Raw genomic sequence first — 69,351 nt, 5'->3', positions numbered from 1 at the left:
GGGGCTGGGGCTTTGAGGGATGACTAGGAGTTGGCCCAGTGAAGGTGTTGGGCAAAGGGAAGACCGTCAGAGAGCGAGAGAGAGAGAACAGCTGTAAAAGGGGTTGGTGTTGGAGACACGCTAAGTTAAATCCTTCCACTCCAAGCCAGGAGAGGGGGACGTTTTTCCCCAGGCCGTGAAGAAGCACAGAAAAGTTTTAGAGCAGGGAGGGTATGTAGCAAGTGTTCAAGTGAGAGGGACGCCTGGGGTCTCAGTGGTTGAGCACCTGCCTTCGGCTCAGGGTGTGACCCCGGGGCCCCGGAATGGAGTCCCGCATCGGGCTCCTCGCAGGGAGCCTGCTTCTCCCTCTGCCTGTGTCTCTGCCTCTCTGTGTCTCATGAATAAATAAATAAAATGTTTTTTAAAAGTTTTTCAAGTGAGGAAGAGCCTCCTGAAGTCAGTGTTGAGGCTCTCTAGATCGAAAGTCAGCAAACTATGGCCCAAGGGCCAAATGAGGCCCTTGTCTCGTTTTTATAAATAAAGCTTTATTGACACACAGTCATGCGGAGTCCTTCGTTCACCATCCGTGGTGCGCTGACAAGGACGGAACGGGGCGCTCCTCACAGGCTGCCCGGCCCAGGAATCCAAACGTATTTAGTGGCCAGCGCTTCACAGGCTGCTCTGGAGGCGAGGGCAGAGGTGGGAGGCCCGGGGGGACGCGGGGCCACCGGGAGCTGCGGGGGAGTCTGTGCCGGGGGGACTCGGGGCTAGATGGAGGATGTTGGAGACTGAAGGTGGGAGCCGGTGCGGGGGGTGAGGAGACCGCGCGTGTGGCTGGGAGGCGGGTACACGGAGGGTGGTCGTCGATGGGGACACGGGAGGACTCCGAGGCCAGGTGGCCGGCCAAGTCACGGGCCCAGGACGAGGGAGGGTCCTGGAGAGGCCTGGGGTGGCCGCGCAGGCCTGGAACCTCCCGTGGGGCCGACGGGGCTGGGCACGGCCTGTGGGGAGCCCCGGGAGCCTGCCGGCTGTGTTCAGAAGGGCCCCGCGAGGCCGCGTGGGAGGCAGACCGCGGTCGGGGAGCTTCTCCGTCGGCCCCGCTGCTCCGGGGGCTGCTGCGGCCTCAGGGAAGGCCTGGGGTGCCGGGACGGTCCTGCCCGGGCCCCCCAGCCACCCGCCGCGGTGCTTTCGGAGTCTGTGCAGGCACAGTCCAGCGCCAGGGCCGAGGCGTGGGTGCCGGGTGCCCACGGGGCTTGGGCGCAGCCGGGCAGAGCTCCGGACACCCACCAGAGGCCAGCGGGCCAGGCCCACGCACAATGGGGACCCTCGGCCTGCACCAAACGCTCGCCAGCCCCTCCTGTGCCCCGTGAAGGCTGCCGGCGCGGGGCCCCCCAACTTGTCCCTGCCTGGCACGGGCCCTGGTGTTCCGAGGGTGCCCGGGAGGACGGGCCGGGGCAGGGCAGCGCGATCAATAGTCCTGGCAGCCACTGGGGCGGACGGAAGCCAGACCCGGGTGGCCGCCTGCTGTCCCCCACTCCACCCTCCAGGAAGGCGGCTGGGACTCGGAGACCCTCTTGAGCGAAGCCGGGCACCCGCCTGCCACCCGGCACCCCTATCTGCCGCCGAAGGGCTCAGTTCCTGAATTGCTCCCCCGGCCGGGCCGCAGGCCTTCACCGGAGCCTCTAATAGCCTGGGCCTAATGTTTTATTGTTGGTTTTAAAAGTGTAATTAGTTCAAGTGTAAACAGAAAAACCTGCTTAATTAAGAATTTTTAAACAGGGGCATAAAGCGCTAGCGGAAACGTTGGCGAACCCCGAGCTGCTTTCATAAAATCGATCGCAAGAGGCTCCGCGCGCGGCCGGGCAGGGCGGGGGCGCGGGGGGAGCCGCCCGGCCTTCCGGAGGATGCCGCTCGCGCGGCGCGGGCCCCGGGGATCTGCTGCTTTACGATCGGGGTCTCGGCCCGGAGCCTAATGATTTTTACGCATTATTGGAGAGGACAGGCGGCCGGCACAGACTGCTTGGGAAGCCTTTGTGGGTGGCTCGGAGCTGTCCGGGGTCCCCGAGGCTGGCCGGTGGCAGAACCCCACCCTGGCCGGGGAGGCCCCGGTCCCGCGTGTCCAGCCCCCCGCGGGGCGCCCTCCGCTGCGGCGCCGTCCTGGGCGAGCCCGTGCACACAGCCGCGGACGCAGGCCGCAGTCACTGGGTCCTCGCCCGGCCGCCCAGGCCTGTCCCCGCCGCGGCTGTCGTCCTCCCCCGGCCTCAAGGGCTTCCACTGCTCCCTTCGTGCGGGCGGCGCCGCCTCCCACCGGGGATGGGGCAGTGTCCAGGGCGGCGCTGCAGGGCTGCGTGAACTGGGGCCACGGAGGAGATCCGTGGGACCGACACCGGGGAGGCACGGGTGGGTAGGACTGTCACCTATTGCCCGGAGGTCACAAAGGCCCCAGGCGTGGTGCAAACCCTCGCTCCACCTGGAAGTCTGGCTGTTGCAAACAGCACAGGGCTTGAGAAGCAGCGGAAAGTTTCCAGGCAGCAGAGTGGCCGGTGGCACTGCCCCCCTGGGGACCGGAGCCGGGGTCCGCGGTCCTGGGGCTGGGGGCCGAGCGGGCAGGGCCTGGGGCGTGGGCTCGGGCCCAGTCGCGCTCTGTCCTCTGTGTCCCATCCCCTCTTCCCACCCCCGCCCCAACCACTGCGAGAACGAGAGTACCTGGCGCTGTAGACGGGTGCGCAGGTGGAGGCTGGCAGCTGGGGTCCCACTTCCAGCCTGGGGCCTGGCGGATGGAGACGGCTTGGTGGTGTTCTTCACCTCCGCCCCCCAGGACCCTCCTCGGGTGTGCCCAGCCCTGCTCCTGAGGATGGAGACGCCAGGAGCCGCCTGCCTGAGGCCCCTGCACACCAAGCGCTGAGGGAGGCTGGTGCCGCTCTGGCTGCATCCCAGGTGTCGGATCCACCTATGGTGGCTCCAGGGCCTGAGCTTGGACCCCCGGGCGCCCTGGAGACCACTGGAGAGGGTCCAGGGTCCAGGCCCCAGGAAGAGACCCTCTGTTTCCAGAGCAAATCCCTGGAATCTGGGAGGAAGGGGCTCGGGGGACACCTCTCGAGCCATCACAGTGGGTCAGGATAGGGGCCCAGGACCTTGGCCTTCCTCTGCCCCCACTTCTCTTCCTAAGAAACTGAGATGAGGTGGGTCCCCCTTGGCCCACCTGCCCGCTAGTGTCGGCAGCTGGCCCCCCAAGGCAGTCGCCGCTCCCAATCCCAAAGAATCCTAACGATTACAATGCAGGGGGAGGCTGGCGGCCAGCACTGAGGCCTCTGCCTGGAGCCCCGCCTGCTCTCAGCGGCGACCCAGGCAGATCAATAGCTGGTGAGACAGCTGGAGGGGGGTTCTCTCTCCCCCGATTGGGAGGCGATCGCCGGGGCCGGGGGCGCTGGGTGCCCAGCACGACCTTGGGCCAGCAGCCAGGGTCAGCCTCCCCGGGCCGCCCTCTGTGGGTCTCCCTCGGTCCCTGTCCCTCCCTGTGTCTCTCCCGTCTGCCTCTCTCTCTCTCTCTCTCTTGGAATCTGAAAGAGACCCTGAGATGTCGCTGAGACAGCAACCCCGGGGCCTGCGTGCCCACCCCGCAGGCAAGCCCACCCCAGGAGCATCCCCTCCCGTGGTCTTCGGGCACCCACCCCGGCCCTGCTTGGGTCTCCTTTGTCTGAAGTGTTCAAGTCTGAGCAAACTCCCCACACGGAGAGGCCGTGACATCGCCGTGGGAAATCCCACTGGCCACGGGGCCACCGCGGCCACTCTGGTCTGTCTGCCCAGAAGGTGTCCCAGTCCCCCGGCACCGCCTGGCTCCCTGGGCACAGCCTGTTTGGACCGTGGTCATGTGTGAGGTGGGTCTGTGCTGCGGACGGACCAGCAGACCCAGGGCTCCCCCGCCTTCCCCTCCACCCCCACCCCCGCTCCAGCCCCTCCCAGGGGGACCCTGGCCCTGTCCTCAACCCTGTGGAGCTTTAGGCCTCTCATCTGCAACGAGGGGGCGAGTTCCAGGAAACGAGCGCGGTTCCCTGACACGAGCAGGGCTCTGTCCTGTGGCGTGAGAAGCAGGAGCTGGATTCCAGGGGCCCCTACAACGGAACCCCGGAATAGACAGCGGCTGCAGGTGAGGCTTGGGCCAGTAGCACAGCCTGGTCACGGGGACCCCGAGATGGTGGCCAGTAGCCTTGCCTCCCTCCTGCCCAGAGATAGAGAGAAGGAGAGACAGAGACACATCCCTGTGTCCGTCTAGGCAAGGCAAGGCCTGGGACACTCTGACTGCATCAGCCCGGGTCACATGGCCACCCGGGCCCCTCCCGCAGCCCCAGGATGGGCAGCTCTGACTGGCCCGGCCTGGGGCCTGTGAATTCCCGGGTGGAGGCCCCTGGGGGGAGGATGAGGGAGTTGGGAGGGTCTGCAGCCAGTACCTGTGTCCCGGGGTTCCTTCTTGGAGGGGGTGGACGGAGGGGCAGCAATGCCTGCACCCCTGGGGCTGTTGGGGCACCGGCGCGCCCACCGCGGTGTAGCCCCCACCTCTTTGCACCCCCAGTGAATGTGCCCCTCCTGCAGGCAGCCTTCCTGACTCCTGCGGGGGCAAGGAGGCTCAGAGAGGCCAGGAGGGGTCCTGGGGTCACACAGCAGGTCGAGCAGTCTGGCCACAGAGGTCCGCGGAGGGGGCCTCCCGGAGACAGGTGTGAAGGGGGCCTCCGGGCGGCCCCACGCTGGCACCCCAGTCTCCCTGTCCCTCCCGCAGCCCGCCAGGTGGATGGCTCCGGGGTGTTTGCAGCCCGAATGGAAGCAGGTGGGAACAGGGGGCAGTGTGTGGACGCGGAGCACAGGCGTGCCAGTGTGTGCGTGTGTGCACGTGCGTGTGCCGGGGCAAACAGCGAGGTTGCGTGGGGCACCTACACGTGCCTGCGTCGGAACCTGTCTGCACGCCCGTTGCCCGACGTGGACGTCCATGTGGTGTGCGCAGGTGTGTGTGACTGTCCGTGCTAGTGTGGGGGTGTGTGCGCCCCCGGTGCGTGCCCGCCGTCCAAGCTCGGGGCCGTGGCCTGACTGGCTCGGGCTCCGGTCCGAGGGGGAAAGGTCACCCCTGGCTGTTGGCGGTGGCAGCAGGACACCGGACGGCACTGCCCCCCGTGGACACCAGGTTGCTGGTCCCGCCGGGACAGGAAGGGGCAAGGCCGCGAGGGCCTCTGGGGGGCACCGGGCTACCACCCCTGCCCGCGTGAGCCTCCGCTCCACCCGCAGCCGCAGGAGGGGTCGCGCAGAACCCCCAGGTCCTCCTCTGCCAAGGGCAGACTTTTCTCCTTGCTTTGGGAGCCCGGGCCTGCCTTCTGGCCAGCCAGTGCGGGGTCAGGGTGGGGGTCAGGGTGGGGGTCAAGGTGAGGGCCAGGGCGGGGCCAGGGCGGGGTCCACAGTGGGGTCAGAGTGGGGGGAGGCAGGGTGGGGGGGGCAGGGCAGGGTCACGGTGGGGGTCACGGGGCGGGGGCCAGGGCGGGGGTCGGGGGGGGAGACCCCACAGCCCATGGACGGAGCCCCGTGTTTGCCCCCCAGCGGTTTCCAACCTCATGCCCAGAGTGTGCCGCTCTCCTGAGAGCCTCACAGGCTCCCCATCGCCCCCAAGATCAAACAGGGACACCCCCCATGCAGACGGCCTCAGCCCCACCTCCGAGTCAGGCTCAGCTCCTCAGCTCCGATGGGCGATGGGCGGGAGAGGAGCTCCTCCTGGTCCAGGACCCCCCCCCCAGGACAGGGAAGCACAGGGCGCTTATTCCCGGGAGAGCCCTGCTCCTGGCCTGGTGACTCGGCAGCACACGGATAGGCCTGCGCCGGAGTTGAAGCTCTTAGTTCCAGGGCGCAAGTTCCAGGGCAGCGGGGGCCGTACGTGCTGAGGAACTGGGGGCAGCGAGACGCGGCCGTGACAGCGAAGGAGGGCGAACAGTGTGGACACAACGTGGACAAACGATGTCCCATTTGGGCCACTTGGCGTGGAGACCAAAAGGAGCACAGGGCCCAGGTGTCGCTGCATTCCAGCACACTGACCCTCATCCGGGCCCCAGTTTATCCAGAAAAGTCACAGTCCATTCCTAAGCCTTTGTTTATGTATTTATTTATGTATTTATTATCATTTTTTAAAAGATTTTATTTTTCAGTGATCTCTGTGCCCAACGTGGGGCTCGAACTCACAATTAGGAGTCGCGTGCTCCACTGTCTGAGCCAAGCAGCTCCCCCTCTCAGCCTCTGTTTTCATAGGTCAAATCTGATCAAATCTCTGTCTCTGTTTCTGATTTAGTTTTATATATTAAAATAATTTGGCCTTTATTCTCATTACAAAGGTAGTATCTTAACATAGCAGACATTTTGGAGAATGCCTGTAAAATTAGAGAAAATGAAAGAAAAAATCAACGCAGTCTTTCTGTTGTGGGTTGAATATAGTGTCCCCTAAAATCCACGTGCCCCTGGGACCCTCAGAACGTGACCTCATTTGGAAATAGGCTCTGTGCAGATCTTGAGATGAAATTGTCCTGGAGTTAGGGTGAATCCTAAATCCAAAGAGCCGTCCTCGTAGGTAGGAGACGAGAAGGGACGCAGAGACACAGAGACGGTGATGCGGTGGCGGAGGCCGGGGCTGTGGGGCCACCAGGAGCTGGGAACGAAGGGCCTGAGGTGGCTTTTCCTGCAGAGCCTCCAGGAGGAATTGTGGTAGTTGACGGGGGGGGGGGGGGGATGGAGAGACAGCCGCGCGGACAGGGACAGACGTGATAAACAGGCCGCCCAAAGGATGGGCTGGTGGGTGGAGGTGCGTGGGAGCAACGTGGGAAGAGCTTCCAACAGGGCCAGCAGAGCGTTAGCTTTTGGTGGGGCTGGAAGGAGCTAGACAGCGGAACAGGTGAGCCTCTGGGTGGTGCCAGGACTGATGAATGAATGACTGAAGCTGTGATGGACAGGCGCACGCACAGGTGGACCAGACGAGGAAATATGTGTCTGCTTCAATATGTAAGTAAATGCTTTGGGGGGGCCGGGTGAATGGGCAGACGGGTGGATGGTGGACGGCTGCCTGCTTGGCTGCATCAGGATGGATGGTTGGATGGGTCTATGGGTGGGTGATGGGTGACATAGGAAGGTGTGAATGAACATATGGGGAGATGGATGGAAGGACGTATTATGGATGATGGACGGATGGAGCTATGGATGGCCGGATGGCCGGATGGGTGGACCACAGATGGACGGAGTGTAGGGGGATGGACGCAGGATGTAGGCTAAATGCATAGACGGAGTGACGGCGGGGTCTATGGTTGGATGGAAGGATGGAAGATGAAAGCCTGCACGGATGGTGGCTGGACAGATGGGGAGGTGGCGAGGTGAACAATTGTCCCCGAGAGTCCCACATCCAACCAGGCTACAGGCCATCCCTTCCAAGGCCTTGCTGGCTGGCAGGTGCTGCTCCTCCAAGACTGGACGCAGCCGCGGCCGCCCTCTGGGTCGCGGTGTCTCCTCACAGGCTCCCCTCGGGGAGGGAACACAGGGCCCCGGAGGTGGCTCCACGACCCCCTGCCACACCACCCTGCCTTCCTTCCCCCCAAGAAGGGTAGGTCCGGGAGCAATAAACGGGGTGAAGACGCAGAAAGGTAATTAATCTACGCAGGGGGAGGAGTGTTAATACCTTGAAGACACGGGAGACACACTGTCAGCTCCTACCAATTAGTGGCCTAACCTGTGTGGGTGCTTTCTGTGGCGCGGCTGAGTTGATTACTCTAATTAATTTTGCATCGACCTCATGGATCTGCCGGGAGAGCACTGACTGGCCCGGGAGACGGATGCGGCCCGCCCGCCTGCAGCCCCCCCGCCAGCCTCCCCTGCACCGAGCCGCTCGGGCTTCCCTCACCGCCCGGTCCCCAAGGTCGCGCGCGTCCTCACCTGGCCTTCGAGGTGCTGGGGACACCCGGATCGGCTTCACTGGACCCCTGCGGCCCAGGCTCCTTGTCGCAGTGGTGGACAGGAGGCGTCTCCCGAGGAGGGGTGGGCAAGTGACCCCTCAGCTGGCCTAGACACACCCACGGCCTCCGGCGGCTGCCCCACGGGACGGGGTTCAGGAGGGGGCGCCCCACGAGTCAGATGCTGGTAGCTGATAAATCTCCTCTCCTGTGGCTTCCGGCCACAGCCAGACGCACCTTCCCTGAGCCCAGGGAGCTTCCCCTGCGTCGGGGGTGGGGGGGGGGTGTCCTTCTTCCACAACAAATCAACACAAACTTGGTGGCGTAAGAATACCCCACGGATATATTTTCTGACGATTCTGGAGATCAGGAGCCTGACATGGGCCTCCCGGGGCTAAACCCAGGGGCAGGCAGGGCTGGTCCACCTCTTCCCCCTGAGGACCCTGGGGAGACCCCCTCCAGCCTTATCCCGTGTCCAGAGGCGCCCCCTCCCCGGCCTGCAGCTCCCCCCCGGCCCCGTCCTCACCGCCAGCAGCCCGGGGCTTGCCCGTCTCTGGGGCCTGCCTCCCTCTCGGGGGGACCTGGTGAAGACGCCGGGCCCCCCGGGAACCCAGGGTTACCCCCCACCTCCAGGCCTTAATGTCACCTGCCAAGTCCCCTCTACCACTAGGTTTCATACCGTGGCTCCCAGGGCTGCGATGGGGACATTGCTGGGGCCGTTCCTCGGCTGAGCACCCGGGCACACTCACTGAGGCGGGCCAGGCCCCCAGCTCCGTGGGCAGAAGCTGGACGCAGCCGTGCCTGAATGGACCTTCGGACGTGGGGTAAACAGCCACATGTCCAGGGAAAACATGGGACCGGCCCCGTCCCCACAGCACCCCGGGGTCAGGTTCGCGTCACCAGAGGGCTCCGTGTGATTTACGGCTAAAAGGGTACACACAGGCACGCCCGGTGACCTCCACCCCCAGGAAGACCTACGACGTTCCCTTCACCCCAGAGGGTCCCCTTGGGCCCCCAGCCTATGCCCCCTGGAGGTGATCACTGCCCCGACCGCCATCACCAAAAGTTAGCTCCACTTGTTCTTGAAATTCTTATCAATTGAAGCTTACGTGTGTTCTATTTTTTCTTTTTTTTAAGATTTTATTTATTTATTCACTAGAGACAGAGAGAGAGAGAGAGAGGCAGAGACACAGGCGGAGGGAGAACCAGGCTCCCCGCGGGGAGACGATGTGGGACTCGATCCCGGGACCCGGGGTCACGCCCTGAGCCCCGGCAGACGCTCACCCGCTGAGCCACCCGGGCGCCCGTGGGTGGTTTCTTTTCGCGAACACGTCTGAGAGACGCAGTCGTGATGCTGGACGCATCGGCGACTTGGCTTTCCTATCGCTCCGCAGGATGCCCTCGTGCAACGGTGGCTCGCCCATTCATGCGTCAGCCCCGCCGTGGGCATCGGGGCGGACGGACGGACGTCCAGGCTCCGTCCAGCTTGGGGCCGTGGTGGGGCCGTGGTGAGGAAATACGCCGTGAGGGACCCTGAACAGGCTTCTGTGGTGGACATAGCCCTCCTCCCTCGGGGTGGAACTGCCGGGGCGTAGGGCGAATTGATGCGGCCAGTCCTCAGGTGGTTGAACCAGCTCACACCTGCGCTGGCGTGGATGAGGGCTCCCGGCCCTCCAGTCCGGGAGGGATGACCAGCAGCCAGGACACCCCCGAAGAACCCACGACCACCATTTGATAACAGAGAGTGATCATTAGGGACACCTGGGGGGCTCAGTGGTTAAGCTCTGCCTTCAGCCCAGGGCATGACCCACCCCGGGGTCGGGCTCCCCGCAAGAAGCCTGCTTCTCCCTCTGCCTGGGTCTCTGCCTCTCTCTGTGTCTCTCATGAATAAGTAAATAAAATCTTTTTTTTTAATTAAAAAAATAAAAACGACAGTTTAGATGGGAAAGCAGCGCGTCCTGGATCCCATCCTAATGTAGGACACAGCGGCCACAGGCCTTGGGTGGAACTCAGGACAAGCCCCACCCATTTGCCCTTCCTGAAAAAAAATGAAAGAATGAGAGGCTGCAAACAGATGCAAAATAAAGAAATCCCCTAAAGAAGCCGGGGCGGGTACCTGCTGCTCTTAAACATGAATTTGGAAAGGTAATAATGGCTGCAAATAGGGCAATGAAACGGTAAATATAATTTTTGAGAGATGACATATAATATACAAACAAATAATTTTTTGAAGATTTTATTTCTTTATTAGAGAGAGAGTGAGAGCACGGACGGGCAGGGGGACAGGCAGAAGGAGAAGCAGACTCCCTGAGGGGCAGGGAGCCCGACGCAGGACTCGATCCCAGGACCCCGGGATCACGCCCTGAGCTGAAGGCGGACGCTTCACCGACAAACATAATAATTTAATAGCAAAGAAGAGTGGGACGAAATCCCTGATTGTGCCAACCCACATTGAGAGTTTTAGGGACACAGCAAAAGATTAGTGATGGGTGCGGAGCCAGTACACACTGTTCCATTAATAAAATTGCTCATTCGAAAAACACATGGTCGCCGTGGTGCTCCTCTAAAAGTGACTCCTGGTAGAACACAAAATGCTGTTTCCTTCCAAATTATTGGAAAAACATCCAGGAAGACATTGGATCCAAAGAAAGAAAGCAATCTGCAAGAGGCGTTAATGGAAGAAAAAATAAAATACGATCACATTAGCAGAGTAAAGCGAGCAATCTCTGATATGCAAATTAACATAAACGAGATACACTCATTTATTTATTTATTTTTTTAAGATTCCCAATTTGAGGCAGAGGTGAGTAGGTCACAAAACAAAATCCACTTTCACTTGCACAGAAACGACCCCGGGGACTTGGAAAGATTCAAAGCATGCGATCGCTCGGTGCGGATTTCAGGGTTGTGAGTTCGAGCCCCAGGCATGGAGATTGCTTAGAAAATGAAAGAATTGAACAATATTGGTTTCTTAGTTGCGACAAACGTGGCTTGGAAAAGTCAGATATTTGCATCAGGAGCTATCAATCATTACAAGTCTTCTGTAAACATTAAATGATTCCAACATAAAAATATTATTTTAAAACCTGAGAGAGGGGATCCCTGGGTGGCTCAGCGGTTTAGCACCTGCTTTCGGCTCAGGGTTTGATCCTGGGGACCCGGGATCAAGTCCCACATCAGGCTCCCTGCATGGAGCCTGCCTCTCCCTCTGCCTGTGTCTCTGCCTCTCTCTCTCTGTCTCTCATAAATAAATAAATAAATAAATAAATAAATAAATAAATAAACAAACAAACAAATAAATAAATCTTTAAAAAAAAAGTTAAAAAAAAAAAAAAAACCTGAGAGAAAATCTAGATGCCCTGGAGTTTGGAGATGACTTTTCTGATGTTACTCTGAAGGTGTAACCCAGGAAAGGCGTTGCTAGTCACCTGGACTGTACTAAAGCTTGAAAACTCACACTGAGAAATGCCACTAGAAGGACAAGAAGACACTCCGCAGACCAGAAGAAAATATTTGCACACGACGCCTCTGATAAAGGACCGCGATCCGCAACACACAAAGAGCACGGAAAACTCAACAACAAGAAAACAACCTGATTGAAACATGGGACAAAGACCTGAGCAGACGCCCGCCAGCGAAGATGTTCAGATGACAAATGAGCAGGTGACCAGGTGCCCTGCTTCACGGGTCGTCGTGCTTGGCACAACCAAGAGGTGAGCGGACACGCGGACTGCGCTCCACCCAGACGCGGGAACATCATTCAGCCCCGGAAAGAAGTGAGCCGTGGAGCCAAGCAGAGACGCACAGAAGCCACACACGCGTGGCTCCAGGTCTAGGACCTTCTGGAAGCAGAGCCACGGAGGAGGCGTGACAGGGTCCGCGGTGGCCGGGGTGGGGGAGGGTGATTCCACGGAGCAGGGGGTCTGTAGGGCCGGGGCCGCCTCTGTGCAAGACCACACGCGACATTAGGCAGCGAAAGCCGTGGCGCGTGCATCAGCAAGGGCGAGTGCGCGTGGACCACGCAGGCTCACCGAGGGTCACAGATGTGCCCCTGATGGGGGACACGGGTGACGGGGAGGCCATGGGGGTGTGGGGGCCGCTCATAGCTTCGGCTCAGTTTTTCTGTGAACCTACAACTGCTCTAAAAAAATTAAGTATATATTAAAAAAGAAAAAAAGGCAAAAGACTGGATAAAGCCCAGAAAGGGCCACAATTCTGACATCGGACAAAAGCAGGCTCAGAATAAAAAGAGCCCAACACCAAAGGAAGGCCATTCGTTGTTGTTACAAATATAATCCCCACGAAACGTGGCTTGCGGCTGTCACCGAAAGGACAGAGCTTCAGAAATGCAGGAGGCGGTGGCCGGAGGCCTCGCGGCCGTCCCCGCGCTCCTCAAGGTTAGAGCGACATGGATCAGCGTAGTCTAAGTAACGAGATCGAGCTAATAAGCACGTCAGGCTCTGCTAGGACAGCGGACAGACTTCCTCCCCGAGACCCAGGGGCCGCGTCGTCGGGAAGGCGGGCGGCCTCCTGGGTCCCGGGCGGTGCCCCACAGCCCTGGCCAGGTGTGCAGGCTGCCAGGAGCAGCACCAGAAATAAAAACAAAGACTGTTCTTTTAGATTTTATTTATTTATTCGTGAGAGACACAGGAAAAGGCAGAGACACAGGCAGAGGGAGAAGCAGGCCCCCTGTAGGGAGCCTGACGTGGGACTCGACCCCAGGACCCCGGGGTCATGACCTGAGCCAAAGGCAGACACTCAACCACTGGGCCACCTGGGCGACCCAAAACAAAGTCTTTTAAAAAATATTTTATTTTATTTTATTTATTTTTAAAAAATATTTATTTATTTATTCATGAGAGAGAGAGAGAGAGAGGCAGAGACACAGGAGGAGGGAGAAGCAGGCTCCATGCCAGGAGCCCGACGTGGGACTTGATCCCGGGCCCTGGGCCAAAGGCAGGCGCCAAACCGCTGAGCCACCCAGGGATCCCCTAAAAATATTTTATTTTTAAGTCATCTCCACACCCAACGTGGGGCCTGAACTCACAACCCTGAGATCCAGAGCTGCAGGCTCCCACCGGCCCCCCTCGACTGAGCCTGGCTGGGCGTTCCTCAAAAAGTATTAAAAAGAATTAATTTTTGGGTCAACATAATTCTAGAGTATTTAGGAATAACAATAATGGGAATTCTCTCCACCAAAATATACAGGTGGTGGCCGAGCACAAATCCATTGCCTTAAATGCTTTCATCGTTACAGAAAAAGAAAAAAAAAAGTGAATATAAATAAAGTCGGCAACTCAGGAGGAGAGCAGCAAGCCCAAAACAGAACTAATGAAAGCAGAGGAGCAAATTAATAAAGATAAAAGCCAAAATTAATGGCTTAGAAAAGGGGAAAACAGCAGAATTAATAAATAAATCCCACGGCTGGTTTTCTGAAGAAAAAGAAAAAAAAAATAAAGCAGTCTAAAATAGATAAACAGGCTGTGTAATCAAGAAAAACGGAGAAAGAAACACAAATGAAAATTAGGGATGAAAGAGCCTACGCAACCATAAATACCAGGGACGTTCAGATGCACCAGGATAAAGGCCTCTGTGCTAATGAACTTGAAGGCGGGAATGAATGAAATGCACGATTTTCTTGCAAAAACACAAATCGCCAGAATGGACCCTGAAAGCGGCAGGACGCAGAAGGAGAAACATGGGAGGTGCTTCCTTTTCTTGAGGCTGCAGGTCTCTGCCCAAAACAACTGGGAAGACGGGTAGTGACAAAAACCTGCACACAGAGGACCCTGAGCCCACGGCGCTCGGGGAGGGGACCAGACACGGGAGCCCCATGGGCTGTGAGTCCACGCGTGTCACACGTGCAGGACGGGCTCATCCACAGACGGGGAGGGGTCTCGGGGGGCCGGGAGGGGGTGATGGCTGATGGGGCCGGGAGTTCCCTTGCGGTTAAAGAAAAGAGAAACAAAAAAAAAATAAAAAAAAATAAAAAAGAAAAGAGAAACACCTTTGATTCCACTCACCATCCTGAAGCCTAGAAAAGGGGAAACAGCCCCGTTCTGGGTCCGTGTCCTGTCTCCCCAGCTCGTGTCCCCTCGGAACCTCAGCAGGTGACCTGGTTTGGAAGAAAGGTCTTTGCAGCTGTAACACGGCTACGAGGTCATGCTGGAGCAGGGTGGCCCCGAATCCAACGACGGGGGTCCCCTAAGAAGGCCGCGGGGGAACCCAGAGAGCCTCGCTGGGGAGACAGCCATAGCAGGACAGAGGTGCAGGTCCGAGACCCCCCACGGCGCCCCGAGACTGCCAGAGCCTCCGGGAGCCGGAAGGACGCGGGACAGACTCTCCCTCGGAGCTTCTAGGAGGAACCAGCCCCCCGGAACCACCAGGGGTAGACGTTTCTGTTGTTTGAAGCCACTCGGTGACTCTGTTACGGTCACCCCGCGAAATTAAACCAGCCCCGTCCCCCGTTACAGTATCTTACAATACCAGCAGACCCCAATACCCAAACCCTGCCGGAAATAAGACGACGAAGAAATCTGCAGGCCGCTCCCATCCATTAAAAGATAAAGGAGCACAGAGTCAAGTTCTTGTCCGGATGAATCCAGAGGTATTTAAATTTTTTTTTTAAATTTTTTTATTTATTTATGATAGTCACAGAGAGAGAGAGAGAGAGAGAGGCAGAGACACAGGCAGAGAGAGAGGCAGAGACACAGGCAGAGGGAGAGGCAGAGACACAGGCAGAGGGAGAAGCAGGCTCCATGCACCGGGAGCCTGATGTGGGATTCGATCCCGGGTCTCCAGGATCGCGCCCTGGGCCAAAGGCAGGCACTAAACCGCTGCGCCACACAGGGATCCCGAATCCAGAGATATTTGAAGAAAAAAAAAAACAAAACAAAAAAAACCACCGTCATCAAATAAGGCAGAAGTTGTGGTCGGCGTTAGGACATCCGTTCCCACACTTCAATATCCCAGCGGGTAGGAGGAGATGAAGTAAAGGCTTCGTCGGCAGGTGCCAAAAGCCTTCCACAGAAATTCTAGGTGAGACGGGAATAGAAGGCTCTGCCCTTAATGTGATAAAAAAAAAAAAAAAAAATCAGCCAGCCTCGTTATTAATCACAGGAAATCGTCACAAAATCTTGCAGAAAGAGGTTCTTGAGGGGACGCCTGGGTGGCTCAGCGGTTGAGCATCGGCCATCGACTCAGGGCGTGACCCCAGGGTCCCGGGATCGAGTCCTGCATTGGGGTCCCTGCATGGAGCCTGCTTCTCCCTCTGCCTGGGTCTCTGCCTCTCTCGCTGTCTCTCAGGAATAAATAAATAAAATCTTTATAAAAAGGGGGTTCTTGATAATCTCTTCTGCTTTCCCACTGGTGACTTGTAAGCGCCCTGAACAGGGATGCAGTGGCCATGTGGGAGCTGAGAGTAGGACATGAGGTCCACATGGGACGCTGCCCCAAGTGACTGTCCCAACTCTCTGAAGTGCAGGCCTGTGGACGGTGAGTGTCGAATGGGGGCCCTCTGGTGGGGTCAGCCCCCTTCTATGTGTTTTCCAGGAAGCCTTCTGGTCAATGCCTGTTACCGGAAGGGAGTTGGCAACTTCACCAGCGTGTTTTCACGCCCACTGGAGGTGCCAGCCCACGTGATAAGAGAGGATAATGAAATAGTCTGGGTTAATGATGGAGCAGGTGAGCGGATCTCCTGCGGGGGCTGTGAAGTCCGTGGAGGGCACCAGTCCCCCACCCCTCATTGTTTCCAATCATCGTTTCCCCTCATTGTTTCGGTCATCCTATCACGGAAACACCAAGAGGGCTCACGAAGAACCAGCAGGCAGCTTATTCGAGGCGGTTACAACGTAAATATACAGCCTCCCCCAGTCTGGCAGCCTCCAGTGAGAACATATGTTGCAAAAAATAATAAAAACAATTCATCCATGACAACAAGGATGAGAACAAAAACTCAAAAAACTCTTCAGAAAAAAAAGAAAAATGGGCACCCCCAGTGGCGCAGCGGTTTAGCGCCGCCTTCAGCCTGGGGTGTGATCCTGGGGTCCTGGGATCGAGTCCCACATCGGGCTTCCTGCATGGAGCCTGCTTCTCCCTCTGCCTGTGTCTCTGCCTCTCTCTCTCTCTCTCTGTCTCTGTGATTAAATAAATAAAATCGTTAAAGAAAAAAACCCCACTTAAGGCACATGCAGGCTGTTGAAAAAATATCAGCTCCTGAAGGACACACACAAAAACAGCACGGAATAAACAGAGATGCCCCAGTCGCTGAGCGGAAAGACCCAATAATGCAAAAATGTCGATTTCCTCTAGATTAATCCATACATTTTTATTTCGATACCAATCAAAATCCCAATCAGTTTTCTCCCTCGCCCCCTGCCACGGGGTGAAGGAGAACTGAACAAAATGATTCTAGAGTTCACGTGGCGGAAAACACACTTGGGAGTTGCCAGGATTTTAGGAGCCGTGTAGTGTCGGGGGGACTTGTTTCCGCGGAAAAGAAAAAGCAAGGGGGAAAGGATTGTGAAATTAGAATAATCAAGGAGTTACAATAATCACGAAGCTCCCCTGTCAGTGGCCTGAGAAGCACATGTCTCGCTAGTGTCGCGAGGATCGAGGTGTCTTCACTTGCAGTCGGGGGCTGCTGTTGGCCCAGCAGGTAGAGTGAGGGGGCTGCTTCCTTCGTGACTCGTGACTCGGAAGAAAACCCGCTCCCGAGGGCCTGGAATCTCTCCCAACCGCAGAGATCGTTGTAGGATGATCTTTGCAGCATATTCTTTGACTCATTTTTTTTTCTTTTATTGGAAAGAATATAAATGTCTGCATCAATCAGGGTCTCCACCACAGCAGATTGATCGCAAAACAGGCTCAATCTTCAGACTTTCTTTCGAGAGCTCTGCCTCGGCGGGGAGGGCCAGCTCCCCCCCTCCCCCCATGCCAGCTGCGCCGGGAGGTCGTGAGCCCAGCGGCTGCATCAGCCTTAGCGTCGCGGGGGGACGGTGTCGTCACTGTGCTCGGGTGTGCGAGGAGGCCACCCCCACGCAACGGAGGACAGCGGCATGAGGGCCCCGGACGACCCCCACCGGGGACCTCGCAGTTTCCTGGGTGGGATTCTGGGCCCCGCCAGAGCCGCAGTGGCCTGGTCACCCGGCCGCGCTCCTTCTGCAGCCCAGAGGCTTCCTCCAGGCCCCTGCTTGTTGGCAGGCGCCAGATCCTCACGGCGGGGGCTGCGGGGGCCGTGGGCTTCCTCAAACCAGCAACCGGGACAGGGACAGTCCCAGCCGCAGGACTGGCCATAAGGAACACCCGGCCCCCTTTGCATGAGGGCCCCGGATTAGGTGAGGCCCACCCCGGGTCACCTCCTGGTCACAGGTAACGGGCCAGGTGGGTGTTCAATGGGAGGGGTCTAGACGAGGCTGTGACTCCTGGGGGGGTCACCGCTGGTCTCCGGAGGGCGCTGCACGCCCCGAGTCACCCCGGCCATCCCGTCAGCCTCGGCAGCGCAGACAAGACCGGCAAACCCACCGTCCTGACCGAGTCAGCGGCGCGCCGGCCCGTGTGTCGGTGTAAGTGCAGGTGTCGTGCAGCATCTCTGAGACGCCTGGGGACTGACAGACCCGCCGAGGAGCCTGTGCCGGGGAGAGACGGCGCATGCACACGAGGAAACTGAGGCACGTCGCTACCCACCACCGTGGTTCAGTTTTCATGTCTGCTTTTACGGAGGCTGGACGACTTGGGAAGCCACGGGGACGGTGCCTCCCTGCGCGTCTCCTCGCCCCTCCCATCGCCCGCGAGAGCTCCTTGGTGGCCGAGCCCAGATGGGAACCAGGCAGCACAAAGCCCCGGGGGCCGGCCTCCCAGGGCGCCGAGCAGGCTGGCGAGGGGTCCCCGAGCGGGGAGACAGGTTTGTCCAGTGTGACGTCCGTCATACAGCAGTGGCTGCGTCCCCGACAAGGCCTGCACACGCACACGCAGGCACGCGGGACGGTATGGGGCCGCGGAGCCAGATGGCGCTGCCTCCCTACCTACACAGGACCTGCCCAGCATCTCCCGCGAAGGGACGAAGCCGGGGACGTGAGGCGGGCGGTGTGTGTGTGAGGCTCCTGCTTGTATGAAGTCACACACACCCACATCCTCTCCTTATCTGGGGGGTAGGAGTGAACGTGGACGGACGGACAGCCGGCCTGGGGTCAAAGCCGGGCCCACCGCGGGCCAGCTGTGTGACCTTCAGCAGGTGGCTTGAGCTCTCTGTGCCTCGGCTTCCCAACCGGGATGCTGGCTAGTGAGCCCAGGCCACGGGTTCCTGTGAGGATTGCGCGTCCCTCTGAGTGAGCACTCGGGGCAGCCGCGGCACCGAAGCGAGCACTGCGGGAGCACGGGTCTCCCTCCTACTGAGGGCACTTCTGCGCTGTTTGGGCTCCTTTGTGAGGAACATGCAAGACCATGAAAGGGGATAGATCCCCATAACTAAGGACAGTACGTCCAGCCACACTGAAGGAGGCGTGGCGATCTGGGGATAATTGAATGTCCATACCTCGGGGGTGGAGGGAGACTTTTACAGCGAGAGACCCCAAGGCAGATGGTATAAGGCAGAAAATGGTAAGTCCTGTGACAGAACATTTAGGCAAAAATGGCAGCAAATGATAAACCTACGAAAGTGTTTAAGAGTGAACGTCAGGGGCGCCTGGCAGGCTCTGTCGGTGAGGCATCTGCCTACGGGTCAAGTCATGATCTCGGGGTCCTGGGATTGAGTCCCGTGTCAGGATCCCCACTTGGCAGCGAGTCTGCTCCTTCCTGTCCTGCCCCCGCTGCTTGTGCTCTCTCTGTCAAATTAATTTTAAAAAATCTTAAAACTGAATGGCAAAGTTAATGTCCTCAATTTACAAAGAGATTCTCTACATTGTTAAGAAAAAAATATAGGCTCCCCGAATGAAAAATGGGCAAAACATCAGAACAAGCAACTCACAAAGGCAGTGACAATGGCCAGAACCGGATGAGACGATGAAGATAAGATCAGCAGAACTGAACAGAGTGACAATCCCTACTGTCCCGGTGGAGGTGGGTGTCACCGGCGCTCTGGTGAGAGCGTGGGGCGCACAGCCCTTCACAGGCCCATGTAGCGATCGTGCTCAGAAGACCTCCTCTCACTCGGCGGCACTTCAGTTTGCGAGGCCATCAGAGAAGATGCAGCACAAGGATGCTCATCACGGTATCACAGCGCTGCTCTTAATGAGAGAAAACTGTAGAGGCTCAAATGATAGGTGGCTGAGGAAGTGAACCATAGGGTCACCGTCTGACCCTCCAAGCCCACGCAGAGGTGTAGACCCCAAGAAATTGAAAACAGGTGCCCAAGCATGTATGTGTACACACGGGCCCACAGGAGCAGGACTCACAAGTCGAAAAGTGGAAATGAGCCAAGTTCCCATGCACACCTGGATGGATACACACGATGTGGTCCATGTGCCCACAGGGGTGTCCCTGGGCCACCAACCGGAGTAAGGCCCCCATGTGCCACCCCTGGGGATGGACCCCAAGCCCACGATGGTCGGGGAGGGAACCAGACACAGGAGGCCCCGCGGGGTGTGAGTCCACGTGTGTGACACGTCCAGGACGGGCTCGTCCACACGCAAGGAGGGGGCTGGGGGCCTGGGGGAAGGGAAGGGTGGGAGGTGATTATTGATGGGGATGGGGCTTCTTTCTGGAGTTTGATAGCAGACGTGATTGCATGACTGTCACTATGATAGAAACCATTTAATCGTACACTTTAAGATGTTTAATTTTATGATATGTGAATTTCACCTCAATCTTTAGAAGAAGGAAAAGGGAGATAAATAAACTCGGTTATATTGGCAGACACGATACAGCTACCGAAAGCTGTGAAAAAGATGTTTATCTACTGGCCGAAAAATGTTCACAATATTACACTAATTGGGAAAAAAAAAAAAAAAAAGAAGTCGCAAAGCAGCGTTTCGATTGCCTATTTATAAGACAGGTGTATTCACATCCCTGAGTATATCTGCGTGAGAAAAGCCCTAATGAACATGGATCAAAACGCGATGTGGAATCCTACACGGGATTCTGAAAAACCTGGCAAAATCCGAGTCAAGTCCGAAAGCTGTAACACGGAGCTCGCTTCTCACTCGTAACACACACACGGTGGGAGTGTAAGATGCTCCCGCGGGGGGAAGCTGGGGCCGCGGGGGCTGTCTTATCTTTGCAACTTCTCTGTGCATCTAAAATTATTGCAAAATATAAATAAAGTTCATTAAAAAAACAGAAAAAAAATCAGAAAAAAATAAAAAAATAAAAAAACAGAACAAACTGAATTTAAATTTTTAAAATGTAAAACTAAAGAAAGAAAAAAGGGAAAAAATAACATAAATTTTAAAAAACAGAAACAGCAGTTCTCAGAAATGAAATTATCAATGATCACGTTTCCTCCATGAAATTTATAGCATTTGCCAATCGTTTGTGACCCTGGTGACATGTTTTTTTTTTTTTTTATCAGGAAGAACGGCTAACCTCTTGGTCGCGACGTTTGAAGCCATATTTGTAAACTACTTTAATATTCAAGTACGATTATTTTTACACAAACACGTATAGGGTTGTGTCTGAGAAGTCTCAAGGTTTCTCCCCGGAATGGCAGCACAGCTCTTTTTTCACGGTGGTGGATGCTTCTCGTCATTTTACTACAATTGTGCCACCGTACACAGGCGGTGTTTATGTAATAAAAACTAATAACGAGATTTATTTTTTTTCTACCCCTGAAACTTCCCCCATGGCCTCGTGGGAATTTGCCCAATGACCTTTCCCGATACCCGCAATAATTGATCCTTAATCAAATATTCAAATGGGTGCTTCGGGGAAAGACACAGTGATTCGGCAACTTTGATGATAAATACTATTTCCCTGCCTTGCTCCCCGCCCCGCCCCCGCCACTCGCTCCCCCAGCCCCCACCCCGAAGTCTGGCCCCAATGTTGCCCCCCGCCCCACTGGAGTCCTGCAAATATCTTTTGGTTTTAAGAGTTCCCCGGGGAAGCCTTGTTCTAAATGAGGTGTAAAAATCTAAGCGGCACAAAAAAAATAGCGCGAGGTTGGAATCAATATTCTCTTCACAGCTCCATCGATTAACAACCATATTCTTCATTTATTAATTATGAAGGGGGTTTCAGAGCCGCTGCCTCCTTCTTTCGCTGTGACATGGCAGCTTTCCCCATCCCTGCTCCCTGCGGCTGCCTCCCCGGCTCCGGGCCGCGGTGCTGGGGGTTCAGCCTCCCCAGGGCCCGGAGAGGCAGGCAGGCACCCGTCCCCAGGGCCCGGCCAGCCACGAGCGGAGGGCTTTGGAATCAGCCTCGCAGCAAATGATTCTGCTTCTTTGCTGGTTTTTGTTCCGTTTTGTTTTTTTTTTTTTTTACTCTGTCTCCCCAAGTAAAACATAAGCTCCATGTGGGGCCTCACCTGCTTCCCCCACCTCCTGTTGTGTTTCAGTAAAGATTTCGGGGCGGGGGGTGCAGGCGGAGAGAGAAGAGGGACAGCAGCCCCGGGTGAGGGCAGCCAGGAGGAGCAGAGTCAGAGAGCGAGCTTCAGCCATGGTCAATTCTTGTGGGGTGGCCACAGAAGTCCCGCTCTGACCGCCACAAAGGCGACAGCTGGCCGCCCCTCTCCCCAACTGTGCAGGTTTCAATTTGCTCTTTTGTACAACAGCACCTCCTTCACATGAGGGGATACCTCACGTCAGCCCTTGTCTGGGCTGGACCTAGTTCTTCGTGCGTGGGTGCCATGTCCTTGGTCTTGGACTCATGGCATAGAACCCGGGCGGACTCACCCTTATCCCCAGACTGCAGCATCAGGATGGCCCAGAAATGACCACAGAAAATGCATGTGGTAGACATGAGGGGACAAGTCGATTGGTAAATCAATGAGTGGGTAGGTGGGTAGATGGGCGAGTGGATAGGCAAGTGGATGGACAGGTGGACAAGAGGGTGCATGAATCATTGGATGTATAAGACGGTGGTTGAATGGGTGGTTGAGTGGAAGGGATGATAAGTAAGTGCGTGTGTAGGTGAGTGGGTACATAGGTAGGTACGTGAATGTGTAGAAGGGTGGATGGATGGGAGAAAGGATGGTGGACGAATGAGTGAATGGTGGATGAATTGGCGAATGCATGGCTCAGTGGGTGAGTGGTTTGGTGGATGGATGGATGCAGGGATGAACCATTGGGTGTGTTGGTGAACATATGGCTTGTTGACTGTGTGGGTAGACGGCTAGAAGGATCACTATACGGATGCATGAATGGACGGATGAGTTGGTGAACGCAAGGGTAGCTAGATGAGTGGTTTGGTGGTGGGTGGGTGGATGGTTGGCTAGACGGCTGAGTGGATCGGCGGATGAATGAACAGGTGCGTGAAGTGTGGAAGACTGGACGTACAAATTGGTGAGCGTGTGGGTGGGTGGACGGATGGATGGTTAAAAGGATAGATAAATGAATGGATGATGGGCAGGAGGATGGATGGGCGAATCGGTGAGTGGGTGAGTGATGGACGGAAGGGCGAGCCGCCGGTACAGTGGTGAGTGTGCGCTTTGTTGGCTTGCGTGGGCGGATGGTGGCTGGTTAAATAGATGCACCTTGGTGAAAAGGCAGGTGCACAGGTGGGCTGGTGAGTGAATCAGTGGGCAGGTGGATGCTCGAACACATGCGTGGGCATGCTGGGAAGGGGGTGGACGAGTGGGCATATAGATGGATGAACAAAGCCGCTTTAGTGGGATTGTTTTGCGCAGGTTACCTGTGCAGCCTCTGTGCTTTGTGGGAATCCCTTGCTAAGTATTAGGTGCCGTGGGAGCAAATCTCATGCTGGCTCAGGAGCGACCAGCGTGGTCTGTGGAGCACGACACCCGGGCCCCGGGGGAAGGGGGGATCTGTAGGGAGCAGCCCAAGAAGCAGACACAGCCACTGAGTTAGGAGCTGGGATCCGGCCTAGGCCCGGGGACAGGCAGCAGGAGATGGCTGGAGCGCAGGAGCCTAGAGCCCCAGCCTCTGCCCTCCCCCCGCCCGGCCTCCTTCCCGGGGGAGCTTCTAACACCCCGCGGCCACTCCCCCCGCCCCCGCCTTCCAGGGCTCCGGTGGCCTCTCCCCCTGCAGGCGGACACCTCCTCCCCGTGGCCTGTCTGTGCCCCCCACCCCCAGTCCTTCATCCGGGCAGGGTGCTGGGGCGCAGAGCCAGGCAGCAGGAGCTGTCAGCGCCGGATCGTGGGGAGGGGCGCCTCCGCCCGAGGTCGATGGGAGCGGGGGCCCAGGCTGCGGTTTACACTGAATCCACGAAAATCACCGAAGCTTGAAAAGTGCTCAATACGCCATCGATCGCTCTCTGCTGATCGGCGCCGCAGCGAGCTGGGAGGGAGGGCGGGCGGCCCCTGGCAGCCCCACGCGGGACCGCGGCCACGCACCTGCCCCGCACAGCCTGGGCTCCGGCCCCACTGTGCGCCCGCAGAACCCGGCTGGCTCCAGCTCCCGGGGTGGCTGCAGGTGTGCGGACCAGGCCCAGCGCCCCCTCCCGCTGCCCTCAGACCGCTCCCACCCGCGCCCTGGCCGGCCCAGGGAGCTGTGTGGCCTCGTCACCAAACGCTTCTCTAGGGGTTTTGGGTGACATGGAAGTGACACAGAAAGCCTGACTCCTCCACTGCCTGGCTGTGTGACTTCCAGGGCGTTTCTCGACCTCTCTGGGCCTCAGTGGCGTTCTCTGTAAAATGGGTATTGCGGCACATGCCCCGTGGGGAATTCGGGCTTCCCCAGGGTTGACGGTTCTGCATCTCCCTCATCTTTCCGGGGCGAGCGTCCCCTTTCCCTCCCGTCCCTCTGAGCCGCGGGAAAGGTTTTCAGGCAGAGGCAAAGGGCAGAGGCTGGCAGGCTGGACACGATCTGGGGCCCTCGGGAGACCCAGAGGCCGCGGGGCCTGACCTGTCCTGGGAAGGAGGGTGAGTGGGAGCAAGGTTGGTGCAGTGTTGGGTGCAGCTCCGGTTTTCGGTCCCCAGGTGGGGGTGGGGGTGGGGGGACAGCGAGCCTCGGGATTCTGAGGGACAGGAGCAGGTCAGCATCTTTCCCTCCCAGCTCTGCCCGGTCCAGGCCCGACCTGGCCTCCTCTGCCCCAGCGACAGCGCCCACTGGCCCTTCCTCCTCAGGACTCCCTCCCCGGCTGATGCCACCCTGGCTCCCCAGGGACCTTTCTTTCTCTTTCCCCCCCCGGGACCTTTCGAGTCCAATCTGGACCACCTCTCCGCTGCTGAGTCCTCCCATATCTCCCCATGTCCCACAGCCCATCGAGCTGCACATCTAGCCACCGCCAGCCGCCCGGCTGAGCTCTGCCCATGCTCTAGCACAGCCCAGCTGTTCTCACTGGTGCAGTCACCCCAGCTGGACTTTGTCCTCCTGCCTGATTTCTGTCCCCACCCAACACACCGGAACCCCTCCCAGCCCCCAAGCTTCTGCCCCCCAGGGCCCTCCAGGGCACAGTCTCCCGGAGACTCCAGCGCTGGGGCTCCTTCAGGCTGTGTGGGTGTGTGTCCCCCAGGCCAGGACTGGGGGCTCCCAGGGGCCTGGGCACGTCAGCTGCGGCTGGTGAAGGAGAAGGTAGGAGGTGGAAGAGTGAGACATTGTGGCAGAGACTTGGGGGGGGGCACGTTCTAGGGGACACAGAGCCAGAGCCTGCCTCCCACGGGTGGGAGATTAAAGCCCAGCTTGGGGGTCCTGGCCCCCAACCCCTCATACCTTGGTGCCCAGCCCTCATCCAGCCTGACCTTGCACCCACAGCCGCCCCTGAGAGGGAGGGAGAAAAGGGAAATAGGCCAGTGGCTTCCCTCTCCAACTGGCTTCATCAGGCCCCCTCTCCGGACTCCCAACTCCTGGGACTCCTCCCTCACCCGCCCTGGTGTCTCAGCCCTCGCCCCAGAACCCCCACGGGGCCTCTGCTGGCGCAGGGGCTGCCCCCTCCCCACCCCCGTGTCCTTCTCCCCAAAGGTCAGGGAGCTAATTTCATTCCTCTGTATCTCTCACACCTCGATGATTAATAATTGAAGAAAATGTATTTCTTCGGGGGCCCGGGATAAATCAGAAATAACTACAGCATTCGTATGCCGCTGGCGGGCTGGGGATGCCCGGGAGGGGGGAGAGCCGGGAGAGGGGCTGGCGGCTTCTGAGGGGCTGGCAGTCGGAATACCACAGGAGAATCATTTCAAAACCATCATAATAGCCGCAGCAAGAATCATTCGCTGAGGACTTGCTCTGAGTGGCCGAGGCACTGTGCTGAGGCTTTTGTGGTAAAGGATCTCACTGCTTCCATTTTACGGATGAGGAAACTGAGGCCCAGATCAAGGGAACTGATCTGCCCAAGGCCATGGGGCTGGGATTCAGACTCGGGGGGTCCCGCCCCACACCTAGGACTCTGCCCAGGACCCCTCTTGGCATCTTCCCTGTAGTTGGGACCTCCAGGCTCAGTCTTGTGTGGGGTGGGGTGGTGGCCCCGCATGGGACCTGTTCACTGCCCCAGGTCCTGATAAGATCACAAGTCACTGAGGCACATCCATGTTCACAGCAGCAGGCTCCACATGGCTAAGTGGTGAAAACACCCCAAGCGTCCATCAGTGGTTGAAGGATACACACAGGGTGGTCCGTCCACACCCAGATATGACCCAGCCCCAGGAAGGAAGGGACCCTGGCACCTGTCCCCACGTGGACAGACCCCGAGGACACCGGGCTCAGGGAGGGGACCCAGACCCAGAAGGACACCTCCTATAGGTCCCCACTCCCAGGAGGTCCCCAGAGGAGGCCCGTCCACAGAGACAGAGAGGAGGTGGTGGGAGCTGGGGGTGGGGCAGGGAGCGGGGTGTGGGGATATGGAAGGTTCTGGAAACGGTGGTGGGGGTGGGTGTGCTTCATGCCGCTGAGCTGTGTACCTAGAGACGGTCACAATGGTGAATTTTATATATATCTTACCACAATTAAAAAATAAATTCTTTTTTAAAAGATTTTATTTTTAAGTAATCTCCACATTCAGTGTGGGGCTCGAACCCGCAACCCTGAGATCCATCGACTGAGCCAGCCAGGTGCTCCCAAAGGGATGCATTTCTGACACGTGCCACGACGTGGACGAACCATGAAAACACGGACGTTCGGGGAAGGAACCAGGCACATGAGGCCACGTAGCGTGTGATTCCCTGTGTGTGAAATGTCCAGAACCGGCTCCTCCTGGCAGAAAGTGGGGCAGTGATGCCAGAGGCCGGGGCCCAGTGGTGGGGAGCGGCTCGTGCGGGGACAGTGTTCCGTTCTGGGGAGATGGAAACGTTGGGAAGTGGGTAATGAGGGACAGTGGCGCCCTGTGAACATCCTAAGCCCCTCTGAATGGTACCTTTTAAAATGTCAAATTTTATGTGCTATGTTTTTGCCTGAACTAAAAAAAATAGACAAGGCTGAAGCAGCACATCCTCCTCACGGGGAGCCTGCCTGGTTTGGGGGTGCTGGCTCCCGATGGGGCAACACGCTTCAATTACTTTGGCTCCAGTTCGAGGTGCACAGATGCGGGCTCTCTAGTCCCCACAAGCTCATCCCTAAGTGATGCCATCCTGCTCCACTCCCCAGACACCATTTTGCTGTTTCCCAGAATGAAGCGCGCTGGGACCAGCCCTGCTGCCCCAGTGGGGGGGTGGGGGGTGACAGGCAGCCACGCCTCTTCCGTGGGTGGGATGCTGGGTGCCTATTTTTTTTTTAATTTATTTATGATAGTCACACACAGAGAGAGAGAGAGAGAGAGAGAGGCAGAGACATAGGCAGAGGGAGAAGCAGGCTCCATGCACCGGGAGCCCGACGTGGGACTCGATCCCAGGTCTCCAGGATCGCGCCCTGGGCCAAAGGCAGGCACTAAACCGCTGCGCCATCCAGGGATCCCGCTGGGTGCCTATTAAAGGTGATGGGGGAGGAGAAAATTCAAAGACATGAGAATATGCTCACACGATAAAGTGAAAGACCCAGACCACGTGACAGCTGGAGGTCACACGAACCATCTTGTCAAAGCCTCAGGCCTCTGTCCACATCTTCTCAGGGTCCAAGCCCAGAGCCAGTTGTACCCGACAATTCCTGGGACCCTGGAGAAGACCTCTGTGCCCACCTGTAGCGAATTGAATAGTGTCCCCACCCCCCCGAATCACATCCACCCAGAACCTCGGAATATGGATTTCTTTGGAAACATAGTCTGCACGTGTAATCCAGTTAGGATGAGGTCACTCTGCATCACGGTGACCCCTAAGTCCCATGACTGGTGTCATTATAAGAAGAGGAGAGACCTACAAAGACACAGAGACAGTCACGGGATGATAAAGGGATCTGGGCGATGCATCTACAAGCCAAGGGATGCTAAGAGCTGCTAAGGGCCCCCAGAAGCCGGAAGAGGCTGGAAGGACCCTTTCCTGGAGCCTCTGGGGGGAGCACAGCCCCGGGACCCCTTGGTCTCGGAGTTCAGGCTCCAGAACAAGAGACTGTAAATCTGTTGGTTAAGCCACTCCGTTTGCGATACCGCATCGCAGCTGCCCCCCAGAAGACACCACCAGCCTTGGGCAGGGCGGAGGAGGGCAGGGAGGTGCAGGCGGACACCGTGGCCTGCTGGCTGCTGGGTGCGCGGGGCTCTGTTCCCCACGTTCGTGCCTCCCGCGACTCTTCGTTCCCACACACCCACTGGCTCTGCTTATAAAGAGGGAGGACAAACGGTGGTTTGGAAGGGACAGGCCAGCAGCTGGAAGCCACACAGCAGGGCTGTGGGCCAGGTTGGAGGGCCCCTGTCATGGGAGGGGACGGCGAGGGGTGGCTCCAGGCGCCCCAGCTGACCCTGTGCTCCTCCCCGGCCGCGGCCCTCACCCATGTGGGGCTAAGCAGAGGCTGGCCCGGGACTCAAAGACCTTTCTCACGTCAGCACCCAGAGAACCTCTGGGCTTTAAAACCAAAGACCTCAGAGGATGAGGAGGTGAAGGGGTGGGGGGGAGGGGTGCAGTGAGGAGGGAAAGGCGGAGAAGAGGAGACAGTGGAGGAGGACGTGAAAGGAAGGGGACCACAGGGGCCTCGTGTAGGGACGCTCTGGCTTTGCTTTTCCTGTTTCCTCATCTGCTAAGCGGAGACACCTTGTCCAGCGCCCGGGATCTGCCGGAACCGATGCCTTCCACCCGCGAAGCACTTAGCACAGTGCCCGGCTCCCTGCGATGCTCAGTGACTATTATGCAGGAGACGAATCCCAGGCCCCCAGGCCGAGGGGAGGCAGGAGGCTGGGGAGAGGCTGTGCTGTGGCCTCGCCGTGCCTGAGCCGGGGTCTTCCCTCCCCGGGCCTCGGCCTCCCACCTGATGCCCACCGAGAAACAAAAGAAAGCGCTGCAAGTCACAGCTCCGAGTCCCCACGCCCCCTCCTCCGCAGGCACCGTCTTTACCCCCAGGTTACAGGTGTGACCCGCTGGAGGGGTGGGGAGCGGGGGCGGGGAACAGGATGCGAGCTCGGGCGGTCCGGCCCAACGCACACCTCCCACCTCCGGGACGAAGCCGGGCGCCGAGCGACCCCTTGACGGGATGCGGGGGGACGCCGGGCGCGGTGGTCCAGCAGGCGGGAGGCGCTGGAGGAGGGCGGGCCGCCCTTGCTGTTGTTGTTATTATTACCGACGGGAGCGGGAGGGCAGGCGGCGGCGGGGGCGGGGGGGGGCTCCCGGGCCCCTCCCTGAAGCCCTTCTCCGAGCTTATTAAGCGCCTCGGGCCGCGGCGATCGATGGCCACTGGGCGCCGGCTGCAGCATCCCTCCCGGCCGCGGGCGGCGCATGCGCGCGGGCGCCCGATTGATCGCGGCCGCCTCGGCTCCCCGGCCGCGCCGGCCCCGCCCCTCCTCCCGCCGCGTTGCCCGGCAACCGCGGCTCGGCGCGCTCCCATTGGCCGGCGGCGCGCGGGGCTCGGGGCCGCGTGGTCAGTCGGTCAGCGCGGCGGGCGCGTGGCCGGGGGCCGGGCTGCGGGCGCGGGTCGATGCCGCCTCCCGTCTGACCTTTCCCGGCGCGCGGAGGGGGCTGCGGGCGGGAAGGGGCCGGGAGGATGCAGCGGCCCGGGCCGCCTCGGAAAAAAGTTTATTGACCCGTTTCTTATCTCGGGGCCGCACGGCTTCCCGCGGTGGGGGCGGCGGCGAGGACCCCGGCCCGGCCCTCCCCGCGCCCCCAGCCCGCCCGGGGCCCGGTCCCCGCTCGCTGCCCGGAGCTGCGAAGAGCCAGACGACCCAGGGGTTCGCCCCGGGTCACCCCGGGTCACGGGGACAAGGGGCCGGAGGTGGCCCAGGGGCTTGGGGGGGCCCCCCCGCTCCTCCCCCCCCCCCCAGCAAGGAGGCCAACACTGCATCCACTGCTCCCACTGCTCGGGGCTCTGGCCCCCACACCCTCACCGCCCCTCGCCCACCGCCCTGCAAGGAGGCACCGCGGACCTAAAGTGAAATGTGATGTTGCACAGGGCCGGGATGCTGTGTGACCTGGGGCCTGAGCAGCAGCCCCTCTCTCTCACGGAGGGCCAGGGAGGGCCAGGCCCTGGCTCAAGGCTGCAGACCTCACAACAGACACTGGTTATTGGGGGTGGGGGTGGGGGTGTGTGTGCCCTAAACTTTCCAGCGCAGTGAGAAAACAAAATCCCAAAGTCGCCGACAACTAACTGGGTTTGTTCAAATGAACAAGTGGAAATAAATAAAATTAAAAATAAATAAATAAATAAAAGGGCAGCCCGGGTGGCTCAGCGGTTTAAGCACCGCCTTCCACCCAGAGTGGGATCCTGGAGACCCAGGATGGAGTCCCGCGTTGGGCTCCCGGCATGGAGCCTGCCTCTCCCTCTGCCTGTGTCTGTGCCTCTCTCTCTCTCTCTCTCTCTCTGGGTCTCTTCGTGAATAAATAAATAAAATTTAAAAAAATATAAAAGTTTAAAAAAATGAACAAGTGGATTTGGTCAAAGGAAACTTTATTGTAAAGATAAAGATGCTGTTTATAACATGCTAGGGTTCCCTGGATGGGGGCAAAAAAAAAAAAAAAACATTTCTTCCTTCTTCAGGGGGTGAAAAACAAGACTGGATCGCTAGCTGTGAATGGGTGGGTTTTTTCTTAATTTAGTGTACACAACGGTTTTGATATGCATGGCGTGCCAGGTCCGGTGCTGAGAGGTTTGTTTAAATGATCCCAGTTAACTCCCACCCCCACACCGGCTGTATCAGTGTGGTTTTACCAACGGGGAAACTCTGAATGCATTGCTAGTACCGCTTTGGAGGAAGTGGAAGAGGACAGATCTGTTGGCCACTACCTCGCCCACCTAAAATCAGCTGCGGTCACTTTGCGGGGTGGGGGGCCTGGCTGGTGCCGCTCACAGACATACCGTACAGGGCTGCTGGCTTGATGTTGCCCCCACCTACAGTTTGCATTTATGTTATTTTATTTTTCACATAATGCTGCACCTGAGGAGTGTCCAGCCCCTTCCGCGGCCTTTGCATTTCTAATTCTTAACAGCTGAGGAAGGCTGCATTGACCGGTGGATTGTGTGGGGGTTATTTTTGAAAGCAGATGCTGGAATTCAATTTTTATTTTAACCTGGTTATTGAGTGGGGAGGGGGAGGGAGGCGGCGGTTAGCCAATTCGTGTGCAAGATGAAAAAGCTGGATTTTATCAAAGGATGAGCTGTTTTGAAAATGGCTGCTTGGGTCTATAACACGTGAATGGCTCAACAGCAGCTCTGAACGAGTGTGTGTGAGTGTGTCCGAGTGGGAGTGCGAGTGTGACTCCATGTGCCTTTTAGTGTAGGATCGTGCAAGCAGATGTGCAAGAGTGGGGTTGTGTGTGTGTGCATGCATGAGTGTGAGCAGGTGCCTGTGCATGCCTGTGTCAAGGGGCACGAGTGGGTGTGTGTGCACTGCATGAGGGAGGGCAGGAAGGAAGGGAAGTGGAAGCTGTATGCAAACATGTGTGTGCCTGTGTGTGTGTAAGTGTGCACATTCATAAGTGTAAGGGGTGAGTGGGTGCGTGTGTGTGGTGTGGGTGCCTGAGTGCATTTGAGTGTATGGGTGCCTACATATGAGTGCATGCCAGTGTATAACTGTGTGAGCGTGTATGCATGTGAGGTGTGGGGGGTTGATTGTAGGTTACTTGTGAGTGTGCATACGCACGTGCCTGTGTACATGCATGTGCATGTGAGGGTGTGTGCAATATGGGAGAACCTGTGTGTGTGTCTGCATGTGTCGGGGGCGTGTGGGAGCACGTAGGTGGTGTGCACGTTGGTGTGTGTGTGTAGGCGTGTGTGAGTGTGCCTTGGCCCTCCCCCCCCCGCTTTCTGCAGCTGCTCGCCCCTGCCTGGCTCTGCCTTCTCTCCTGCTGTCCCCACCTCAGGGTCTCTGGTCTGTCCCCGCCCTCTGCTCACCTGCTCATCCTCCCTCCTGGGTCCGCCAGCCCCAGGTGCCTTGCCCGGGGAACCTTCCACGGTTCTACTTACGGGCTCATTTGGTAAATGCTGGCGCTCTCTGAGGGCGGGGGCCTGCACTGGAGCCCAGGACGGGCCGGCTGGACAGTCATCGCTGGGCCACGACACTGCCGGCCCCGGCTGTGCGCGCCCAGCACCCGGCACCACCGCCAGGGTGGGGGCCCCCTTGATAGTGGAGAAGCTGAGGCCCAGACAGCAGGTCTCCCACCCCAGGGGGTGCCTCCTGGCCCACCCACATGCCAGGCCTGACGGGTGTCAGCTCCTAGAATGCTGTCCCCGTTGGACATGCCCGGGCGCATGGATTTCCGAAGTCATCTCCCCATCTGGCTGCTTTATTAACCCAATTCGACTGATCGAATGATTGACATGTTTGCTGATTGGCTTCTCCCGCCCCTCCAGGGACCTGGGCCAGGTGCCCCCTACCTCCATCTCCACGAGTCCAGGAGGAGAGGGGAGGGAACCAGGACCCCCTCCCAGCCCTGTGTCACACACACACTCACAATTACGATGATACACGTCTGGTGATTGGGTCAATGTATGTGATCTTTCTGGAAGGCAACGCGCCAACATCTAACAAAATTAAAGGGGCAAATTCAAGGTGCAAGGGTGGTGAGGACAAGAACGTTTATCCATCATGTTCCCTGCTGGGTCCTGTAGGTGCTCCCTAACAGGTAACTGAATTTCCCCGGCCCGTGTGTTCCACTAGAAATTCGTCCCATGGTACAGGCACAGACGTGTGCCAGGATTGACGGAAGGGTATGCCCCCCGCGGCCCTCCCCGTGCCAGCGCCAGTGTGGAGCCGGCAGCAGGTGGCTGGTGGGGAGCAGCACAGGGCGCTCCTCGGCTGCACCCAAAGGACGGTGCTGACTTGGCGAAAGGCCGCCCCGCCCCGGAGGGGTTGGCAGCTCACGTCCACGCAAAAACCTGCACGCGGACGCTCACAGCGGCTTGGTAGTCGCCCAGGCTCGGGCGGACAGGACGCTGCCACGAGTGTGGACACGCAGACCGTGCTCCACGCAGATGTGGGAACATCGTTCAGCCCCGAAAGAAGCGAGCCGTGGAGCCAGGCGGAGCGCAGACCAGAAGCCCCACACACGTGGCTCCAGGTCTACGACCTTCTGGAAACAGCGACGGGATCCGCGGAGGCCGGGGTGGGGGCGCAGGGGGATGAACGCAGCCCGGGGTCCCGAGGGCGGTGAAACCCTCCCTGCGAGGCCCTAACGGCGGGCGCAGCGTCACGTGCAATGAAAACCGTGGGAAAAAATAAAAGAAAACCGTGGAAAGTACGAGGAGGGGTGGGGACCCTAATGTTCCACGTTAGTTCACGTGCGAGCGTCCTGTGGCGGCCCTAACACAGCCGTGACTTAGGCAACAGACATTTTTTTTTAATTTTTTAAAAATTTTTATTTATTTATGATAGTCACACAGAGAGAGCGAGAGGCAGAGACACAGGCAGAGGGAGAAGCAGGCTCCATGCACCGGGAGCCCGATGTGGGACTCGATCCCGGGTCTCCAGGATCGCGCCCTGGGCCAAAGGCAGGCGCTAAACTGCTGCGCCACCCAGGGATCCCCAGACATTTTTTTAAAAGATTTTATTTATTTATTTGACAGAGAGAAGGAGAGGGGGCGAAGCAGACTCTCCACTGAGCAGGGAGCCCGGCGCGGGGCTCGATCCCAGGACCCCGGGATCACGACCCTCCCACCGCCGCAGCTCCGGGCGCCCCTAAGCAACAGGAAGGTATTGTCCCTGAGCCCCGGAGGCCATAGCGCAAGGGGGGCTCTGGCGGTTGGGGGGGATCTGGTGCTTGGAGTCCCTCGGCCTGTGGAAGCCTCGCCCCACCTCCGCCCTCACGTCCACCTGGCTTCTCCCCGTGTGTGTCTGTGTCCAAACGTCCCCTTCTGACACGGACACCCGTCCTGCCGATGAGGACCCACCACGGGCCCCCTCTCCACCTGCCCCCCGAGCGAGCCCCCGCGCCTCAGTGAGGCCACGTGCACAGGCCCTGGCGGTTAGGACGTCCCCACCTTCTGCGGGGGCCACGATTCAAGCCACGGCCATTCCTAATGATGTGGAATATCGCTTCGTTAATTATGACACGCGCGGCCCGCGGTTGACAGCGGAGGAAAGGGGGTGGGGTGTGAGGCCCCGCACGCGCTGCTCAGCTCTTCTGCAAATCTTTTTTTTTTTTTTTTCTCTTCTGCAAATCTAAAGCTATTCTGGGGGCGCCTGGGCCGCTCGGTCGGTGAAGCGCCTCGGGCTCAGGTCACGATCCCGGGGTCCTGCGTGGGGCTCCCCGCTCAGCGGGAGCTCTGCTTCTCCATCCGCCCCCCTCCTCAAATGAATAAATAAAATCTTTCTTTAAAAACATTTTTTAAGGGGCGGCCCGGGTAGCACAGCGGTTTAGCGCCGCCTTCAGCCCAGGGCGCCATCCTGGAGACCCGGGATCGAGTCCCACGTCGGGCTCCCTGCACGGAGCCTGCTTCTCCCTCTGCCTGGGTCTCTGCTTCTCCCTCTCTCTGTGTCGCTCATGAATAAATAATAAATAAAATCTTAAAATAAAATAAAAACATTTTTTAAGAAAGAAAGAAAGAAAGAAAGAAAGAAAGAAAGAAAGAAAGAAAGAAAGAAAGAAGAAAGAAAGAAAGAAGAAAGAAAGAAAGAAAATGTAGCAAAAAAACGTGAAGATCCCTCAGGCCCCTCTGCTCTTCAGGCGACTCTATGGGAGGCTGTCTTGTGCCCTGAGACCCCTGAGACCCCCGAGACCGCCCCTCTGTCCTCCTAGCTCAAGAGCTTTGAGTGGGAAGGGGGCGCAGCGCGTATCTATGACTCCGTTCCTCTTCTATACACGAAGATAACGTCGCCAGCCTAACTGAAAACAGCGCTTATTGTCACTAAGAAAATAATAGTAACTGAACCCCATCCCACCCCGTCTTCAGCCCCTGTCCCGGCAGCCCCTCATTCTCAGGGCAGGGATGCACCCCTCATAACCCCAAGCTCCTCCGACTGCTGGGCCTTAGCATACGCTGTTCCCACCGCCGGGAAGGCTGTTCCCGTTTGTCTTCTGAATTAATGCCCGCTCGGCCTACGGCTCTCAGGGCAAACAGTTCCCTTCTCAAGAAGCCTCCGGGGCCCCTGCCCGGCCCCCTGTCCGGCCCCCAGCCCCTGCCCTCAGCCCCTGTTGTGCTGTAAGATCTGCACGCCCCCCCCCAGGAGCTCCCCAGCTCCCTGCGCGCACAGTAGGTGCAGGAAAGATGCTTCCAGCAATCGCAGGCCAGATGAAGCGAAGCAGAGAACCCGTGGCTGCAGGCAGGGCCCTTCGCAGCCGTCTGGAGCCCCCTCCCTGAGCCCCCAAGCCCAGGGGAGGGGGAGCAGAGGCCCCTTTAAGGGCCCAGCGCCACCTTCTTTTCTCAGCCCCAGGCACCCACCCACCTGAGCGAGCCTCAAGCAGCCCATTAAGCGATTTTTTTCCTCCACTTACAGCTACCGGCATCGACAGGGATACTCAATATCTGAGGGGCCGCTGGCCTTGGAAGAGAGATCGCAGCCGCCTCGATAAAATATTCTCTCTTGTCAGTGGCTCCCCCACCCCCGCGACGCCGCGTGCCTCATCCCCTCCTCTAATGAGCTGCTCCGCTCTCCCCTCTCTCCCTCCCCGGCCCCTCCTCAGCCCTCCAAGCTCAGCTCCACGCTTGGGGGGTGGCGGTGCGGTGGAAGGAGAATCATTCCCACTTCCTACCTGTCCAGGTCCTGGTGGGACCACTTTCCCCAGGAAGTCCTCCGGGATCGCTGCAGCCCAGGCTCCAATGCCCGCAGCCCTGATGATCTCAGGCTGTGAGGTTGCGGGGGCGGCGGGTACACAGAGTGACTGGGGTCCACGTCGGGTCGCACAGAGGGTCCAGGTGCTGAGATCCTCCCCTGTCCATTGGCCCAAGAGGGAGAGGCAGAGGTGGGCTCCGGTGATTCCCAGCCCTGGGGGGCCAGGGCTGAGCCCAGGCAGAGCCAGGCAGGAGAGGGTGAGGGCGGGGGGGGGGGGGGGGTGGCGGCCGAGACTGCATGCAGGGGGCAGCAGTGATGACCTGGGGGGGCAGACAGGCCCAGTAATAGGGGTGAGCCATCCACCTGTCAGGGATGGGGAGGGGACCGTGGGGCCTGAGCCCCGGGGCAGTGGGGGACTCAGACGGCAGCCCCTCCCAGGTCCCCCTCCCCAGGCCCGAGCCACCCGTTCAGCTTCAGCACCAAGAACAGCTCCTATACCCCGCCCCACCCCCCCTGCCCGGAGGGCCCCCCACCGCACGACCCCTAGATGGACCCCACTGCCTCCTGGCCGGTCTGCGGGGCCTCCAGGGACCCCCTTGGGCCTCAGTGTCCTCATTAAAGTCAAAACAGTGCCTCGTCCTCAGGAAGCAGGGAGGATGGGGGCAGCAGGGGTCAGCATTGTTCGCAAACTAGGGTTCCTGGTTGCAGGCTGTGGTTTTCCTCAGCACCTAGAGCACCCCAAAGTCTTCACAGGGAAGGGACTCAGGCGCACATGAATGTCTCCAGGATTTCTTTTCTTTTTTTAAGATTTTATTTATTTATTCATGAGACACACAGAGAGGGGCAGAGACCCAGGCAGAGGGAGAACCAGGCTCCATGCAGGGAGCCCAACGCGGGACTCGATCCTGGGTCTCCAGGATCACGCCCTGGGCCGAAGGCGGCGCTAAACCGCTGAGCCACCGGGGCTGCCGGTCTCCAGGATTTCAAATCGGATCCCGACCCCTTGTTTATAAAAGGGGAAACTGAGAGTGCTGAAGGATGGGGCTCAGCCCCTCCTTCCCGGCCAGATTCCAGAATCTTCTCTCCAGGCCTACAGACCTACTGCGCAGGGGGAGATGGGGAGGGACAGAGGCCTCTGGGGGGTGGGTGGGAGCACCGTCACCCAAGTACTGATCCAACATGTGGGGCGATACCAAGGTCCCCGAGGGCCAGCTCCAGCCTTGCTCTCAGGAAGCACGCAGGCCTGGGGGGAGCCAGAGGGAAAGCTCCAGGGTGGGGGGGCTCGGGGGGGGGCATGAACCCCGCTGGGGCTGGGGTTCTACCTGGGAAGGGAGCGGAAGGTGGAGAGAGGAGGAGACATTGGAGCTGGGCTCTGCAGGTAGAGTAGGAGTTTCCTAGGGCAAGCAGAGGGACAAGGGAAGAGCACGAGGCTGGGCAGGAAGGTGGGAGGACACGGCCCACTGGGGAGGAGTTGGGGGGAGCTTCCCGCTCCTGGGGAGGACGGAGGTAGACTGAGGGCCGGGCTTGCAGCTGAAGCCTGCAGGGGCTCAGCCTAGAGGAGGAGGAGCTGGGGGGTGGCGGGGGGCGGGGGGCTGGGGTCGAGCTGCACGGAGGGACCCAGGCACCCACGGGGGCTGGGGGTGGGGGGAGACGGGACCAAAGCCTCACTCTCCCGCCATTCACCAGACATCAAACCCAGCGTCTCCCCCTTCCAGGATATTAATTTTTCAGAGAAGAAAATGCTTTTTATATTTTTTTCGAGGCAAAATATTGATAATGGGCTTAATGTGCCTTTCCTGCTTTTGTGTGTTGAGAGGGCTTTTCCGTCCTGGTTGCTACAGAGGCTGCACACCGCGCCCCCCCGCCCCGCCCCAGCCCCCATCCGCAGCCCCTCACTTGGCCGCCCGTGTCGGGGAGGGGGTGTCGATCGCTGCTGAAGGCTGGCGCAGCCGCCTCCCGCCCCGAGCCCCCCACCTCCGCCTCCACAAAGCCAGACACTCGCCGCCCCACGGTGGGTCGATGCGCCCCGCCAGGGGAGCTGGTGTTTCTGGCGGCTCCAGGCTGAGATACATTTCAGGTTGTTTGAAATCGGCCTTCCTTTCTCTCGTGGCCACGGGGAAGCAGGAAGGTGGGGAGGTCCATTCATCCACGCACCCCCTCGGCCATCACCCCTCACCGTGCACCTACTGTGTACCGGCCGGGTGTGGGGCCACAGCCAGCACTTGGGCAGACCCCAGCCCCTGGCTCCCTGGAGGTGGAGTCTGGGAGGGACAGGAGGGCGCTAAGCAAAACATTCCAGGAAAAAAAAAGAAAAAAAAACACTAAATCATAACAAGACCCTTGTAAGAGAGACATGAAGTGTGAGATCATGAAACGGCAAGGGGCTGATTTGAGTTTGGGGCCCGGAGGCCTTTCCTAAGGGGGGGTGACACTAAGTGGGACCTTGAAGAGCAGGAAGAGTGGCCCCTGCTAAGCAGGACGGTGAGGAGCTCAGCCTTCCTCTGCAGGGAGCAGCCTGTGCCAAGGTCCTGAGGCGTGAGATAGCAGAATCTGCTCCCTCAGTGGTTCTCAAGCGTAAGCATGCACCAGGATCCCCCGGGAGGCCCCCCGAAGCCCAGCCAGCCAGCCCCCCACACCTGGGGATACCCTACAAGTAATTCAGCAGGTGGGATCCTCAGCCGCTGCACCAGTGGAAGAGCACCAGTAGCTTATGAGACGCAGGCCTCAGCCAAACCCCGGGGTGGGCCAAGGGGGCCCTGGAGCCAAACGACCTCTGTGTGTGTGTGTGCTCTGGGGGGTGCTCACGGAAGCCTCCCGGCCTCCACCTCTCCATCCCCAAAATGAACACCATGAGCACCCCAGTTCCCTGCAACCGGAGGAAGGACGGACCAAGAAGCTTGGTGCAGAGCCCGGCACACAGCACGTGCTCAATTAACGTAAGTGCCAGCAACGAATGTCTGTGTGATTTTTTTTTTAAGATTTTATTTATTTATTCATGAGAGACACAGAGAGAGAGAGATACAGGCAGAGGGAGAAGCAGGCTCCCTGCGGGGGGCCCGATGCGGGACTTGATCCCGGGACCCCAGGGTCACGCCCCGGGCCGAAGGCGGCACCAAACCGCTGAGCCACTGAGGCTTCCCTGTCTGTGATTGACGACGGAGCAGGAGGCCTTTGCTGAGCCAGGTGCCCGCTCAGGATGCAGGAAGCAAGAGCATGTCACCCACGTACTCGGTAGCCATTGCTGCGTAATAAAGACGCAGGACCCCCAGCGCCAAGCGAGGCGCATCTATTACGTCTCGGGTTGCAGGCATCACCAGGCTGTGCGTGGCTTAACTGGGCCCACAGGCAACACTCAGAATTCAAGTCCTTGTGGCTGTAGGACTGGCGTCCGTGGTTGCTTCCGGGCTGTTGTCTGGGAGCTGGGCTGCTCTGAGTGACCAGAGTCCGTCTCCCGACACGTGGCTCCCTCTGCGGACCCCAAATAACATGGCAGCTCGTTTCTTCGAGGCCAGCAGGAGAGTGTCTGCTAGCACGGGGTCCTGTATCACATGACACGGTCACGGGAGAGAGATCCATCACCTCTGCCCTATTTCACTGGCTCTAAGCACGTCAAGGTAAGGGGTGGGGGCTCTGCAGGAGGCCACACCAGTCGGTGGAGGTGACAGGGACCGAGCCAGCTTGCTGCTCACCGCCCAGGGCCCCGGCCATGCCTCCCGGTGGCCACAAAACTATGAATGGCCATAGATACGGGCCTCTGTGCAAGTGCTTCTCTTTTTGCGTCGCCTGCTGGGGAGCTCAGAGCCAACCCTGAGGCCCGCCAGGGGCAAGAGAACCCCCTGACGCGGGTTTAGTGAATGAATTTGTCTTCCAGCTATAGCTTCTCTCAATGACATGTCTGATCCCCCTACACCCGGCTGCCTTGGCCGACTGCCACCCCTCCACCTCAACTTTCTGGACCCCGAGCGGACCCCTAAGGACGGCATTTGGGCCCTGATGTCTCAGCTCAGTCATGCAGCCCCCCTCCCTGGTGCAATGCTGCGCAGGGCAGTGTGAGAAGCGGCCCGAGAGCCCAGCAAGGAAGTGGGTTAGGGAATCGGGACAGAAGCGGGGTCGGTTCTGGGGCGTCAGGTCTGAGAGCTGGGGCTTCGGGCACCACACGCCTTCAGTCAGAAAGTGCACAGAGACGAAGGGACCTCCGGCAGGTTGGAACAACCAGGAGGGTGACGGCTCGGCAGCGACCTCCTGCCCGGGTCCTGCACCCAGGCCTGGGATGGGGGGCGGGGGCTGCCCTCGGCATAATCACGTACCCGCGTGCCTGCACCCACACGTCATGCATCTGCCGGCAGGAGAGTCAGGCCGCCTCAGGGACACATGGCGGCTGGGGACCCACACCAGGCCTGCCCAGGACCCCTCTAGCCACCGAGCCCCCCAGATGGGGGGGGAGGGCCCAGCACCGTGGTGTGTGCTTCCTCACGCTGAGTGTTCAGCTGCCCTCGTGAACTGGACAAGCCCTGACCCCACACTCCGGGTGCAGTAGGGCCGACCCCCCACCCCATGCACATGCTCCTAGTGTGTGCCACATGGCCTGAGCAGGGCCCGGGACACCAGGGCTCTCTGCGTGCCTTCCCAGGACTCCCAGGCTGGGGAAAGAGACAACAGGCAACGGGCAGGGGGCCCGGCGGTGCGGGGAGCAGAGGAGATCCCACAGGACAGGGTGGGATCAGCTTAGGGCCCCTGTGAGGTGCTGTCTTCGGAAATCCTTCCCCTCCCCAGCCATCCTCTTCCTTGAGCCACCTGCCTCTTTTCTGCCTGGCCTGGCCCGCCCCCCCCCACCCGAACCCAGGGCCAAGTCTGCATGAGGACCACGGCTAATGCGGGTGAGCGCTTCCCACGCACCAGGGCCTGCTCCGACGCGCACCTAACTTGTATCAACTCACTACAATTCAATGTGATCCCGTTTTCCAGATGCGGAAACCGAGGCACAACACATTGGGCGCCTCACTCAGAGTTCGTGAGCAGGGCCCTGAGTCCGCACCGCAGTTCTGGAACTGTCAGGTAGCCAGAGAGCCGAGGCGTGAAACGGGACCCATTGCCCTGGCCTTGCCCACCTGCCGGGGGCGGGGGGGCACCTAAACTGAGGCTGACGGACTCTCCAATGGTGCCCAGGGATGCTGAATCCAGGACCGCCGCCCCACTCTGAGCGACCCCCAGGACACCCGACTCTGGCCTCTGGCCTGCTTGCCCCACTCTCAGCCCCCTCATCTGCGCCCCAGCGAGAGGAGTCGGACGACGAGGGGGGTTTGTGCACAGAACACACCCGTGAGGCGAAGGCGGGTCAGCCTGAGGCCGCCTGCCCCACTTGCTGCGGCCCTGCTGCTGCCCAGGGGGGTCCCCTGCTGTCCCGTGGGGGTCCCCACGGGCTGTGGCTCGGCCGCACAGACTGGAGGGACAAGGAGCAGCCCCCCTGCCTGCCCAGCCCCTCCCCACCCCCCACCCTCTTCTCCTCCCTCCTCCCAGGCCCAGCTGGAAGCCCAGGCTCGGGCCCTGGTCCTCTGGGTCCCTCTGGCCTCACCGCCCACCTGTTTTCGCTCCCTGAGCCTGGGGCAAGGACACAGCTGGGTGGCCGCACCTGCCACGCGCGGTTTCTGAGCCTCTGCCAGGTGCACTCGAGTTTGCCCTGCGTGTGTGGTTTGTGTCCATTCCACGGCTAAGCCAGCGATGGGGGTGAGGGGGTGCTGGGCTGGCCCCGGATCGTGCGTGGGCACCAGAAGGCCCTCAGTCATGTTCCCCATCATCGCTGGGCACCACGGCACCCACGGGACGATGGCACCCCACACGCTAGGGCTCAGTTGCCCCACAAAGCAGCCAGGGTGGGACTCAGTCTCTCCACGCAGGAAATGGGTGAGTGCAGGAAGCCGCCCCTGGGGGGCTGAATCAGCCACAGCCCCACGTAGCGAGGTGGGGGGCTAGGGGCTGGGCCTACACACACCTGCCTGCACCCCATCTTCCTTTCTGCATCTGGGGTCCTCAGGTCTTTGATCTTCCCAGGCAGCTGAGAGGTACCTGCTCTGGGAGGTGGTCTCACCTGGGACACAAGCAGGGGTGGACCAGGTGACCCTCCATCCTTCTGACCCCTCCCGACAGGGGGCCCTCCCCACCAGCCTGTGCCCTATGGACGCCCCCACTGTCTGTGTCTCCCCAGCTCCAGGCAGGGGTGAGGGGAGGCAGGGGCTCGAGGAAGCTCTGTCCTCCACCAAGTCGCCCAGCCAAGTCCCAGGAGAGGCCCCGAGAGGGGCCGGCCCCAGCCTCCCAGGCGCAGGGACTTCAATAATAGAAATGTGTTGTTTGTTTTTTAAAAAATGAGGGAGGAAGAGAGGGAAGCCCAGCGATTCCTCTCGCAGTCGCAGAAGTGCAGGGATTTATTACGGAGGCAATGACAGAGGGAACGTGGGGATGTGGGGGCTGCTCCGAGGGGCTGGGTGGGGTGCTCGGGAGGGAGGTGGGCTAACCCGCAGTTACAGCGTTAGCGGCGGGTGGGGGGAAGGGGGGAGGACAGAGGAGGGAGGAGGCCTGAGAGGAAGAGAGTGGGGGAGGGGAGGGGCAAGAGCGGGGTGAGAGGAGCCGCAGGACTCCCCTTCCTTATGCGGCGGGGAAACCGAGGTGGCCCTCAGCGCCCCAGGTCCCAGGGCTCTGCTTCTCCGCCGCCTAGGCTTCCCCAAGGGTCAGCTCCTGCGGTCCAGGTGGGGCGGCCGTGTCCTTCTGGGGGGAGCCCGTTGACCCTTCCCCTCTGGGTCCCTCTCATGTTTAACCGGCTGCTGGGCTGCGTGGGAGGGTCCAGGAGCACCCCCACCCTCGTCCAGGCTGTGAGCAGCCCAGCACCCGGCTGCTGGTTCCCAGGCCCCAGATGTGGGCGGTGGGCGGGCTGTCTCTCCCCGTCCCTCCCACAAACCTGCAGTGGGGAGGGGGCATGGGTCCCTGGGATTGTCACATGACTGGTCAGAGGAACGTTCTGTGCACCTGAAACCCCTGCCTCCCAAGGTCACCGGGACACAGCGCTGCCAGCTGGACACACCCACGTGTCCACGCAACACGTGCAGACTGCAAGTCCCTGAGGGCGCGGAGCCAGGCCACCCAGCCCTGCAGGCCCGGCGGTCGCAGGCCGCCAACCTACCTCCCGGTGCCTGTTTCCTCATCTAGAAGGGGGTATAACCAGAGCGGCTGCCCCGCGGTCCCACCTCCAGCAGCTCACAGGAGGCACGCGGGGGAGGGGCAGGCAGTAGAAGGGGGGCTCTGCTGGGCGTCTGACTCCCCGGGGGAATCTGGGACCCCTCACCCCTGGGCAGGGCGGAGTGACGCAGGGGAACAGCGCCCACCCCCCAGCAGGGACTCACCTGCCAGGCTCAGCTAAAATCTCTGCCCCCCACACACATGTGCCATGGGCTCGGTCCGTCCCCACCACATCCGTCCTGAGCCCCACTCCTGCACACCGAGTCTGGGAACAGTTGTTCTAGAGGCTGCCTGGCCTTCTCCCTCTTGGCATCGGGACTGGCACTCAAGGCTTGGCCCTGACACCGCCCCCACTCGGTCCGCTTTATCTCATTGACTCATTCAACATGTATTTCCTTAATGAAGGCCTGTGAGGAGCCCAGGGACCCGAACGACAATCTCTGGGGCCCTGGCCCTCCCCTGCCCCTGCCCCCGCCCCCCTCCCCGATCCTAAGGGGTCTTTCATCCCTTGCACCCACCCCATGCAACTCCTACACATCCCACAGGACTCAGCCTCAAGGTCCTCTGCAGGGAAGGCCCCTGCCCTGCCCCTGGTCCTTACCAGGAGGAAGAAGGACCAGAAGGACGGTGTCCATCCCTCCTCCCCCTCATCCCTCCTCCCCCAGCCCAGGAGCCCCGGGAGGGGCAGAGAGGCCTCAGCTCTGGGGAGGGGCTGCACGGGGAGCTTTGCTCAAATCCAGGGAGCGGCCCAGTCTCGCCCCCCCACCTGTAGGGCCTGCACCCGGACCCCAGCGCCCCTCCGAGAGGGCCCCCCACACCCAGGGAGGCAGCGAGGGGGTGGGGGCCGTCTGCCCTGCGGGATGGACGCGGAGTCTCTGCCTCCCCCTACTTCCTGGCCGGGCGGAAAGGGTGCCATGTGTTCAGATAAATGGCGCGTTAATGGGGCGCCAGGTCGGGGCGAGGCTGCGCAGCCGGATGCGCCCGGTTACCTGGCGCGGGGCGCCCGACCCTCCCCGAGCAGGAGCGCGGCGTCCTCCGCCCGGCTGGGGCCTCGGGCTCCCGGGCCTGTGCCCCCCGCCTCGGCGCGGCGCCCCGGGGTCCTTGGCCCTGCGCTCGGGGTGTCCCAGCCGGGGGGCCGGGCTCCGCAGGCCAGCGCCGCGCCCCGGGAGAGGCGCCCCGACAGCGCCCAGGGCCGCCGGCCTCCGCAAGGCCCCGCCGCGCCCCCGCGCCCGCTCCGGGGGTGCGCGCCCCTTTCCGCCCGGCGCGGAGCTCCCCGGATTAGATGGAGACGTTTACGTGTTTAATTGTTGCAGGAACCTGCCTTCCGGGAAGGGCGGGGGCGCTCGGGCTGCGCGGGGGCGGGGGTCTCGCTGGGCCGCGGGGGCCGCAGCTCCGCGGGGGGCGGCGGGGGCGCGGGGGCGGCGGGGGCCCCTCCGGAGCCGCGCGCCTGACGCGGGTTTCGCTGCGCCCGGGAACCTCCGCCCTCCGCGCCCGGCCCCCAGCGGCGAGCGGAGCTGGGCAGTGGGGCGGCTCCAGCGGCTCCCGCCCCCTCCCTCAACCCCAGGAGCCCGCGACCCGCGTCCGGCCGACCTGGCCTCAGTTTCCCCGACTGCTCGCCGCTGGGCAGACTCGTAGTGTCCTCTCCAGCTCGCGAAGGAGGAGGGGTGCTCTCGACCAAGCCCAGACGAGACGGTCGGGGCCTGGCGAGGGGGGGACGATCGTGCCCCCGGGCCGCTGGCTGCGCCTCCCCCACCCCACCGGGCCTCACCTTTCACTACCTGGGCGTCGCAGGCTCGCCCCGCCCGGCTCCGGACCGCGCCGCGCTGGCCTGGCGCAGAGGAAGGGGAAGCAGGTGGAGGAGGAGGGAGGAGAGGGAGCCGACCTCGGGCGCCCCGGGGGGTCACTCTCCAGATGGGGAGACTGAGGCAGGGACGGGGGGGGGGGGGTGTCCGGGCGCCCTCCCCTTCCTCCGGCCTCCACCGCCCTCCCCGGAGGACAGAGGGGCGCGGCGGGGGAGGGATCCCCTCTAACTGCGTCCCTGCCACTCCCGGCCTGCGGGGCCGCGTCGCCAGGAAGGGGACAGCACCCGGGGCCCCAGGGTCACACACAACCCCGCGCCCCGCAGACGCCCGGCCCCGGTGCCCCCGCGCAAACAAGAGCCGTGTTTGCCGAGAGCGCGACGGGCGGCGCGGCCCGGGAGCGATGAGGATTCGATGGAGCCACGCGGCGGGGGCAACGGAGCCCGGGCGGGCGCGGGGATCGATCGGGCGCAGCTGTCGCCGACCCGCCCGCGGGAGCATCCGCCCCAGGCCCAGCGCCCCCGGGCACGGCGGACAGCGGGCGGGCAGCTTCGGTCTCCAGCCCGCCAGGGGCGAAGCCCCGATGTCGTGGCGCCCCAGGTCCGGCCCTCGGGCGGTACCCCGCCCAGCCTCCGAGGTGGAACCTCTGCGCGCCCAGCCCAGCCCGGCCCGACCAGGATCCCCACGGGGCCTGAAAAGCCTCGCACCCTCCCCCCAAATCTGAATCAAGTCCTCCGACCCCGCCTGAACGAAGGCGCAGAAGTCTGGCGGGAGGCTGAGGGCCTACCGAGCCCCGGCCAGGATTTGGGGGCGTGGGCAGGTTCCGGGGACTGGAAGTGGGCCGGTGCGAGGCCAGGCTGCGGGGCAGCTGGAAGGGGACACCCACCCGCACTATTTATTAAAACCTTCCTCTAATAAAGACCCGGGTGCACAGAGGCCGGTGACTTTCATTTCGGTGGGGAAGAATCGAATCACAAAATCAGCCACGGGGGCGGAGGGACCTGGGGGAGGCCCCAAAGGGAAAACCTGGGGTCTGTCCCCCTACTCTGCTCAGCTGCGCCACCGCAGGGGCCAGAACCAGACGGGAGGGGCTGGACCGCAGTTGGTTACGGAGAGTTTCCAGCTTGGGAGGGAGACCAGCTTGAAGCCCCGGAGGCGGCTGGGCTCCCGGGGTGGGGAGGAGGCCGGAGCCGGGCACAGAGAGGGTGGGCGGCAGCCCGAGGCAGCCCAGCGCGCACTGACACGGCCCGGAGTTAAACTCGTTTTCCTGTGGGGGATACTGAGGCTGGAGAGCTTCGGCGAGGTGGCCAAGGTCCCCCTAGGAGGGAGGATGGGGGTTTCCCTGCCCCCATCCAGCCCACCCCCCACCGCAATTTGCCTAATGACCTAAGATCGATCAGGGCCCGAGCCTCCCGCCTGCCCCGGAGCCGGCTCAATTCTATTTTACTAATTACTAAAAGGCCGCTGGTGGGGGAAGCCGGTTCAGGGGTTCCAGGGGCCTCCTTCCTCGCTGGATGCTGGCAAATTTTTGTTCAACCTCCCAGTGGGAGCGCAGCCCCTCTGGGGAGCAAGATCCCTGTTCCCCGAGGGAGTCCCAGGCCAGGCCGGCGGCGGGGTGGGGGCCTGCTGGCGGGGGGCCAGCCGCCCTGCGCTGCGGGTCTCGGCCCAGGTGGGGGGGGCCTGAGGCCGGGGGCTCCGCCTCCAAGCCACTGGCTGGCATCTTTTTTTTCTCAAAATGGACGCTTTCTTCTTGAGAAGAGCCCTACACGCTTGTGATATAAATGAAGTGATAATGGAGCTGGGGGAAATACATAAAGAAGGAAGCAAAAGCCTGCATGATGTGGGCCCCCGTGGGGCACCCTGAGTCCGCACTTGGGGGTACTTTCTTCCGCCTTGGTTTTCCCGCCCCGGCTCCTCCACCCTGCCTGAGCTGCACTTCCTGGGCCTGGGATGTGATCATTTTATGGAGCCTGATTGATTTTTAGATCCCACGATTATTTTTAATTATCTGTGATTGTTGGAGGGTAGAAATGGGGGGCTCAGGCTGGGGCTCAGCACTATCGAACCCGCCTCCCAGACCCAGTCTGCATGGGGAGGGGGATAGTCAGTGATCTGGACTCCCGCTCTCCATCTCTGTCTTCCCACCTGGAAAATGGGTGTAAGAATGGAAAATGTGGAATCACATACAATCCCCAGAATGGAAAAGCCCGGGGGCCGGACCTGGGCAGTGTGAACACTTGGACAGAACCCAGGGACCAAGGGGAAGGCCAGCCCTGGCACCACCAGGACTGAGGCGGCGAATGGTGGCTTGACCCCTTCTTGGGACTACGTGAGGAGAGGGTGCGTGGCTGGAAAACAGGAGGCAGCTACTAAAAGCTGAGTCGTGAGCACGAGGCACCGACCCACTGACCGGTCTGCTTTAGCCCTATCCTCCCCAGGACTTGGACCAGGCTGTTCTCCTGTGTGATCCCTCCAAGCAGGAGTCCTGCTCATCCAGGCCCCCCAACTCCCTTGTGCTTAGAGACAGCACCCCTCCCCCAGCTGGCTCAAAGGTAGCGGGCAGGAAAGCAGCCCCCCCATCATGGAGGGGAAGGCAGACTCAGAACGGGCCCTGGCACAGGGGCCAAGCTCAGCCCTGTTCCACATCCACAGGGGAGGGGAGAGGTGGTGAAGGGGGGTGGAGGGGGGTGAGGGGTTTGCATGGAGTGGGGGCTGGCTCCCTGCCAGGGTCTTCCATCCCCCCACATTCCCCCCACCCCCCAGCAGCAGCTTACAGCCCAGGTCGTCCCTGCTGAGATGGGCCTGCCTGGGGGGGGGTGGGGGCTCCAGCAGAGGCCTCACTGGCTTTCCCCCCAAAGGTTAAAGGGTGGGGTTGATTTGGGGATGCCCTCCCCACTCTGGCCTTGAGACAGAGGCAGTCTTTGGTGGCAGGCCTGGTCACGGGGGTTTCCCCTCTGTGATCCGCCTCTTACCCCACTGGAGGGATCCCGGAAGGGGTCGTCTTTCTGAGGGCAGGAGCCTCCCTGTGTCTCCCAGTTCTCAGGTGTCCCTGGGCCTCAACTGTCTCCAGGTGGGGAAAGGAGCACCTTCACTCCCCCACCCAAAAGAGCAACCTTGGCCTTGGACACGGAGGCTTCTTAGGAAGGAGAGAAGACATGTTCTCTGCCCCACTGCGCTGGAAAAGGACAGGGGCCTTTAAGGGTCACCCCGAGCTGCTCCCACGCTGGAGATGGAGGAAACTAGGAGAGCTTGTACGTGGGAGGTGCCTTCGGCACCCTGGAGGTCCGGTGCTGCAGTGTACAGCTAGGGAGACTGAGGCCCAGGAGCAGCTCCAGACACTTGGGGCAGAGAGCCCCTGAGGACCCGGCTTTTCAGCAGCACCCCCTGGAGAGGTGGGAGGGGCAGGGACTCCCTGTCGAGTGCCGGTTAGGAGGACCCTGCCTCCCCGGCCTGTGTGCGCCCCTGGAAGCGGGGGACGGCTGGATGGCGGCCCCCACCCAGCCACATTGCTGCGCACTCCCTGGAGGCGGACCTGGGGGGCGTCGGGCGGGACGTAGCCCCCTGACCCTCTGCGAAGAGGCGCAGACAAGAGCGCCGCAGCCGCACCTGGGGCACAGTGCGCCCTGGGAACCCCTCCCCAGGTGCGCGGTCCGGCCGCCCCCGGGGCGCGGCGGGCGCAGGCCGGGGACCCCGGAGCCCGAGCCTGGCCCGGTCGGCGCGCCCGGCGCTCGAGGGGGCCGGGGCGGGCGGAGAGCGAGGCGGGAGGCGGCGGCCGGGGAGCGGTGGGCGGGGGTGCTGACGTCAGACCCGGGCCCGGGCGCCGGCGGCCGCTCCCCCGCCACATCCTGGTGGCCGCGCTCGCAGCCGGGCCGGGCGGTGCGCCGCGCAGCCGGGCAGCCTCGCGCAGCCACCGGGGAGCGGGCGGGGGCCATGCGGCGGCCTTGAGCGCGCCGGCCGGCGCCGAGGAGCGCGCGGCGGGCGGCGGCCGAGCATGGAGCTGAGCCTGGAGAGCCTGGGGGGCCTGCACGGCGTGGCCCACGCGCAGGCGGGCGAGCTGCTGAGCCCGGGCCACGCGCGCTCGGCGGCGGCGCAGCACCGCGGCCTGGTGGCGCCCGGGCGCCCGGGCCTGGTGGCCGGCATGGCGAGCCTGCTGGACGGCGGGGGCGGCGGCGGGGGCGCCGGGGGCGCGGGCGGCGCGGGCGGCGCGAGCGGCGGCGCCGACTTCCGCGGGGAGCTGGCGGGCCCGCTGCACCCCGCCATGGGCATGGCCTGCGAGGCGCCCGGCCTGGGCGGCACCTACACGACGCTCACGCCCCTGCAGCACCTGCCGCCGCTCGCGGCCGTGGCCGACAAGTTCCACCAGCACGCGGCGGCCGCGGCGGTGGCCGGGGCGCACGGCGGCCACCCGCACGCACACCCGCACCCCGCGGCCGCGCCGCCCCCGCCGCCCCCGCCGCAGCGCCTGGCGGCCAGCGTGAGCGGCAGCTTCACCCTCATGCGCGACGAGCGCGCGGCGCTGGCCTCCGTGGGCCACCTCTACGGGCCCTACGGCAAGGAGCTGCCCGCCATGGGGTCGCCGCTGTCGCCCCTGCCCAACGCGCTGCCGCCCGCGCTGCACGGCGCCCCGCAGCCCCCGCCGCCGCCGCCGCCGCCGCCCCTGGCCGCCTACGGCGCGCCGGGCCACCTGGCCGGGGACAAGCTGCTGCCGCCCGCCGCCTTCGAGCCGCACGCCGCGCTGCTGGGGCGCGCCGAGGACGCGCTGGCTCGCGGGCTGCCCGGAGGCGGCGGCGGCGGCGGCGGCGGCGCGGGCGGCGGGGGCACCGCGGGGCTGCTGGCGCCGCTGGGCGGGCTGGCGGCCGCCGGGGCGCACGGGTCCCACGCGGGCGGCGGCGGCCCGGGCGCGGGCGGCGGCGGCCCCGGGGCGGGCGCGGCGGCCGAGGAGATCAACACCAAGGAGGTGGCGCAGCGCATCACCGCGGAGCTGAAGCGCTACAGCATCCCGCAGGCCATCTTCGCGCAGCGCATCCTGTGCCGCTCGCAGGGCACGCTCTCCGACCTGCTGCGCAACCCCAAGCCCTGGAGCAAGCTCAAGTCGGGCCGGGAGACCTTCCGCAGGATGTGGAAGTGGCTGCAGGAGCCCGAGTTCCAGCGCATGTCGGCGCTGCGCCTGGCAGGTAGGAGCGCGGCGCGCCCCGGCGGGGCTGGCTCGGCCTCCCCAGCACCGAGCAGGGTGGCCCGGGGCACCCCAGCCCCTTCTCCCGCGGGCCCAGGACTCCCCGGCAGGAGGCCGGAGTGCGATCTGTCCCCTGCCCGTCCGTACTGTCGCCGCCGAAAGGGAGAAAGGGCTTGCGCCGCCTCGCCCCGCGGCAGCCCGGCGGCCCTCCCGGCTGGGGAGGGGTCCCCGGCTCCCTCCACGCTGTGGGGAGGGTCCCCGAGGCCGCCTGCAGGGTGGCCCATTGTGTGTGTGCTGTGTGCAGGGGGCGGCTGGAGGCGCCGCCGCAGCCCCGCGGCCACTCCCCTCCTCCCGCAAGGCCCGGCTGCGCTTCCCGCTCGGGGAGAGCCGGACCCCACCGGCCGCGGCGCCAGGAGGCCAGGCCCGCCCGCGCTCAGCCCTCGGCCCAGAGCGCGCTTCTTTGTAGCTCGGCCTGGGCGATCGATAGCCCCCTCCCCCTCTCCGGCCGCTGGCAAAGGTCACCGGAGCGGCGGGGGAGGGGCGGCCCCGGGGACCCTCGCCCGGAGGCCCGGAGGCCCGGAGGCCTTCACACCCCGGCCGCCTGCCCCCCGAGCGCGGGTGCCAGGGCTGGGGTGCGCGCCCCCGCGGCCGGCTTTCCCCTTGTTTCCCTCATCTCCACCTCTGTCGGGGCAAACCGGCGTCTATTTATTTTTCACTTGCTCTGGCTGTGCTCCCGCTCCTCGTCCGTCTCCCACTCTCCGTCCCCTCTCGGTCCCTCTCTCTGGCTGACTCTCAGCCCCCGGCCCTTGGGGACCAAGCTCCCTCCCCCCTCCCAGCTGGCAGCAGCTGTGTCCACACCTGCCCCTGGCGAGGCGGCCTGGCCGGGCTCCCTTCTCCTGGGTGCCTGTGGGGTGCAGGAGAGCCCCTGCCACTGTCACCAGGATGGGCCTGCCCCGGAGGGGGTGTCTATCCTTGGCGGCAGGGGGAGGGGGCTGCGGCCGCCCCTGCCTTGGGGACAATAGCCGGCTCGGGCTCTGGATCGATCGCTTCTCTGCACACAGGGGCAAGTGGCGCTGGAGTGGCTGCCTCTCAAACTAGGCGCCCCTGTAGCAGGGAGGGGGGAAGGATTTGTGTCGCGAGTCCACCCGGCGAGGGAGGGGGCTTGGAGGGGGGCGTAGGTTGAGGGATGGAGAGGGGTCTGTGTTCGTTCCCCCCCTCCCCCGGCATACTGGGCAACCCCGGGGAGCCTGCACTCACACCCGGCCTCAGTTTCCCCTTCTGCGGAGTGAGGTGACAAGCTGAGCCTCCCATAGGCTTCTTAGATTCTCCACTTGAGGGAACGGGAAAATAAATTCTCCTTCCTCTGTGGCAGGTGACCCAGCGTGCAGGGAGGTCGCTGTGACATGTTAGAAATGGCGTTAGGAACCTAGGCGGGTTTTGTGGAAGGGCAAAGCCTGCTCCCCGTCACCCGTGCAAGGACGTGGGTGTGCTCACGGAGCACACTAGTCACACCAACACACAGCCACAGCCTGCTGTGCCACGGAGGTGACAGTGGTAGCCTAAAGGACACCCGCATGCCCCACAGGGCTCTAAGGTGTTAGACACTAAGTGACATCCTCCAGACCTGGCCGACAGGGGCATTGGATGTGTGGCCATGGCAGCCACCTTCTACCTCCCCCCCTCCCAGCGCATGTATTTTGGGGGACATGGTGTCTGGCTTGGGTGCACCCCCAAAGAATGGAGGTCACTTTCCATTTTTCTCACAGACACGTATGGGGCCACACAATTCAGGGCTCCCCGGAAGGTGCGCCAGGGTCCCCCAAGCCACAGACCCACAGATCGCGGGTCGGGCGACCCCGCAGAGGCCCATGTGCACTTGGGGCATCCTTTCCGGCTGCTGCTAGCACTGCAAGAGGGGAAACTGAGTCCTTGTTGGCGTCCTGGCCGGGTCTCCTGGGCTCTTGTGGCTGTGGCAGCAGGCTCACCTCCGCGCCTCAGTTTCCCCTTCTAAAGAAGGAAAATCGAATCCGTGGTGGGGTCAGGAGCGCCTGAGGGGTGAGGGGGAGCGCAGGGGTCGCGCCCGGGGCGGGGTGCTCGGCCTGGGACTCTGCTCCTCCTGCCGCTGCCCACGCGGTGACCGCACCCACCCGCGGGCTCGCAACCCGCACGCTCCGACCCGTCTACACTGCGGGGCTCGGCCTGCCTGCGAGTTAGAGGTGGCGGCGGCCCAGGGCGAGGGGTAATTAGGCGCCGGCGGCTCAGAGGCCTTTAGTTCCGGTCGCTGCGCAAATGAAAAGCGGTTAAGTGGCGGCAAATCGCCCCGGTTAGGGGGAGGCAGCGGGGCGTCCCCTCCCCGGCCCGCGCCCGGCTCCCGGCCTGGAGGGCTCTTGCCCGCGCCTCCCCCTGCACACTCCCCGCCCCCGCCCCCTGCACACTCCCGGGCCCCCCTCACCCCCTGCACACTCCTGGGCCCCCCTCACCCCCCTGCACACTCCCTGCCCCCACCACCACCCTGCACACTCCCAGGCCCCCCCACCACCCTGAACACTCCCGGGCCCCCCTCACCCCCCTGCACACACTGCCCCTCCAACACTCCCGGCCCCCCCACCCCCCTGCACACTCCTCCCCCCCACCCCCCTGCACACTCCCGCCCCCCACCCCCAGGACTCGCAGCCCCACGGCCCAGCCCGGTGCTCAGCTCTCCTGCCTCCGGCGAGGCCACTCGGTGGCCGTGGGCACAGGCACAGGGGCCACGAGACAGACAGGGCCCACGAGGGAGGAGGACACCTGTGGAGAGATGGACTCGCGGAGGCAGAGACGGGTCGGGAGAGACACAGACAAGACAGAGAGAGAGAGAAGATAAAACTGGAGAGACGGAGAGACGGAGAAGCAGAAACAAAGATGGGGACGGAAGAGAAACCGACGCAGAAAGAGAAAGACAAAGAGAAAGGGAGAGAGACAGAGGCAGAGACGGGAAAGCTCCGAGGAGGGGGGGCCCGCAAGGGCGGTCGCGCGGGCCCCCCCAGCCCCGTGGGTCCCCACCGCCCCCCAGCTTCCCACCTCCCTCCTTCCCAGATCTGGGCCCCGGGCAAAGGGCTGGTGGCTTTGCTTCTGTAAGGCACCTGAGGAATCCGGCCAGGGGGCCTCAGGGCCCCCCTGCTCTGTGCGCCTCAGTCTACCCATCTGTAAAATGTGTGTGCGGGGGCGGGGGCGGGGGCGGGGGAGCCAGGTTCTGGGTCCGAGATTCTGGGACGGGACCGCGAGTCCGGAAGGCCCATCCTGCAGCCCCCTAACCGCTGGGGACCTCATCTGCCCACCCCACCCCAGGGTCCTCACAGAAGCCTCCCTGGCTCCAGCTCAAGCAGTGATTCTGGGGGGGCCTGGGGGAGGGGGCTCTCGGCTCTCGGGGCGGGGTGGTCGATGAATTCGAATTACCGTCTCTAATTCATCACCGCCGCGGGTCGATAGCTTTGGCCGTCTTCAAATATTGTTTAAATTGCAACTCTGGAGGAAAAGTATGTTTTGTAACTGATCAGAAAAAATATATATAAAATAAATATCGGATGGAGGCGATTGGCCTCCTTCTTGCCTCGCTGGTGAGTCAGGTGCCCACAGCCCTGAGGGGTGGTGGAGACCAGCAAGGGGAAACTGAGGCAGGGAGGGGACCATGTCTGGAACCAAGTTCCTGAGGGGGGGTGGCGGCGTGGGGCCGGGCTGCGGGTCTGGGGGGGAGGGTAATGGACAGGAAAAGGCAAAGGGCCTCCTCCACCAGGGTAAGGCCGCAGTGCCCCCCAGCCTCCCCCTGCACCCACCCAGCTTCCACTCTGCAGCTCTACCCAGACTGAGGGGCGGGGGTGTCTTGAACAAGAAGGGACCCAGCCCACAAAGTCCAACAGCGTCCCCCTGGGGGGGCTGGCTGTGCAGCCTCCGTGAGCACCCCCAGGACCCTGTACCTCTGTAAAAACCTCCGCGTGAGCAGCACGGGGCCCACGCCTCTTACACATCCCGCCAGACCTCCCAGCGGGGGCCTTGAAAACCTGGGACCCCTGGGCTCCCTCACTGACAGGTGGGGTGAGGGTCCGAGTCTCAGTTTCCTCATCTGAGAAGTGGATGGAATAAGATGCCACCTCGTGGGCGCTTGTTGAGGTTTTTCTCCCTGTGACGGCCCTGGGGGTGCCCCCACAGGCTCTGCACCCTGAGGTCACCTTGCTTAACTGCTCCCCACACGCACAGGTCTCCTCATCTTCAGGGGGGCCCAGGGCAGCCCGGGATCTGGAGATGCAGAGAGTGGACAGGGAGACGGGTCTGCAGGGGACCCCTCGAGCCCCCACAGGGGTGCATGGGGTTATGGGGACTGCGTCTCGGATTGTGTGAGCTCTGCAACATGCCCAGGGTGACCCTGGGTCCCCACCACACACACCAGGCCCTCCTGCAAACCACAGGACCCCGTCTGGGACTCGGTAGGACCCTGCCCCCATTCAGTGCTTCTGTGTCCCTGCCACACAGACAGGGGGGCAGAGGGGAGGGCAGGCTCTCAGATGGGGAGGGGGCTGGCTGGGGGGCCTGAGGCCCTCCCCCTCTCCTTGGCTCAGCCACCAGGGATGAGAGATGGAATCATCTGGAATGACCACTTAAGCTGGATGTGATTGTCGTGCCCACTCTGCAGACCAGCAGGCCGAGGCGGAGGCGGCGAGAAAGGAAGGCAGTTGCCCAACCCCCACCCCTCCCCGCACACCCTGTGAGAGGGAGTCCGTTTCCCGTGGGGGCTGAGTCCGGAGGGGCTACCTCAGGGCTTGAGAGGCCCGGGCTCCCACCTCCTGCATATGGGGGGACGCTCCAGGTGGGTGGTCCAGCGGGGACAAAGGCTAGCAGAGGCCTCAGTGCCCTGACGCCAAGGACAGTGGGCATCTGCCAAGGTCACGGCAAGTTCTGGTCTGTAAGCGGCTCCGAGGACCGCAGGTGGGCGGTGGGGTGGCTGCTCCAGCCTGAGGCTTCACCTCGGGGCCCCTCCGCCGCCGGTGACGGGACCCACGTGGGCCCCCACGGACCAGGTGTGGGGCCCAGGCCCCAGCTCCCTCGCATCCGCCCACAGCCACCCCTGGATCCCTGCCTCTGCTTCTCCCTGAAGCCTGGGCCCACCCTTGGCTTTACAGCCCTGCTGGAGCCCGATGCCCCTCCCCGCCTGCAGGACAGGGGTGGTCACCCCCACATCAACACCCCCCCACACCACACTTAAGCACATTGACAAGCCTGCAGCGTGCAGGGGGTGAAGCTGGTTTCTTACTCCTTTACTCTGAAATCCCCTTCGCCTAAAATCCCCGAACAGGCACTCTCCTCCCTAACTTCTCTCCCTTTCCTATGCTGCTTCCCCATCAGCCATCACCACTCTAGTCTGAGCGACCCACCCAGCTCCGGGCGGCCCACGGTGCCGCTCCTTCAAAGCCGGAGGGGGCTCCTTAGGGTCACTTTGGGGCTCATCACATGCCTGCTCAGCGTCCTGCCACGCGGCCCCTTGCGGCCGCCGGGATGTAGGGGAAGCTCCCTGCCCGCGGCCCCGGCCCCGGGGCGCCCTAACTCCGGCTGCTGGACCCTTGAGGACAAAGGACGCGGCGGGGAGGCCGGGCAGCTGCGCGGCCTGGGCTGCTGGCCCTGCGGCTGCCCTGCCTGCGCCTTTGTATGGAGCAGCAAGCCCAGCTACCCGGGCAGCTCAGGCTGGTCTGAATCAAGTTTTTAATTAAATGCGGCCCCTGATCAATAAGGACGGCAGTGCTGTGGGGGAGGGGACAGGCGAGCCGGGAGCCAGGGGCTGCCTGGAGGCCCCCCGGGACCTCGGGCGGCGCAGGGCACCTGCGGCCTCAGTTTCCCCTCTGCCCAGCGGGTGTAGGTGTGGGTGCGCTTGAGAAGCGAAACCCTCCTGCCTGTGGACTCTTGCCTTGTGCGCAGACGTGGAGAGGGGTCCCCTTAGACCCAACAAGTCACAGATTCCCAGCACATGGACACAGGGCCAAGGAGAGGCGCTGGTGACCAGCACAGACTGCGGAAGGGAGGTGCGGGCCGCAGATGGAGGTGCGGCGGAGGCTGGTGTAGACCTGCCCACGTTCACAGCGGGACAACCGGGCGCAGACTCAGGCTCAGGAACCCGACCCTCTCCGTGCTCGGATCCGGATCTGGCCTGTTCGAGGAGGCCTGCGGCGCTGGACTGCGGGAAGGGTCCCCGTCTCTCCTGGGACCTGTGTCGCCACCGGGAGCCGTCCATGCGCGCCAGCTGGGCTCGCTGGAGCACCTGTCTCTCCTGCATCTATGCAGTCGTTGGACTCACTCCGCAGTGCGTGGGGGTTGAGAGGGGGTCGCGTCCACCTACAGTGACAGGGAGGGTGAAAACGGGGCAGCAGGGGCCCCCGGCTCCGTGTTGGGGGAGGTGTCAACGCCTCAATGTCCCCCGCGAGGCGACCGCCACCGGGAGCTGTGCCGCCTTCTGCACGACTGTCCTCTGCTGGGTGGGGGGGTCCCCTAAAGCGGAGAGGAGCCTGGAGGGCCCTTGCCTTCCGCAGCCTGGCGGGGTGCGCGCAGCCCCACAGAGGCCCAGAGCCCTGCAGGGCACACACGCCAGGGCGGCAGGGAGCGCAGGGCACGGGACCCGGCCGGTGGCGGCCTGCGACGCTGGTGACGCCAGTGGCCGTGGACAGTCGCTTCCCCCTGTGCACTTCCCAAATGAAGACTGGAGTCCCCAGGCCCAGCAGTGGCACCTCCACAAAGCCTGCCGCCACCCCCCCCCCCCGCCTCCCCTGTTTTATTATTTCCAACCCTGGACACATTCGTCTGGCTCCAAATTTATAGAGCAGGACGGCTCCTCCGTCACCCTCCTTCCTGCGAGCCAGTGTCCGCTTCTCCCGGAGGCTGCCCTTACTCCCGCCGCTCCCAGGGCGCCTTCCTCCGGTTTTCCTTTTCCTCTTTTTGGACAGAAAGCCCGGTTCTGTTTTGCTTCCGTCTCCTCGACACCCAGAACTTTCCACAGCAGGAGAGAGAGCCTCCAGGGTCATTTGTGCTGGCTACTCTTCTCGTGGGCCATCCCCCTGTCCCCCCGACCACCCCGGCCACCCCCTTTCCGGAGGACAGTCAGGCCGGTCCAGAGGGTTCTCCCCACCCGCGCAGGTGAACGCAAGGGCGCAGGGAACCCGGTTCTGGGAGTTGATCTGTTGACTAGTGTCCTAATCACTGACGTGCCGGGTCACGCCCCCCTTTCTGGGTTGGCCTCTCTGTTCTTTTCTTTCTTATCACTGCTTCCTTTCCGGTCATCTTTTTCAAATCTATTTTCAACCGCTGGCCTCGGTGACTTCTTAATAGGTTTTTAAAAATCCAAGCCGTGTGCAAGCTGGGTACGGGTGTGTCCGTGCACCAGCGGGTCTGCCCCTGAGCGAGGGTGTCTGAATGGGGGGGGGGACTCTCCGTGGCCGACCGTCTAAGTGTGAGCTGCCCCTAGACACCCCAGGCCCCCACCCCGGTGGGGGGGGGCGGCCCAAAGTCCTTCATTTGCCTGATTAGTCTTTGAAAGGCTCAGAACTCCCCTGCAAAGGTGGCCGTTAAAGCCCCGTCTGGCGGAGCAGTGGGGAGGCCTCCCCTAGGCTGGGCGCTGGCCCAGGTGCGCTCAGGAGGCCTGGGAGGGGGAGGGAGGGGGAGGGAGGGAGGGGCAGAGTGGGCGCCGGGGAAGGCAGATGAGGACGGGCTGCCGAGGTCTCTGAGGGTCCTGGCCTGAGGGCAGGGCCTGCTGTGCACCTGTCTCCTTGGAGATGACTCCGCCCCCAGCAGGCGCCCCTTTCTGGCTCCCTCCGGGGTTCAGTGTAGATAATCAGGGTCAGTGTCCCTACTCCAGGCCTCTCCTGGGACTCACTGTGTGACCTTGGGCAAGTCATCCACCGTCTCTGGGCTGGGGAGGCCTTGGCGGATGCCCAGGGCAGCTCAGCCCAGTGGGGACAAGCCGTCAGGGTGGGGGCATCCGTGCTCCCCACATCTGGGGCCGGGGCAGCTGGCGGCTGGGGCGGGACGCGTCGCCAAGGAAACCGGTCATCATCCCAGCCGGAGACCAGGCTCCGTATTGAATTGTCTGCTCTGCGAAGCCTAAGCTGAGCACAGGAGGTGGCCAGAGGGGAGGGGACAGCCCTCGGCTCCTGCTCCACACCCCTGCACACCCGAGCCTGTGCCCAGGTGGACTGCGGTGGGGGAGGGACAGGCCCTCGGTGCAGGCGGGGGCACACGGGAGCGCCCGCTGCACACGGTGTCCCAGCTGAATTCTGGTGCCCTGGTCTAGCTGCTGTCCTTCCCTGGCAAGCCCAGCCCTCCCGGTGGCCCTCTGGCTCTTCCCTGTCGTCCCTGTCGTCGTGGGGCTTCACGAGACGCCCTCCCCCCAACCCGAGACCCGGGCTGGGTCCCCAGGCCCGCAGTGCTGCATCCCCAGCTCCACCCCACCTGGAGGCCTCCTAGAACCCCGGGCTCAAACCTTCCCCCTCCCCCGAGCCCTGGTGCCACCCCACCCTCACCGCTCCGAGGGGGAGCCTGCACCCTGTCTGGGAACAAAGTCAGCCCTGGCTTTCCACGTCTCCGTGTCTGTGGGATTACTAGCGTGACCCCTCTTACCCATGAGACCGTGGCTGCGCGAGGGGAGGGGGCGTCCTGCCCCAGCTGTCCCCAGCAGCACCTGGCACACAGTAGGCGCTTGATAAATGCATGAAGCAGGCAAGGAGGGAAGGAATGGGCCGGTCCAGCTCGGGGGCACATTGAGAGTGTGCCTGAGCCTCACGACGGCCGCAGGGTGGGACTGACCCGCAAGGACGGCAGGATCACGGGGTCGCTGCCTTCATTGGCCTGGTGAACCAGGAGACCCACGTCCACAGAGCGTGTGTGCAAGCCCGGGTGTCCCCACCTACCGGGCTGGTGAAGGGGGTGGGCGGGGCCGGGCAGGTGGACGGAGCGTCCTGAGGGCCTAGGCGCTTCCCCTGGGGCACCATCCGCCTTGGCTGTCACCCGCCGCGTCACCTCACCACACCATGTCCCCTACACCCCCGTGGCCAGCTGCAGGCAAGCGTCAGGCTGCTGTCCGCTGGTCCCGGGCCTCCCTCACTGCCCAGCGACCCAGCCACGCCCTGGGGCCTCTCCCCACCCAGCACCCTCCAGATCCCACACCCCTGCCTGTCACGTGCAGACTTGCTGGGTCACAGGAGGTCCCGGGGCTCACGCCCCTGTGGTTTGTTTACCTGTGGACACCCGCAATGGTAGTGAAGTGCACTGCACACACCTCAATGACACGTAGCCCCTCACCCGGCCAGGCACTCGTGGCTGCTCCACGTGGACACCCCAACACGATGGGGCGACAGACAGATGCCCGAATGGTTAGCCCAGGGATGGCCCAGGACAGGCACAGCAGCAGCACTACCCTGCCCCCAGGCACCGACCACCCCACCGAGCACCTCTGGGAGAGGGGATGGGAGGAGGGGGAGGAGAGGAGCAGTGAGAGGAGGAGGGAGAGGGAGGAAGGGGAGGAGGATTGGATGGGAGGAGGGAGAGGGGGAGGAGAGGAGGGGGAGCAGGGAGAGAAGGAATAGCGCATCTGCGAGAAGAAGATGGGGGTGACCAACCAGCGACCCCGCTCCCGCTCCCTGCACTGCAGACCCCATTGCCAATTGTCCCCCACCCACCGGCCACGGGCAGGGGCGGGGGAGGCTCCGCCTCAGCCGCCCAAGCTGCTCCCTCCCTGACTGCGGATGGGTGCCCACTGCGGAGGGTGCCCAGGGGTCGCCCCGGGGGGTCCCACAGGGGGCCATGAGGGGTATAAGTCGTCTCCCATCGGGGAGGGAACTCAAGCTCAGGACTGGGGACCCGGGCTCTTCTGGGATCCAGAGAAGGGTTTCCTGGGGGAAGGTCACCACTGCAGGGCCTCCTCCGGGTGGCCGAATCCCTACTCCCTACCTCAGTTTCTCCATCTGAGCTCTCTCCCAGAAGATTTGGGAGACACAGAAGTCTGAGGCTGAGCCTGAGGTGGGGGGGACCTTATGGCCATTCTCCTCCCAAGACCCCCTAGATGGACCCCGTCCAGGGTCCAGGACGTTTCTGGCTAAATCCCTTCCCCTCGCTGGGCGCTGGGTGAGGCAGGGACCAGGATTAAGAGCGTTCAGTTGAGGAAACGGAGGCACAGAGGGCGGACGCAGCGCGGTACTGCAGGGGGGCAGGGCCTGACCGCCCTCCTGGCCTTGGGGGGACCTGAGGGACCAGATGGTCTGCAAGCCCCAGCACTTTCCAGGAAGGCAAAACAGAGAGGCTATGGGGGAATGGTCCAGGGGGTCTGAGGTGGCACTTGAGGGTCCCCCCATTCACCCACCCTGGCTCCCACCTGGATGAGGACCAGGGAGCCCACCCCTCCTCCCTGGAGCCTCGCCCTGGGCCAGGCCAGGCCCTCCTTGGCTCGGGGGCTGGGTACCCCGTGAGCAGCTCAGACTTGGGAGTAGGCCCGTGGTCCCTCCTGAGCCACCTGTAGTCTCTTCCCAGGGCCTTGGGGACCCCCCAGGACCCAGCCGCAGCCCAGCATCATCCCTGGATCATCCCTGGACTCCAAAAAGACAGAGGGAGGTGGGATGGGGGAGACACCAGTCTCTCTAAGATCAGAGCATCTCCGAATTGGTGTTCTTATTATCAGTTTCTGAGTCCCTGGAGGCATGGAGAGGGGCCCCAAACCCACATTTGAGGGGGGCCCTGGATAGAGTGGAGGCATCACTGTAATGCTATGAAGAAAATAAAGGAAAGGAAAAGGGGGCTGTGGAGATGAGAGCAGAGAGGCGGCGGGGTGGGGGTGGTGGGAGGAGGAGGAGCGGTGACGGTGCGCTGAGGGTGCGCTGAGGGACGTGTGACGGGTGTGACTTAGGCGGAGGGTCCTGGTTTTGCAAATGAGGAGCCTGAGGCCCTGTTGGGGGACCGGCTGGCCCAGGGTCCCTGAGCAGGTCTGGTGGCCAGCTGGTTCCTCCCCCAGCTGCCATGGCAACCGTGGTTGGTGGTGAGGGTCTGTGCCTGGGGCCACTCCCTGTCCCCTAAGCACAGGCCCCGGGGTTGAGTCCTCCTGTGATGGGCTCTGCCTTGAGGAGAAGGGCGTCGGAGGAGGTGCTGGTGCAGGTGGGGTAACAGGAGGTGGGATGGAGGGAGAACTCTAAAGAGAAAGGTGGTGTGGGAGCGACTGCAGGGGAGGCCATGAGGGTGGGGCAAGTAGAGGAGGTGAGAGGTCAGAGGTGCCATAGGTGTGGTGATGGAAGTCCAGGTGACAGAGGTGATGGTGTTGGAAGATGTGGTGGTGCTGGTGATGGTGGAGGTGGAGGTGACAGGGGTGCAGGTGGAGGTGGCACTGATGGTGGAGGAGGCGATGATGATAGGATTGGCACAGGTGGTGGAGGAGGCCATGGAAGTGGAAGTGACAGTAGAGGAAGCAATGCAGGTGGAGGTGATGGTGGTAAAGGTGATGCGGAGGAGGAGGTGATGGGGGAGGTGACGGGAGGTTATGGGGGAGGCGATGGGGAGCAGGTGATGGGGGAGGCGATGGGGAGGATGGGGGAAGCAATGTTGGTGAAAGGGATGCAGGTGGAGACAATGGTGGAGGAGGGGATGATGGTAGGATTGGTGCATGTGGCAGCGGCGGAGGTGATGCAGGAGGAGGTGATGGAGGTGGAAGGGACGCAGGTGGAGGTGGTGACGGTGGCGAAGGTGGTGATGGCAGAAGGGCTGCAGGTGGTGGAGGAGGTGATGGGGAAGGTGATGGTGGCGGAGGTGATGGAGGTGGAAGCCACAGTGGCGGTGCCCGGTGGAGCCCATCACGGAAGAGGTGGCCATAGCGGTGGCATCGCTGTAGGAAGCCGGTGGTTGGCGCTGTGGGTAAGTCCGGGTCCCCCAGGCGCCCTCCCCGCCCCACCGTGGGCACGCGCGTCCGCCAAGGGGCTCCCGCCACAGCCTGTCCTCCGCTTGGGGCGCCGGTGGGGGCATCTGGGTGCCGGGCGGGTGCCGCCCAGGGGAGGGTGGTGATGGCGACAGTGCCCCCCCACCTCCGGGCTGGCCTCGGGCTGGGCTCCGGGCCTGTGGGGGATGGACGCAGGACAAAAGCGGCTCCCGGTAAACAGCTCTGACTGGAGCCCAGATCGATCGGGCTGTGAGGAGCTGTAATTAGATTGAACACTGGGAAGGGGGAGAGGGGAGCCTCTTTTTGCTGCGATCGACAAAACACGAAGTTTTTTTCATGACTCTGCTTGGCCCAGCCCCTCCCCCTGCCCTGGCCTCTGGGGCCCCCATTAGGACTTGATTGGAGAAGGGGAGAGCGCTGGGTGGGGAAGAGGGGAACCCCGAACCCGAGTCTTACCTCCCTCCCCTTCTGGGCTCCGGTCCTGCCCCTGCTGGGACCTTGAGCACGTGGCTCCCCTTCTCTGAGTAAATCAGGAGAAGGATCCCTGCCTCCTGGAATTATCATAAGAGTAAAAGATAAGAGACGTGCAGGGTTCTTGACGTGTAAAGCTCTTTTTTTAAAAGACGTTATTTATTTATTCATGAGAGACACACACGGAGAGAGGCAGACACACAGGCAGAGGGAGACGCAGGCTCCTCACTAACCAATGTGGGACTCGATCCGACCCCTGGATCGCGCCCTGAGCCAAAGGCAGATGCTCAACCAATGAGCCCCCCAGGTGCCCCCTGGGGTTTCTTTATGCAGACAAAATAGGAGCATATGTTCCTGCTCCCCAAGGGCTGCCTGGTGCACTCTTCACCTGCCACGGTTCGCCTCCGTCTTTGCACATCCGTACCACACCCCTTCCCTCTGCCAGCTTCGCACTACACATACAGTCTTTTGCCTAAATCGATATTCAGAATTGCATCGTTATGCTTTCGGTGAATATTGTCCACAGCTGAGCCACACAGAGCACTAGGATTGCATTTTTCAATTCTTATCTGACTGTTTGTTTTTCCAGGAGTTAGTAGTTGCCGATCACAAGTTCTTCCCACAGTCCCCACACAAAATGCAAACCAACTCAGGATTTTTCCATACATCTTAGGTCATGTCCCCTTTCCACTTGCCTTGGTGCTAGATGGGGCTGCACCCCATGACCTGGGTGCCTCTGTTCCACAGTCTTCTAGGCTCTGCCCTCCTTGTCATCTAGAGGACTCTTCCCTTTTCCTGAAGGTTGAGTCTCACCTCCTGGATCCCACTTTTTTTTTTTGGATTCCACTTTTTTAAAATAAAGATTTTATTTATTTATTCATGAGAGACGCAGAGGTACAGGCAGAGGGAGAAGCAGGCTCCATGCCAGGATCCCAGGATCACATCCTGAGCTGAAGGCAGATGCTCAACCACTGAGCCACCCAGGTGCCCCTGCACACTTTTGTTTTTTAATTTCCCTCCTCATTTTGGTGAAACACATCCTCCAGGAGCTTCCTGAGAAAGGGTACACAGAAGTCGATTTTTGGAGGCCTTGATTTGGCTGAATAGGTCTTCACTCTACCCTTCTGCTTGATGTTTGGCTGCGTATCCAATTCTAGAATTTCTGTCAGAATTTTGAAGGCATTGCCTCACCATCTCCTAGTTTTTGAGAAGCCCAAAGCCACTTGACTCTCATCCCTCCCAGAACATCCGGCTTTCCTCTCCCAGGAGCTTTTACGCCTTCTCCTCTCTCTGGGTCTCAGAGAAGTCACAGGGATGAGCCTCAGGTCATATCTTTATTCACCCATTGAGTTGAGCACTTCCTGGGCTCACTTATTTATCTATTTATTTATTTTTAAGTATTTTATTGTGCACTTGTTTGAGCAAGAGAGAGAGAGGGAGAGTGCATGAGTGGGGGAGGGGCAGAGGCAGAGGGAGAAGCAGACCCCCCCTCTGAGTAGGGAGCCTAGGGGACTCCATCCCAAGACCCCGGGACCAGGACCCCAGCCAAAGGTAGATGCTTAACCAATCAAGCCACCCAGGTGTTCGTGGGCTCTCTTACACGGGGACTCTTGTGTCCTCCAAACATGGATCTTTTTCATTATTTACTTGGCAGTCTTTTCTTTTTTTTCTTTCTTTCTTTTTCTTTCTTTCTTTCTTTCTTTCTTTCTTTCTTTCTTTCTTTCTTTCTTTCATTTTTTTTTTTTTTACTTGGCAGTCTTTTCATCCAGTTTTCGGTTGCCTCTGAATCAGACGGCCGGCCTGCTCCATCCACCCTGTATTATGCCCTTTCTCCCATTTCCCATCTCCATGTAGGCCCTGTACTATTTCTGGTGGGGGGTGGGGGGGTTTCCTGGCACTGGCTTCCAGTCCTGATGTTGATTCCTTCCAGCTCTTACAGGTTTCTTCCTAAGAGCACAGTCTTCCCTCTTCGTTGCCCTTTGTGTTGAATAGCAGCCTGTTCTTGTTTCGTGGATACAGTACTTTTACCCTCTGAGCTTTGCCTCTTCTGACAGCGTCCTCCCCCTCTCCTCCTACCATTTTTTTCTCATTTGTCTACTCTGTTTCTCCTCCCTCTTCCCTCCCCTTTCTCTCTCCCTCCCTCCTCTCCCTCCTCCCCCTCCCCTCCCGCTTCCTGTCCCCTCTCCTCTTCCCCTCCTATCTCTCTTCTCTCTCCTCCTCCCTCTCCCCCTTAGAGGCTTTTCTAAACTGCCCAGTAATCTCCAAACACAACCTTTATTCAACCATAAAACCTGAAGGAGCTGTTGGGAGCTTGTGTTTCAGGTCAGAGGGAGGCGGAGTGAAGGGGGTGTCAGATCTCAGGGGAGAACCCGTTGTCTCTGAGAAATGAGCCACCACTACAGGGACGATTTATCTACTTTTGCAGACGTGTGTGGACATTGATCTGGCCCGCCATCTGGTTCTGACTCTTCCAGAACCAAAATAAGCCAGTGTGGTGTGTGGTCCCTGTGGTCATGGGGGCTGGTGGCGGGCATCTCCTAGGGTGGCCTGCACCACCAGCATGTGTGGGGGTGAGAGCGGCTGGGTGAGAGTTGTGGGGAGGCTTAATGGGGCAGGCTCTGTGCCTTGTGCAGCCCCTGGCCATGCATGGCAGGGAACCAGAGCCTCTGACAGTTTGGTGCCTGAGCCTCCCCCCCACCCCTGCCCTGGAGGGAGGTGGCCACCTCAGCGCTGGCTGGCCCCGCCGCATTGAGGGGAGGGCTCCACTGTGGAGCTGGGGCCCAGAGGAGCCTGGGATCCTGCTTGGGGCCCTGAGGGGGGTGCCACCTCCTATAGGCAAACATCCATCAGCCGGCAGAATTCTCTGTGCCACAGAGGGGGAGCTGGGTCCTACGTGCCCCCCACCCCTCCTTAGATCCCCCACCTCCAGGGGATCCCTTGGGCACTTGAGGGAGGCCAAGCCCGGGCCTCAGCCTCCAGGGGTGGGGGCAGGGGTGGGGGCTCAGCTGTGCCAAGCAGGGCTGCGGCACTGTGGGCCTGATGACCGGCCCCTGCGCGCATCATGCCGGGGAACACAGCCGGGGAAGGAGGCACAGACTGGTCCCCGGGTCACCGGGCGGGCGCGCCCCCAGGACCCAGTAAGGCGCGCTTCTCCGGCGGGGTCTACACCGAGCCTCCCCGCAGGGAGGAAGCAGGGGAAGCGGGGCCTGAGCGCCGGCGGCGGTGGGGCTGCGCTGACGCTGTCCCGTCTCTGTGTCCCCCGCCCCCCCCCCCCCCCCCGCAGCCTGCAAGCGCAAGGAGCAGGAGCAGCAGAAGGAGCGCGCGCTGCAGCCCAAGAAGCAGCGCCTGGTGTTCACCGACCTGCAGCGGCGCACGCTCATCGCCATCTTCAAGGAGAACAAGCGGCCGTCCAAGGAGATGCAGGTCACCATCTCGCAGCAGCTCGGCCTGGAGCTCAACACCGTCAGCAACTTCTTCATGAACGCGCGGCGCCGCTGCATGAACCGCTGGGCCGAGGAGCCGGGCGCCGCGCCCCCGGGCCCCGCCGGCAGCGCCGCCTTCTCCAAGGCCTGAGCCCCGCCGCGCCGCCCAGTGCACAAGAAGGGCCCCCTCCCCTCCAGGCCAAAGGGAGCCCTGCGCCCCCCGGAGGGGAGGGGCGGCAGGAGGGGCTCCCCAGCCCCCTCCTTCAGGACGCAGAGGGCCTGCGAAAGCCAGGGCTCCCCCGTGTCCCCGAAAGCGGGTCAAGAAGCACATACTAGAAATATAAACCGGGTATTTAACAGAAGGAATTTTGAGAATCACCCCCCTCCTCGGCCGGGCCCCCCCCCCCCCAGGCCGGAGGAGCCCTCCTCCCCAGCGGCCCTCCCCTGCCAAAGTCGCCAAACCCCGGGGGCTGGGTCCCTCCAGCGCCCCGCCCCCCGCCCCAAGACCAGCCCCTCCGCCGGCAGCACCGCCCACAGCCGAGACCCCACCCCACCCGCCCCCACCCCCGCCCCGGCGGCCAGGGTTCCTCGTGCCAAGAATCGCCTGCCTTAACGTCTGGGGAGGGGGCGCCGCGGAGCCGAGGGCGCACGGCGGGCCCCCCCCCGGAGCGGACGGCCAGCGCACACATGCGGGTACAGTCCAGACGCCTCCCCCGCGCCCCCGGACCCGTCAGGTCACTTTACCTTCAGGCACCTTGATGACACAGGGAGACACGGATCGGGAAACAGAAACAGAAAACCCACCCGCCCGCCCGCGCCGCCCCAGCCAGACTCCACGGGGGACGAGGCGCACGGACGGAGCGCGGGGGCCCACCCGGAATCCGCGCGCGCGCCCCGCGTGGAACCTTCCAGAAGCCCGGCGCTGGGGGGGGGGGTACCGCGCTGGGCCCGAAGAGGGGGCAGGGGCGAGCCGCGCTGAGACTCTCTCTCCCAGGGGACAGGACGGAAGACGCTGGAGACGGTGGAATCCGCTTGCCCTTTTCTTTTTTTTTTTTTTTTTTTTTTTGCCAAAAAAATTGAGGAGGGGGAAGCAAGGGTGAGAAGGGACGCCGGGCGGCACCCCGAGCCCGGCGCCTCCCCTCCGGGTGACCCAGGGCTGGCCGGCAGCCGGATCCCGAGAGCCCCGCCCCCCACCGTTCAACATCTGGAGGCGAGAAGGAACTTCACCCCCGAGCCCCCGCGCGCCCGCTGCCTCCCAGGGAGGTAGTCAGCCCCTCCCCCCCGAGAATGCAAAAGACATTTCTAGAGAAATGCCCTCCCCCTCCCCCAGGTAAAGGCTACCTCACTCTAACGTTCTTGTCTGTGATTGGATAAATCACGCCTGATACCAAAGATTCCCCCCAAGGACCTGTGCTGGATGCTGGAATTCCCGCGCCTGGGACCAGGGGCGCCCCGCAGGTGCGCCCCGCTCCCCCGCCTCGACGGGGGGAGAGAGAGACAGAGAGAGAGAGAGAGAGGACGGAGAGAAGGAGGGGAGGGGAGAGAGAGAGGGAGAGAGGATACTGAGGTCGATGAGTGCCTTTTTCTGGAACCAAAGATGTGTGTGACATGTTCTCTTGTCCTTATCGACTCGCTATTCTCCCAGCTTTTTAAGCAACCGATCTGAGTGATGCTTCTAGAACCTCTGGGTGTTGGGGAAGAATCCTAAGCGTCCCTGTCCCCGCTCAGCAACCACACACGCACACGCACACACGCACACGCGCCGCTGCCCTGCAGTCTGGCCGCCGGGACCCCTCCTTGCACCTCCGCTGTCCCCGGGGCTCCAGGTCGGCGCACCTGCTGGCGGGGGACAGGGCTGGGTAAGGCGCTGCTCCCCCAGCATTTAAGATCCGAGGCTCACACGCCACAGGTGTCTGTTGTGGCCTCTGTTGGAAAGTTAGGAATTGGGGGGGCCCTGCTGCTGGTGGAACTCTTGAGCTCTGGTGACCTGTGGTCAGGGCGGTCACGCCCCACCAGCTCCGGGCACAGAGGCATCCCTGGACTCCCGGGTCCCCATCAACCCCCCAAAACGCTCACACGCATACACACACACACACACACACACACACACACACACACACACGCCTTCCCCCACCCACTCCCGAGCCCCCTTGGGCCCCACCCCACTGTCCCCAACACCCAGCTGGTTGTCACAATACCAAAGACCATTCTCCACGCAGGGAATGACACCTCCAGCACAGCTCCTTAGAGCCTTTGACAATTTTCTCTGAAATACCTCAAAATATTTAATGTATAGTTTATGTGATAAAAAAAAAATCCTTAGCTAGTTTTTGGAATACGTGACTTGAAGCTTTATACCGTTAAATTATAATTTTGCAGACGATGGTATGTCATTTCTTTGAAGAGTTCCGTGGGAGACACATTGAATGTCAGGGCAGCGAGCCGGGTGGTGAGAGGCCGCGGGCGAGGCGGCGACAGCAGAGGCCGCGGGCGCGGGGACCGGCGTTTACAGATTTCTTACTCAAAACGAGTCCTTTTAGGAAAGACAGGAAGAGAGAGAGAGTGTACCTTTCTGTTCTCCGGCGTGTTCTGTTTCTCGTTTTTTGGAGTCGTGTCTGATAAGAGTATTTATTATTCTATGTGTTCTGTGTTCAAATGTAATTTAAGAAAAAAAAAAGTAAGAAAAACCCCAAAAAAAGACAATGGAATTTGATTTGCTGCATGACTAATGTACTCTTTCTTGACGCTGATGTGCTGGGGGGGCGGGGGGCGGGGCGGGGCCCCGGGGTCCGTGTCGCATGGTTGTGTTTCACGCTCCAGTTGGGTCGTGCTCCTTTGCGCTGCTCTGTGTTCGTGTCCCCCTGTCTGAGGGTCTGTGTCCAGCGGCGGGAGGGGGGCGAGGCCTTGGGTTGGGAGGCCGGGGAGTCGCAGGGCCTCGGCCCCGAGCCCCGTCTCCACCTCCCGGTACCCACGTGCCACCTGCCTGTGCCAACCAGGCGGGAGATCCTGGGTCTCCTGTTCCTGGTTCTTGGGGGGCCAGTGGGTGTGGCCGCCACCCCGGACCCCCTACCCCAACCCAGCTGGTTTCACGTGAGCATGAATTCCCAAGTGTCTTGTTCAGAGGAGAGAGACAATCAGCCAATTCGAGTCTTGTTGCCCAGGGTGGTGGGGGCCGGGGCGCACCCCGACTTCCCGAGATGCCGAGGGCCCTCCTGAGACAGCCCCCCACCCCCACCCCCGCCCCGGGCAGGCACCCAGGCTCCAGGCCCTGGGCTGGACCTGAGTTCACCTCTCTGTCTGGCCTGGGATGGGGGGAGGCCCGGCCCCGGAGCCCCCCTCCAGGCTCCTCCCAGAAAGATTCCCGAGAGGGGGCTCTGGGGCAGTGGCCCCGCCTCTGCTGAGCTCCCACGGGGAGGCCCCCTCGGCCAGGCCCCAGGAAGGGGGCTGGGGAAGGCGGGATCTCACTCTGAAGGTCAGGAGGCCCCCCTGGAGGCTGGGGTGGGGGGCAGGCTGCAGGGCCCCTCCCGTCCAGCCCAGCACCGCCTGGGATTTGGGCCATTCCACTCTGGAACCAGAGCAGCGTGAGCCCCCCCAGCACCCCCTCCTGGGCTTCCCCGCTGGGGCCCCGGCACCCCAAGGGCTGGTCTTTGGGGGGTTCTCTCCGGCAGGAGGGAGGGAGCGCCAGGAGCCCATGTGGCCCTGAGTGTTTAATCAACACTGGACACTAGGGCTGCTCCCAGGGGGCACCGGCTGGGTCACCCGAGTCCCCCCCCTGGGCTGGAGGGATCAGAAGCCCTCCCCCTCCCTCCCTCAGGTGACAGGCTGAAAAGTTAAAATCATCGTCATTGTTAACCATTGCTGTGCTGGATTTGTTGTTTTTCTCCAATAAATTATTTTCTACTCACTCCGCTGATTTGCGTGTTGGGGGACGGGGAGTGGTGGGGGGCGCGGGAGCCTGTGTCTCCCCGGGGGTGTCTGCCTCCCGCTTGGGGCCCAACGCGGTTGCTCTGAGGGGGCGCCTTGGGGCAGCCTGGTTGGGGACGACCTAGTCCCAGGAGAGTCTGCAGGGCGGAGCCGCGCTGGTGGGGAAGCTGCTCCCCTCCCCGCTCCCCTCTCCCCTCCCGGCTCCCCTCCC

At 61.7% G+C, this 69,351-nt stretch overlaps 1 protein-coding gene across 1 annotated transcript; it reads left to right on the top strand.

The window, feature by feature from the left end:
* Positions 1–48,215: 48,215 nt before the first annotated feature.
* ONECUT3 (one cut homeobox 3) lies at positions 48,216–65,367 on the top strand. Its single transcript, XM_038565347.1, has 2 exons — positions 48,216–49,398; positions 65,078–65,367. Exons 1-2 carry the CDS (start codon positions 48,216–48,218, stop codon positions 65,365–65,367), a joined length of 1,473 nt encoding a protein of 490 aa, XP_038421275.1.
* Positions 65,368–69,351: the final 3,984 nt, after the last annotated feature.

The sequence above is a fragment of the Canis lupus genome, chromosome 20 (assembly GCF_011100685.1).
Source record: "Canis lupus familiaris isolate Mischka breed German Shepherd chromosome 20, alternate assembly UU_Cfam_GSD_1.0, whole genome shotgun sequence".
Classification (NCBI taxonomy): Eukaryota; Metazoa; Chordata; class Mammalia; order Carnivora; family Canidae; genus Canis; species Canis lupus.
Note: the sequence above shows the minus strand (reverse complement) of the source record. Positions and strands in the feature narration are given on the sequence as shown.

Coding starts and splice junctions, on each gene's coding strand:
- ONECUT3 (XM_038565347.1), top strand. CDS start 48,216: ATGGAGCTGAGCCTGGAGAGCCTGGGGGGCCTGCACGGCGTGGCCCAC. Junction 49,399..65,077: donor GTCGGCGCTGCGCCTGGCAG/GTAGGAGCGCGG, acceptor CCCCCCCCGCAG/CCTGCAAGCGCAAGGAGCAG.